The 72,089-nt window shown below is 40.0% G+C and overlaps 2 protein-coding genes and 1 pseudogene across 5 annotated transcripts; 2 read left to right on the top strand and 1 right to left on the bottom strand.

Moving 5' to 3' along the window:
- The first annotated feature begins 6,465 nt into the window (after positions 1-6,465).
- On the top strand, positions 6,466-7,086 carry LOC118723000 (annotated as a pseudogene).
- A 16,442-nt stretch (positions 7,087-23,528) lies between these two features.
- Positions 23,529-27,451, bottom strand: SERP1 (stress associated endoplasmic reticulum protein 1). The gene is made up of 3 exons (XM_036444321.2): positions 26,981-27,451; positions 26,669-26,744; positions 23,529-25,494 (listed from the first exon to the last, which is right to left on the bottom strand). The coding sequence occupies exons 1-3, from the start codon at positions 27,062-27,064 to the stop codon at positions 25,454-25,456; spliced, it is 201 nt and encodes a 66-aa protein (XP_036300214.1). The 5' UTR covers positions 27,065-27,451; the 3' UTR covers positions 23,529-25,453.
- Positions 27,452-27,585: 134 nt separating this feature from the next.
- EIF2A (eukaryotic translation initiation factor 2A) lies at positions 27,586-71,837 on the top strand. Of its 4 annotated transcripts, XM_036444317.2 has the most exons (14): positions 27,586-27,743; positions 42,799-42,868; positions 51,348-51,422; positions 55,765-55,883; positions 57,407-57,506; positions 57,845-57,927; positions 61,093-61,166; positions 61,291-61,435; positions 61,625-61,741; positions 62,500-63,071; positions 65,744-65,857; positions 68,193-68,321; positions 70,312-70,377; positions 71,443-71,837. In XM_036444317.2, the coding sequence occupies exons 1-14, from the start codon at positions 27,716-27,718 to the stop codon at positions 71,506-71,508; spliced, it is 1,758 nt and encodes a 585-aa protein (XP_036300210.1). In that variant the 5' UTR covers positions 27,586-27,715; the 3' UTR covers positions 71,509-71,837. The 4 variants fall into 4 exon arrangements, with proteins under 4 accessions (XP_036300210.1, XP_036300211.1, XP_036300212.1 ...); XM_036444318.2 differs by lacking the exon at positions 51,348-51,422; XM_036444319.2 differs by lacking the exon at positions 55,765-55,883 and having other exon boundaries at positions 27,596-27,743.
- Positions 71,838-72,089: the final 252 nt, after the last annotated feature.

Genomic DNA, 72,089 nt, shown 5'->3' with positions numbered 1-72,089 from the left:
TGTTTCTCTCACAACAATGTTTCTCTATCTCTCTCTCCCTTCCTCTCTCTCTAAAAAAATCAATAAAAATGCTTAAAAAGATAAGAAAGATTGAACACAAAAGCAAGAAAAAGGATACTACAAAAAATGCATCCAAAAGAAAGATGAGATCTTGAAAGGAAAAGTGGATCCTGTCAGAGGCCTGAACACCTGTGAGCCCCAGAACTACTGAACCCAGGTGGCACGAACACTTGGACTCAAAGGAGCTCTCCACTCCACCACAGAAAGGAGAGAGAGAACTACATAACCGACATCCTGAGAAGAGAGAACGTGGGAGGCAAAGAAACAGCCCACATATGAAATAAAAGCAGGCATCACCAGAAAAGGAAATAAGCAAATTAGAGACAAGCAACCTACCAGAGCAAGAATTCAGAAAAATGGTCATAAGGTGTCTGAAAAGAATGAAAGACAAATTCAACAATATGAGTAAGAACCAAGAGGAAATGAAGAACTAAGAAGAAATGAAGAATGACATCAGTGCTGTAAAGAACTCAATAGAAAGCATCAAGAGTAGACTAGAAGAAGCAGAGAACCGCATCAGTGAGCTAGAAGACAAGATGGAAAAAAATACCCAAGTATTTTTTTCTAGAAAAAAAAATTTAAAAAGCAGCTTCTAGAAAAAAAAAATTTAAAAAGCAGGAGGAGATCCTAAGGAAACTTTGGGACAACAAAAAACAAAACAACATCTGCATAATAGGGGTTCCAGAAGGAAAAGAAACTGAGTAAGAAATAGAAAACCTATTTGAAGAAATAATGACAAAACTTTCCTGATATAGGGAAGAAAAACCCCATATAAATCCAAGAAGCTCACAGAATCCCAAGCCAAATAAATCCCAAAGAACTGATGCCAAAGCACATTATAATTAAATTGGCAAACACCAACAACAAAATAAGAATCTTAAAAGGGGCCAGAGAGAGACAGAAAGTTACATACAAGCCGAGACCGGTTTGACTCAGTGGATGGAGCGTCGGCTTGGGGACAGGGGGGACCCAGGTTCGATTCCGGTCAAGGGCATGTACCTTGGTTGCAGGCATGTCCCCAGTGGGGGGTGTGCAGGAGGCAGCTGATCGATGACTCTCTCATCGATGTTTCTGGCTCTCTATCTCTCTCCCTTCCTCTCTGTACAAAATCAATAAAATATATTAAAAAACAAAAGTTACATACAAAGGAACCCCCATCAGACTAGCAACTGATTTCTCAATAGAAACTCATCAGGCCAGAAGGGAATAGAATGAAATATACAAAGTCATGCAAAGGAAGAGTCTGAATCCAATACTGTACTCAAAAAGGCTATCAATCAAAATTAAAGATGTAATCAGGAGATTCACAGGCAGAAAAGGACTAAGGGAATTTAACACCACCAAACCAGCAATGCAAGAAATGCTAAAGGGTCTTCTGTAAAAAAAAAAAAAATTTTAAAGAAAGAAATAGGAAGCGAAGAAGAAACACAAGGGTATAGAATAAAAATGGCGACAAATAAGTACCTACCAATGATAACTTTAAATATAAATGGATTAAATGCCCCAATCAAAAGACATAGGGTAACAGATTGGATAAGAAAACAAGAAACCCACCTCAGAAAAAAAGACACACACAGATTGAGGGTGAAGGGATGGAAAAGGTTTTCCAGGCAAATGAAAATGAAAAAAAAAAAATGAAAAAAATGAAAAAGCCGGGGTAGTAATACTTATATCTGAAAAATTAGATCTCAAAGTGAAGGACATAACAAGAGATAAGAAAAGCCACTTCTGCCGAAACCATTTTGGCTCAGTGGATAGAGCATCAGCCTGCGGACTGAAAGGTCCCAGGTTCGATTCCGGTCAAGGCTATGTAACCTTGGTTGTGGGCACATCCCCAGTAGGGGGTGTGCAGGAGGCAACTGATCAATGATTCTCTCTCATCGATGTTTCTAACTCTCTATCCCTCTCTCTTCCTCTATGTAAAAAATCAATAAAATATATTTAAAAAAGAAAAGAAAAGAAAAGAAAAGCCACTTCATAATACTAAAGGGAGCAATCCAACAAGAAGAAATAACTCTGCTAAACATATACGCACCCAATACGGGAGCACCCAAATACATAAAATAAAACTCCTGGAGGATATCAAGGGAGATATTAACAGCAATGCAATCATGGTAGGAGATTTAATACCCCTTTATCACCATTGAACAAACCCTCTAAACAAAAAATCAGCAAAGAAACATCAATCCTAAATGACACACAAGATCAGATGAAATTAATTGACATCTTCAGAACATTTTATCCCAAAGCCACAGAACATACATTCTTCTCAAGTGCACATGGGGCATTTTCAAAGATAGACCATATTTTGGGACATAGGCAAAATCTCTTCCAATTCAAGAAGATAGAAATCATAACAAGCATCTTCTTAGATCACAGTAACATAAAACTAGAAATCAACTACAATAAAAACAATCCAAAGAAATCAAACACATTGAGACTAAATAGCATGCTATTAAACAATGTCTGGGTTACCAGAGAGATCAAGGAAGAAATAAAAAAAATCATGGCAACAAATGACAATGGAACCACAACAATCTAAAATCAATGGGACACAGCAAAAGCAGTCTTGAGAGGGAAGTTCATAGCTCTACAAGCCTAGTGCAAAAAACAAGAAACAATGGTAATAAATTACCTAACCCTACCCTACAACTCAGAGTTAAAAGAGAGTAACAAGAAAAACCCAGTATAAGCAGAAGGAAGGAAATAATAAAGATCAGAGTGCAAATAAACAACATAGCCACAAAAAAAAAAAAATCAACAAAACCTAGAGCTGGTTCTTTGAAAGGATAAACAAGTTTGATGAACCTCTAGCCAGGCCTATCAAGAAGCAAAGAGAGAGAACCCAAATAAACAAAATCAAAAATGAAAAAGGAAAAATAACAAAGGATTGTTAAAAAATACTATGAACAACTTTATTCCAACAAACTGGACAACCTGGAGAAAATGGACATGTTCCTAGAAAAATACAACCTTCCAAAACTCAATCAGGAAGAATCTAAACATCTCAATAGGCCAATAACTATGAAAAAAATTGAAGCAATCATTAAAAAGCTTCCAGCAAACAAAGCCCAGGGCCAGATGGCTTCACAGGAGAGTTTTACCGAACATTCAAGGAAGAACTAAAACCTATCCTCCTCAGATTATTCCAAAAACTTCAAGAGAAAGGAACACTTCCAAATTCCTTCTTGAAGCCAGCATCACCCTAATACCAAAATCAGATAAAGACAACACAATGAAAGAGAATTACAGGCCAATATCCATCATGAACATAGATAACAAAATTCTCAACGAAGTCCTAGCAAATTGGATCCAGCAGCACATCAGAAAGATTATACACCATGACCAAGCAGGATTTATCCCAGGGATGCAAGGATGGTGCAATATCCTCAAATCAATAAATGTGATACATCACATAAACAAATTCAGATAAAAATCACATAGTCATATCAATTGATGCAGAAAAAGCATTTGACAAAATCCAACACCATTTCTTGATAAAAACTCTCAGCAAGGTGGGAATAGAAGGATCATACCTCAACATAATAAAAGCCATATATGACAAACCTATCGTCAACATCATACTCAATTGGCAAAAACTAAAACCATTTCCTCTAAGAACAGGAACAAGACAGGGATGCCCATTCTCATCACTCCTGTTCAACATAGTACTCGAAGTATTAGCCATTGCAATTAGACAAGAAGAAGAAATAAAAGGTATCCAAATTGTAAAAGAAGAAGTAAAGCTTTCCTTATTTGCTGATGACATGATATTGTACATAAAAAAAACCACAAAAGATTTCATCAATAAATGATTAGACTTAATAAATGAATTCTGCAATGTAGCAGGATACAAAATTAATGCCAAGAAATCTATGGCATTTCTATACACCAATAATGAACTTATAGAAAGAGAGACTAAAAAAGCAATCCCATTTACTATTCACCAAAAAAGTTAAGATACCTAGAAATAAACTTAACTAAGGATGTAAAAGACCTATACTCAGAAAACTACAGGACACTGTAAAAAGAGATAAAGAAAAACATAAACAAATGGAAGAACATACCATGTTCATGGATTGATAGAATCAACATCATTAAAATGTCCATATACCCAAAGCAATCTATAGATTTAATGCGCTTCCCATTAAAATACCAATGGCATATTTCACGGACCTAGAAAGTACTCTCCAAAAATTCATCTAGAATAAAAATGAGCCTGAATAGCCACAGCAATCCTGATAAAGAAGAACAAAGTGGGTGGGATCTCAATACTAGATTTCAAGCTGTATTACAAAGCCAATGTTCTCAAAGCAGTCTGGTTCTGGCACAAGAACAGACAAATACACCAATGGAATAGAATAGAGAACTCAGAAATCATCCCAAACCACTATGCACAATTAATATTTGATAAAGGAGGCATGAACATACAATGGAGTCAAGACAGTCTCTTCAACAAATGTTGTTGGGAAAATTTGACAGATACATGCAAAAAATGAAACTAGATCACCAACTTACACCATACACAAAAATAAACTCAAAATGGATAAAGAACTTAAACATAAGATAGGATACTATAAAAAATATTAGAGGAATCCACAGGCAGCAAAGTCACAGACATATGCTGAAGCAATTTCTTCACCGATACTGCTCTTAGGGCAATGGAAACTAAAGAAAAATAAACAAATGGGACTACATCAAAATACAGAGCTTTTGTACAGCAAAAGAAACCATCAACAAAGCAACAAGAAAGCACACTGTATGGGAGAACATATTTGTCAATGTTATCACTGATTAAGGTTTAATCTTCAACATCTACAGGGAACTTATAACTTAATAAAAGGAAAATAAATGATCCAATAAAAAATGGGCAATGAACCTAAATAGATACTTTTCGAAAGAAGACAGAAGGAAGGCCAGGAGACATATGAAAGCATGCTCAAGGTCACTAATTATCCGAGAGATGTAAATCAAAATGGCAATGTGGTACCATCTCACAACTGTCAGAATGGCTATTATCAACAAATCAACAAATGACAAATGCTTTTGAGGATTCAGAGAAAAAGGAACCTTGTTTCACTGTTGGTGGGAATGCAAACTGGTGCAGCCACTGTGGAGAAGAGTATGGAGTTTCCTCAAAAAATTAAAAATAGAACTCCCATTTGACCCACTGATCCCACTTCTAGGAATATATTCCAAGAAACTAGAAACACCAATCAGCAAGGATATATGCACCCCTATGTTCATAGCAGCACAATTTTCCATAGCTAAGATCTGGAAACAGCCTCAATGCCCATCAACAGATGAGTGGATTAGAAAACTATGGTACATCTACACAATGGAATACTACATTGCTATAAAAGAAAAAGAAGAAGAAAAAAAAAAGAAAAAAAAGAAGGAATTCTTACTGTTTGCAGCAGCATGGATGGACCTGCAGAGCATTATATTAAGTGATATAAGCCAGGCATTGAAATAAAAATACCACATGATCTTACTCATTTATGGAAAATAAAGAACATTATAAACTGATGAATCAAAAGATAGATACAGAGGCAGTAAAGCACCAAACTCACAGCTTTAGAACTTTGAAATGGTAAATATTCATGATGTGTGAGAAAGCATGATGCATAACTGTTCCATCTTAATTACATAAAAGTGGCAGCTAGTTGTGTAGATACACAGGACTTAGATGGACACATCAGACTGTAAACAGCTTGTGGGTACAGATGTTCTTTGTGTTTTTTCAGTTTCCTATGTATGCACATGTTAATTTAAAAAAAAAAAATTCCTAAAAAAATTTAAAAATTATCCACAAAGTTTATACTCAGATGGCTTCACTGATGAATTCCTCTCCTAGTTTTATTGATATAATTTAGACATAATATTGCATAAGTTTATGATGTACAACACATTGGTATCACGTATGTATATATTGTGAAATGATTATCATTCCTTGGTGAATTCTACCAAACATTTAAAAAGGAATTAAAAAATAAATAAATAGCCCTAACTGGTTTGGCTCAGTGGATAAAACATCCACTTATGGACTAAAAGGTCCCAGGTTTAATTCTGGCCGGGAGCATATACTTTGGTTGCGGGCATATCCCCAGTAGGAGGTGTGCAGGAGGCAACTGATCGATGTTTCTCTCTCATGGATGTTTCTAACTCTCTATCCCTGTCTCTGTCTCTTTGTAAAAAAAAAAAAAAAAAAAAAAAAAAAAAAAAAATCAATAAAATATATTTAAATAAATAAATAGGAATCAACACTAACCCTTTATAAATTTTTCCAGGATATAAAGGAAGGAATTCTTCCCATTTTATTCTCTGACGCTAATGTTAACTGATACCAAAACCACACAAATACATCTCAGGAAATAAAAACTACACAAAGACCTTGATGAGAGCATGACTTTTCCAGAGATAAGCAATAAAGGAAGCTATTTTTTGTCTCATGTTTAAACACAAAATGAAGTCCACATGGTGATAAATATTCCTGATTACAGGATTCAAATTATTCCAGAATTAGATGCCCCTGGACATGCAGAATTGGTCAGAAAAGACCAGAAAGGTCAGAAAGATCTCCTGACTCCATGTTACCGTGAACATCAGCCTGGGACTTTTGGACCTAGAAATTCTATTTTGAATACAACTTACACATTCCTGTTTAAATTTTTGAAGAAATTAATTTGGTATTTTCAGGTCTGTTCATTCATTTGGGAGGTGAAGTAGAATTTGATTGTTGGGAGTCCCGTCCAGATCTCCAGGGTTTCATGAAACAGAAAGCCTTCGGCAAAGATTTTAGAAAACTAGAGTTGTCTGTGTTCAAAAGCTTTTGGATATTATTTCAACTATAAAGAAGGGACCCATAGTCTGGCAAGGGATTTTTGCTGATAAAGTGAAGCATCAGCAAAGCACTGTAGCTCAAGTATAGAAACAGGATGGGATGCTAATGAACTAAGTGTAATCACAGCAGCTGTCCTACCTGTGATCCTTTCTGTTCTGTGGTACTTAGATTGGATCATTTAAAGACAAGCTTGGATAAATTACTATTGAGTGAAATCTCTTTATTTTTTTTAAATGTCTATCAGTTTAAATATATATTTTTTATTTGCAGTTAGCAATGAAATGTACTAAGTATTCTCCCTCTCACTTATAAACGTAGATGTAGAGCCGGGACTGGTTTAGCTCAATGGATAGAGCGTCGGCTTGGGGACTGAAGGGACCCGGGTTCGATTCCGGTCAAGGGCATGTACCTTGGTTGCGGGCATATCCCCAGTAGGGGGTGTGCAAGAGGCAACTGATCGATGACTCTCTCTCATCGATGTTTCTAACTCTCTATCTCTCTCCCTTCCTCTCTGTACAAAATCAATAAAATATATTTAAAAAACAACAACAAAAAAAACGTAGATGTAGAAATCCTCAACAAAATACCAGCAAACCAACATCTCTACCTGGAAAAGTCAGCTGCCAAAAACCCACAGCTTACATACTCAGTGTTGAAGGACTGAATGCCTTCCTCCTAAGATATCCATGGCTGCCAATTCTACTCGTTGTTGTACTGGAGATTCTACCTAGAGTAATTGGGAGAGGCAGGGAATAAAAGATTAAAAAGAAATGAAGTAAAACGATCTTTATTTGCAGATGACATAATTTTGTGTGTTGATAATCCTAAGAAATCCACTAAAAAACTATTAGGACTAATAAATGAGCTCATTAAGGTTGCAAGAGGCAAGGCCAATATACAGAAACAAATATTTCTATATAGTACTACTGAGAAAACAAAAAATGAAATTAAGAAAATAATTCTGGTCCTGGCCAGATAGCTCAGTTGGTTAGAGCATCATCTGGATACACCAAGATTGTGGGATCAACCCCTGGTCAGGGCACATGCAAGAATCAACCAGTGAATGCATAAATGAGTGGAACAAATCTATGTGTCTCTCTCTCTTTCTCTTTCTTTCTCCTTCTCCCACCTCCCTTCCTCTCTCTCTAAAAACAATAAATAAATAAAATCTGTAAGAAAAGAAAATAATTCCATTTAAATGGAATAAAAGTAACAAAAGTCACAAAAATTTATACTCCAAAAACACAAGACATTGTTCAAAGAAATGCAAGGAAACCTAAATAACTAAAAATGTATCCCATGTTCTTAAATCAGAAGACTTAATATTGCTAAAATGGCAATGCTCCCCAAATTAATCTATGGATTCAACACCATTCCTCCCAGAATGCCAGCTGTCTATTTTGTAGCAATTGACAAACAGATCATAAAATTCATACAGAAACTCAAGGGACCCATTATACTCCAAATCTTAAAAAAGAAGAGGAAAGTTAGATGACTTAGACCTCCTGATTTCACAACTTATTCTGAAGCAAGAGTTAAGTTATAAGCTAGCCATGTTGATCAATAGAAAGTCCAGAGAGAGAAAAAAAAGTCCACACACACACACAAAAAACATGTATAAATGGGTCAATTGTTTTCAACAAGGATGCCAAAACAATCCTATGGGGAAACAATAGTCTTTTCAAGAAGTGGTGCTGGGACAACTAGATAGCCACACACAAAAGAATAAAATTGAATGCTTGTTAAACCATCTCAGAAATGGACATCGCACGATAAACAAAAATTAAATCAAATTTGACTAAAGATCTAAAAGCCAAAACTTTGAAACCCTTAGAAGAAAACATAGGGGTAGATCTTTATGAACTTGAATTTGGCAGTGGATTCTTGGATATGACACCAAAAGCATAAGCAACAAAAGAAATAGATAAATTGGACTTCATCTAAATTTAAAACTTAGTGCTTCAAAAAACCTAAATGTAAAACTTTTTTAAAAATATATATTTTATTGATTTTTTACAGAGAGGAAGAGAAAGGGATAGAGAGTTAGAAACATCGATGAGAGAAGAATCATCCATCAGCTGCCTCTTGCACACCCCCTACTGGAGATGTGCCCGCAACCAAGGTACATGCCTTTGACCGGAGTCGAACCTGGGACCTTTTAGTCTGCAGGCCAACAACACTCTATCCAGAGCCAAACCGGTTTCGGCCTAAATTTAAAACTTTTATGCTTTATTTAAAAAGACCATTTGTACACTGGGAAAAATATTTGCAAATCATATATAATATCTGACAAAGGGCTTGTATCTAGAATTATATAAAGAGTTTTTACAATTCAATAATAAAAATAAATAATTCAATTTTATTTTTTTATTAAAAATTTTTTTAATATATTTTTTATTGATTTTTCACAGAGAGGAAGAGAGAGGGATAGAGAGTTAGAAACATTGATGAGAGAGAATCATCAATCAGCTGCCTCTTGCACATCCCCTACTGTGGGTGTGCCCTTGCACATGCCCTTGTCTGGAGTCAAACCTGGGACCTTTCAGTCCGCAGACCGACGTTCTATCCACTGAAACAAGCTGGTTTCGGCTAATTCAATTTTAAATGGTCAAAAGAGATCTTGTATTAAATGTTTTTACCAAAATAAAATAAAAATGAGCAAGAGGATCTGCATAGATATTTCACCAGTGAGATATCACTTCACATTCACTAAGATAAAAAATACAAAGAATAATAAATGTTGTCTACTGGAACTCTCATACCCTGCTGTTGGGAATGTAAAGTAGTGCAGCAACTTTGAAAATCTGGCAATCCTCAAAAATTTAAACATAGTTACCATTTGACCAAGCATTCTATTCCTAAACATATATCCAAGAGAAATAGAAGCATATGTTCACCCAAAAACTAATGTTCATAGCAGCATTATGTTTTATTTATCAATTTTATTTGTTTATATTTTGTCCCTTCACCATTCCTTTCCCCGTCCCTCCCCCACCTGCTTTAATAGCTCTAAAACACCAAAGAGGAGGAGGGGCTTGGGTTTCTCTGGTTCTGCTTTACAACATCATGGCTTTCTGTTCCATATGAGAGGAGGGGGCGGCAGAGGGCCCAGTCCATGGAGGTGACTTTGGTTAAGTCCCTAATCTTGCTGCATAGACAAGGCTGGGTTATGGGAAAGCACCCAGGCACAGCTGCGAGGTTCCTGGCTGGTCCGACCGAAGCCGGACAGTGTGTCACCGTATTCCACCATCTTGGGGAGACTGTTCCATCTGGCTTTTCTTCTTTTGGGGTTGCTGGCCGGATGGGCGGGGGCGGGAGGGAGGGATCCCTGTAGGTGAAGTGAGATCTAGGCCTGGGGCTGTCGCCGGAGAGCTTCCTCTCTTTCCGAGGGGAGTCGAATGCGTGAGGATTTTCTCCTTGACCTAGGACAGGGAGAGGGGAAGTTGCGGGGCCGGGCAGCTGTTAAAGTTCTCTCTCCTGAAAGGGAATCTCTTCCTTCAGTTCAGAGGACAAGCTTTTAGGAAACGATGCTGCCTTCCCAGGTATGCACATCGCCCGGATTGGGTCAGACTCCAGGATTTAACTGTTTGCCATGGATCTGAGAGAGGCAGCCAAGCTGGTTTAACTACATAGATAGGGATGGCTCCGAACTCCCTCTTTCTGCGCCCGAATGGACGGGATGGAATTCTAGAAATTCCCAGACGGACGTACCAAAGCGAAGGGAAATGAAGTTATAAAACTAGATTGTCTTTCCCGATCTCCCTTTTCCGGGGAGATCTCCTTTTTTCGGGGCGCCCCCTGCAGGCAGCCGGCTCAGCACGCCGTTAGCACCGCTACAGACTGGAGGCGCCCGCCGTGGGCGGTCTCCCGGGGACCCGGGTGGCGCGAAACACGCTGGGCTCGGCCTCCAGGATGGGGCGGCGCATAAGGCCACGTCGCCGCCGGCCAGCAGCTCCTGGGGTAGAAGTCATTGGCGCGTCGCCCACGTAGAAAAGGCACTCGAAGTGCACGTCGCGCTGGGCCCGCACGCGCAGGGATCGCTGAGCGCCTGGTGCTGGCACACGTTGGGGGGCACCGCGCGCAGCTGTACGCGTGGAAGGGGACGCGGCGGAACAGGCGCATGTGGCCGGCGGAGCGCAGAGCGCTCTCGGCGTCGAAGGTGTTGGCATTGGAGATGAGAATCACCTCGAAGCAGTCCCTGCTTGGCCACAAACTGCAGCAGGTCGCCCATGCCCGGGGACATAAGGTGGCCTCATAGACGGCACGCAGGTCCCACCGCCGCACGCACTTGTTGTAGAAGCCCCCTCGGCAGGTGGCGCGCAGGCCGCTGGCCACGCGCTGTTTTCTCCCTGATAGTTGAGGAGAGAGCGCGGCGCTCCCCGCACAGCCTTCCCGTCGTCCTGGGAGCGGGAGTGGAGGAATAGGGGGAGAGAAGAAGGGCAGCAGGAGGAGGGGGCAAGCGAGAGCGGGCGCGGTGGGCGCCGACCGGGGAGAGGCCGGTTAGCAGGCGCTGGCACATCCCAGACCCTGGACAGGCATGGAGGCCAGCACACAGAAAACACCAGCTCATGGTTGGTACACCTCCCGGAGCACTACCTGTAGGCACTATTGGTCTCTAGCCATCATCCAGAGCTCCCTTAGAGCAGTGATCGCCAACCGAGCACTGGTAGTCCGAGATGTCCGAAAGATTGGCGGCCGCTGATCTAGAGTGGTTTTGTCTTAAATGATTAAATAATTTTGTGTCATCCAAAAGAGTTTCTCAAATAAAAGGGGCAAAGGATCTCTGAGCTTCTCCAGCTGGCTCGGTTGCAGGCTCTTCCCTGGATGGTACCCTGGTCGGAGCTTGTGCAGGAGGCAACCAGTGGATGTGTTTCTCTCTCATCCATATTTCTCTCTTTCCATCTCTCTTCCAGAGCTGCAGTGGCAGAAGTCTGTTCCGTCTGCGTTTGAAGTGGAGAGAGGGGCTCACGGAGGTATTCTGGCGTAGGATGGAGCCCCGGGTGCTTATGGGAATTGGATGGGATGCGGTGTCTTATCCACCCTCGGATTTCTGGGCTCACAGGTGCCTCTGGTCAGTCCGGAGGGGCCGTGGATGATGTGCTTCTGGGGTGTCCCCTCCATGTGCCTTCCCCACAAAAGGGGAAAGCAGTGCAGTGCTGGTGGGAGAGAAAGCTGATGTTTCATGATTGTTTTTGTTTTGTTTTGTTTTTTATCTCTAAACCCAGTACACAAGAGTTTTCAGTTGCAACTACTCACCTGAGGCTTTGGTGCAGAGAGGAAGGCACAGACTTGAAGTGCTTGAGGAGAGGCAGGGGAAGGAGAAGTGGAAAGCAGTAGCCAGGAGTTCTGCATTGGGACATTCAGAGGCTTCCAAAGCTAAATGGCCACTTCTCTGCAGAGGAGCTAGCCCCTCCCAACACCTGAGGGCAGGTGATACAGCTGCTACACCCTGCATTTTGAGCTTTACAGAGGAAACAAAGGCTGAGGCCAAGCTTATGGGTTTGAACAGTCTTAAGGAATTTTCAGTGACTGGATTGAAAGAGGGGCCATCCACTTTGCTATTCTGGGAACCAGACTGATAAAAACTCCAGGGTCCCAGCTGATCTCACTGGTCTCCAAAAAAGTATCTCTGACCAACCAAGGGGCCACTCGAGAAGGAGTAGCTCTGGGACAGGAAAAAATACCCACTATATTCCCTGAAAGCAAAAACAGCACCAACCCCTGTCAGAAACAGATGCTTGAGTGATTAAGATTGACAGCTGGCAGACAGACAAGAGGGCAGATAGGCCCCACCTGCTTGTAGCCAAGGCCTGTGGAGACAGACACAGCAGTGGACCAGTGGATTGCTTGGAGTTTCAAGCAGTGTGTTAAAAGCCAAGAGACAGTGCCTGTCAGTGGTTAGCACCTATGTACTTAATTGGAAGCCCTGAATTGGCTGACCAAACAGAAGAGTGGGGTCCTAAGCCAGCTCCCATGGGGCATTAAAACTCAGCTGAAGTGAATGACACTTCACTTTATTATTTTTTATTTTTAAATTATTTTTTTATACTTTTTTCTTCCTGTCTTTTCCCCCCCCTCCTGTATTCTTCTCTTTTCTCCTTTTTAGTTTTCCTCCTATTTTTAAAAAATTGCTCCTCTTTATCTGCTTTATTGATTTGTTATAATTCTAGTCTCTGTTGGGTTTATTAATATATCTAATTTCATCTTCCCTACTCTTACTCAATTTCCCTTTCTCTTTTCTTTTTCATCACTATTCAATTTTTCCCTCTCTCCTCCGGCTCATTTCTTCATCTCCTAATGTTTTAACTTGTACTTCATTTCCTAAAGTTAGGCCTATCTGCTCTCTCCTCTGCTCCCTCGTCTATTCTCCTTTTCAAACTTTTTTTTTTCTTATCTTCTCATTTATTTTCTCCTTTCTCTATTATAAATCATGGTCCTTTACCCATTCCTCTAATTCTTTAACCTTATTTTCTTTATTTAAACTCTGCACCTATAGATTATACCCCTCTCCCTTTTCTGGGTGTTTTTTGTTTGTGCTTTTGGTTTATTTGTTTGTTCTGTTGTGTTTTCTCCCCATATTTCCATATTTTTCCCCCCCTATCATTTTTACTCTTTTCTTTTTCATAATTTTGTCTTTCTGGTGGTTACTTTTGTTGTGGCTATTGTGCTCTTGTGTACATTCTTTTTCTGTTCTTTCTGTGTTGTGTCTTATCCTATTGTATTTTGTGCTGTTTGGTCAGCACCTCCACAATGGCTGGCATGACATGATACAGAGTGAGTCACATAATCAGACACCCTTAGTGGAGGCTCCATCCACAAACAGGACAATTACATTCAAGACTCAGCTACAACAGGAGAACCCAAGCAGCACAAGTAAGGGGCCTTCCTAGAACACCCAGCCCAGGAGACCTGAGAGACTGCACCACTGTGTTTCACAAAACATATACTACATAAGACCAATCAAAAAAATCTGGGTGGCATAGAAGTTTTATCTAAGACATAGAAACAAATAGAAAGGAACAGCAAAAATGGGTAGACAAAGAAACAATCTCCCCCCAAAAAAAGAAAAGAATCACCAGAAAAGGAACTAAATGAAATAGGGGCAAGTAATTTGTCAGAGAAAGAATTCAAAGTAATGGTTATAAGGATACTCAAACTTCTGAATGAGAAGGAAGAGCAACTCAATGAGAATTATAAGGAGCTGAATGAGAAATACACCAACATAAATAAGAATCAACAGGAGATGAAAAATGACTTAGCTGCAATAAAGAAAATCATAGAAAATTTCAACAGTAGACTAGAAGCTGAGAACAAAATCAGCAAGTTAGAAGTCAAGATAGAATAAAACACCCAAGCAGAACAACAACTGAAAAAAATTTAAAAAGTAGAAGAAGGATTTAAGGGAGCTTTGGGACACCATAAAATGAAATATCTATATAATAGGAGTGCCAGAAGAAGAGGAACCTGAGCAAGGAATGGAAAACCTGTTTGAAGATATAACCACAGAAAACTTCCCTGACTTTGGGAAGCACGGAGAATCCCAAAGACATATAATTCAATTGGCAAATGTAAAAAAAAAAATAAAAAAATCAAAAAAAAAAATCTAAAAGACTGCAAGAGAGAGGCAGAAAGTTACCTACAAGAGATCTCCCATAAGACTATCAACTGGTTTCACAACAAAAACACATCAAGATATGACATGAGATATACAAAGTGATGAAAAGCAAGGAACTGAATACTCTATCCAGCAAGGCTATCATTCAAAATTGAAGGTGAAATCAGGAGCTCCACAAACAAAAAAAGCTAAGGGAGTTTATTGGCACCAAACAGCAATGCAAAAAATGCTAAAGAAACTATTCTAAAAAGAAGAAATAGGAGAGGATCCAAGATGGCTGCTCGGGTAGACACCTAACCGCAGCAGCTCACAACAATTTCAATGGAATACAACTAAAATGTAGAGTGGACATTGCCCAGACCTACAGGTAGTCGACTGACTGAAAACTCTACAATAGGAAGGTGGGAGAAAACCAGAAGGAAAATCAGAGGAGCTGAAAAAAAAGCCTAAGGTACGGAGACATGCTGCGCGCCCGCACGTACGCGCGCACCGAGAGGTCGCAGCCGGAGAGGAGGAGAGGGCTGGATGCTGCCTGGCGGTCCCTAGCGGGAAGGAAATAGAACCCCAGCCTGGGCTGAACCCCGGAACCGGCAGCGCTGAGCCCCATTATGGGCCAGACCCTGGGGACCCAGGTTCCGGCAGGGGGAGACAGGGCTGGGAGGCTGAATCCCAGGGGAAAAACGAAAGGCGGGGGGCCCCGGAGTCACGCGCGCTTTGTGCGCAGAGGACTGAATGTAGACTCTGATGCTGGATTACCCTAGCCGGAAGAAACAAAGCCTCCGGCGGCGTTGAGCCTCAGAACGGAGCACCCCGAACTCCCAGTCTGGGCCAGTCCCTGGGGACCCAGGCTGGGCAGTGGGAGACGGGGCTGTGAGGTGGAGTCCTGGGAGCACGGCGAAAGGCCGAGCCCCCGGAGTCGCGCACACTGCACGCAGAGGACAGTCTGTTGACTCTGATCCTGGACTCCCCTAGCAGGAGAGAGAAAGAAAGCTCCAGACTGGAGGATCGTGACGAGGAGCAGGAGCCCCCGCTGGACACGGGCCAGCCAGGCGCCAGCAAGGAGCCGGGCGACGGGGCCCCCAGGGCGGGGAGGGTGCCCCTGAGCCGTCGACCGCTGAGCGCAGGCAATGGAGCCAAGGACCGGGGATGCTTCCTGGGCGGCGCCAACCCCGGCAACAGGCTGAAGCAGCGCAGGAGCCCGCGGAGAACAAAGGGGTGCCACAGGCCAACCTGCTGAGATTCCAGGACGGGGAGGAAGAAACCATAGAAGTTCTCAATGTGAAGAAATCAAGTGAGAGCAAACGATAGTAAAATTACTTAAGAAAGAATGCAAAGAATATCTTGAAAAATCAAAGACTAAGTCAGAACTCAACTCACCAGCCAACATTGCAACATAAATGCGTTTTTTTTTTTAAAAAAAAAGAAAGAAAGAAAGAAAGAAAGAAAGAAAGAAAGAAAGAAAGAAAGAAAGAAAGAAAGAAAAAGGGACAGAATGTTGGAACAGCGGCGACCAGGCCTAGAGTGGCCAGGCACAAGGCAGTGGCAGCTGGGCCCGGAGCAGCAGTGGCCAGGCCCCAGAGCGGCAGCAGCCAGAACCAGAGCATCAACGGCCAGCACTGGAGCAGCCAGACCTGGGGCAGTGGCAGCCAGGCCAAGCCCAGGGTGGCCAGTCCAGGAACACCCAGACCCGGAGTGGCCGGGCCCAGAGCAGCCGGGTTGGGAGCAGCCAGGCCCAGAACAGCAGAAGCCAAGCCCAAAGCATCCAGCCCGGGTGCGGCCAGGCTCGGAGCAGCCGGGCCCGGGGCAACCGGGCCCAGAGCAGCTGGGTCTGGTGCGGCCAGGCTGGGAGCGGCCAGGCCCGGAGCAGCCGAGTCTGGTGCGTCCAGGCCCGGAGCAGTGGCTGCCAGGCTGGGAGCAGCCAGGCTAGGAGCAGCGGCTGCCAGGCTGGGAGCGGCCAGGCCCGGAGCAGCCGGGTCTGGTGTGGCCAGGCCCGGAGCAGCAGCTGACAGGCTGGGAGCAGCCAGGCCCGGAGCGGCCGGGCCCGGAGCAACCGGGCCCAGAGCAGCTGGGTCGGGTGTGGCCAGGCCTGTAGCAACAACAGTCAAGTCCAGAGCAACTAGGTCGGGAGCGGCAGTGACCAGACCCGGAGCAGCGACTGCCAGGCTGGGAGCGGCCAGGCCCGGAGCAGCCGGGTCTGGTGTGGCCAGGCCCAGAGCAGTGGCTGCCAGGCTGGGAGCGGCCAGGCTTGGAGCAGCGGCTGCCAGGCTGGGAGCGGCCAGGCCCGGAGCAGCCGGGTCTGGTGCGGCCAGGCCCGGAGCAGCGGCTGTCAGGCTGGGAGCAGCCAGGCCCGGAGCGGCTGGGCCTGGAGCAATTGGGCCCAGAGCAGCCGAGTCGGGTGTGGCCAGGCCTGTAGCAGCAACAGCCAAGTCCAGAGCAACTGGGTCGGGAGGGCAGTGACCAGACACGGAGCAGCTGGTTGTGGAAAGAACCAGAGCAACAGAGGCCAGGCCCGGAGCAGCCTGGCCCAAAACAGCTTGCTCCTCACCTGCCCCTGCCCCATGGCTGCCTCTCAGACATGGCTGGAAACTTTTGCGGGAACTTGAGGGTCTGCTGAATCAAGTGATGAAGGCTTATATCTGGATGTGTTGAGTTAGTATAGTGCTGGGGTGTTGATCTGTGAGTGCCTTGGGTGGGGCCTGGATGAGGCTGGTTGTCCTATTTGGAAATGTCTTTTGTGTGAAGTGTATCATTGGGCATGTGGAGGTATTATTGATATGAGAAAATGCTAAGTAACAGATTTGCTATCTGAAAAGGGATTTACTATCGGGGAAAGGGAGGGAGGAAGAGACTGAACATAAACTGTGCACCAATGGATGAGGATGAGGGGGCAGAGGGTGGGGTGGGAACCTGGTGGAGGGGGGAAGAAATGAGGAACCTGTGTAATAATATGAACAAAAAAGATTGATTTAAAAATAAATAAATAAATAAATAAAAAGAAGAAATAGAAAAGGAGGAAGGAACACAGGCTTAAAGAATAAAAATGGGAACAAACAAGTACCTATCTATAATAACCTTAAATGTAAATGGATTAAATGCTCCAGTCAAAAGACATAAGGTAGCTGATTGTGTAAGAAAACATGACCCATATATATGCTGTCTACAAAAGACCCACCTCAGAACAAAAGACCTACACAGTCTGAAAGTGAAGGGATGGGAAAAAAATTTCAGGCAAATGGAAATTTTAAGAAGGAACTGGGAAGCAATCCTTCTTTCTGTCAAAATAGACCTCAAAAGCCATAACAAGAGATAAGGAAGACCACTTCATAATACTAAAGGGATCAACACAATAAGAGGCTATAATTCTAGTAAACATATTTGCACCCAATACAGGAGTATCCAAATGTATTAAAAAAAAAAAAAAAAAAAAAAAAAAAAAAAAAAAACTTCTGGAAGATATTAAGGGAGAGATGAACAACAATACAATCATAGGAAATCACTGGAAATTTAGAAAAAAATTACGGAAACAGCAATCCTAAAGGACTCACTAGTTCAGATGGAACTAATTGACATCTTCAGAACATTTCACCCAAAAGCTAAGGAATATGCATTCTTCTCAAGTGCATAGGAGACATTTTCAAAGATAGGTTACATGTTAGGACACAAGATGTGTAAGTAGCAAGTGATCCTAAGAGAGTTGGCAATGTCCTTCCTGCCACAAATAATATACAAAGGCTGCAAGTCCATTTTGTTTTCAGTGAGGAAGGCCTTTCACCCTTTGTTTTGGCAATTCACAAAGTTATTGTCATTAAGTTTCATAACAGTTGCATGTCACAGAGAAGCCTGCGGAATTTGGGATTTTGTTTAAGGCCCTGGAACTAGAATGCTGAGCCCTCTTGAACACTGCTCTGTGCTTAATTTGCATACAATTCACCTGGGGATTCTGTGCAGATGTAATGGCCTGTATGGGGCCTGAGATTCTGCATTCCTAACAGGATCCCAGGCGATTGTTGGTCCTCTCACCATAGATTACTCCTTTTAGACATTTAACACAGGCTGAGTGTTAAACTGCTTTTCCTGTCAGTCAGGTGGATTACAATGTAATGTTTAGCAAAAGAAAGGGATTTCACCTTGAAAAACATTCTGATTGCTATTCTCAATCAAGCAGAAATGATTTCAAGGTTCTGTGATGGTTTTCATTCTCTGTAGCACCTTCCTTCTTCATGCCATCCACCTGTAATTAACAAATGGGGTGTGCAGGGGTAACCAAGGCTGGAGATAGGCAGAAACATGCTTGAGTGCTTCTAGTGTTTATTATTTGGGTTTTGTCAGAAATTATAATCTGGGGGGGGGGGGGGGGGCAATGTTAAAATATGTACACAGATAATAATTTAATTTAAAAAAAACCTAAAAATAAATAAAAAATAATAAATTAAAAAAAGAAATTATAATCTATCTCAATCCCAGATGAAACTTGAGCCTTAGAATCTGATCTAAGGGGCACACCCAGGTGCCAGGAGGTAAGCACTCTTCCCAAACTAAGTGCTCTTGCCAAGCTCTGCATGTGTATGTAGATGGCCTTTTTCCAGACAGGCCTTGGGAATCTCCTTTGCACAATGTATGAAATCTAAAATTTAGTAATCCCATCACATCTTAAATGCCAGCCATTGTGGGCTTACTGTAGAAAATTCCTTTCTGAAGACAGAACAAGCTATCCCTGCCAGAGACTGGATCTGGATATGGGAGTACTGAGCCATTCTAGTTTCGTGAAGGGCACATGTTGTGGCATCCCTGCCCCTCCTGCGAACTAGGATAAGGCAGGACAGAGCCAGCTGAAAGCCCCCGAACACCTGCTGTAAATAGCAAGCATGGTTGTTTGACCTTTTCCTTATAACTGGTCAGACCGGTGTGGTGAAGTGTCAGCTTTCTTTATAAAACACCTTTTGGTTTTCTCAGTGGCACTTACTATGAACAGGTTCTTAAATATGACTGAAGGACAAATACCTCTAATTGATATGTTTCCAAATATCAAACATATCTTGGGAGAGTTCGTTTCAAGGGCAAACTGAATTCTGGTGCTGATCCCAATCATTAAGCAGAGGTCGTAAGGATTGGAAAATGTTGAGATAATGGTTTTATCAGTGGTAGATGATTTTATAAAATGTTATTATTTTAAAGGTTCTAATACAATAGGGTATTCATCATTCTTACACTTGATCACTCAACTAAAAAAGTGAGCTGTGTGTGTGTGTGTGTAAAGCTTCATACTAACTTTGAGGGTGGTGATAGAAGATGAGGGGGGGACGGACATTAGTTCTTAAGGATTCCATTCTCTGAGAAACTAAGAAATAAAATTTTTAAATAAAACAAATAAACATGCCAATATAATAAATACTACCTGGCCCAGAGTCATAAATCTCAAAGAAAGTGTTTCTGATTTCCATGGCCAGGGAAAACCTCACAGAGAAGGTGAGATTTAAGCTAGACTTTGAGGGATAGGTAGTATTGTAATGAAGGTAAACTGAATAAAAACACTTAAAGAAAGTTCAAGATATCTGAAAAATGAAAGTAGACTCTGGGCTAGAAGAGGTCTATGGAGGGAAGCCGTGGGGAACAAGGCTGAAAAGATAGGTTGTTGCCGTGTTGGGAAGTGTCCTGAAAATCAAAGCTAGAGTTATTTCCATCCCAGTGGCAGTGGGAACCCATTGAAGTTTAGTAAATTTAGCTTACTGGAGCACTCATGGGGTTTCCTGATATTAATATGTAATCTCCTAAAGTAAAAGGAGACATTCCTACACAACAATAATTCCTTGGCACTCAGAACACTGAAGAGCCAGTTTTCTAATCCTTGCTCTGCTACGGGCTCATTGGTAATGGGAAAGGTAACTTCTTTAGGCCATAGTTTCAACTTTAAAATAAAGGGTTAATCAAGATCATTTCTAAAATTTTTTCTAGCTCTAAAATCAATTATTCTTATTCTTCTATTAGAGACTTTCTCCAGTGAGGAAAGAAGAAAAACCTGTTATAACCTATTTAATGACACTGAAATCACAGTTTTAATTATTTAAATTTGCAGATTTGTTCTAATTTTGTCTGCACTGCAAAGTAGAAATTTGCACATTGGAAGTCACTGAACCTTTGATTTATTCACTGAACCTTTGTTATAAAAAGCACCTATGGAGAGCAGATAAAGGCATTTTTTTTTACTAAATTATCAAATATTTTCAACATCACAGATGAACATTTTAAAAATAAATTACAATAAAATTATAGCAAAATATTTTTTAAAGTGTACACTTGAATGTTATAGTGGATAACACCACTGATTTGATTTTTGTATTTTTGTGCTGTACAGGAAATGCCAGCACTAAATTTGTCACAAACTCATTTTCAAAAGAAATTGCATCCATAAAGGGACAAGTTATCCCCCCCCCCCCCTCCTTTTCTTCTTTTGAATTAACAACATGAAAAGAAATTAAGAGCTTTTCTAAGAACAGAAGAGTCATGGAAACAGAAGTGTTCTGTGTGGATGCTTCGCAGTCATCCCTAGGTTTCCGCAGGGTACACTGAGGCAGAAAACTTTGTTTCTATCGGGGTTTCCCCGAAAATAAGACCTACTTACAGGTTTCCTGAGTGAAATATAAGGCATCCCCCCGGAAATAAGGTCCCCCTTATACATCAGATAATGATTTCCGCAGGAATGACGGTCTATCTCCAGACTCTTTTTTTTTTCCTTAAAGATATATATTTTATTGATTTTGTACAGAGAGGAAGGGAGAGAGATAGAGAGCCAGAAACATCGATAAGAGTCATTGATCAGCCACCTCTTGCACACCACCTACTGGGACATGCCCGAAACCAAGGTACATGCCCTTGACCAGAATCGAACCCGGGACCCTTTAGTCCCCAAGCTGACGCTCTATCCATTGAGCCAAACCGGTTTCGGCCTATCTCCAGCCTCTTGATATTGCAATAAACAAGCAATTCAAAGACAATTTGCGCATGGAAATTAATGACTACATTGAAAATAGAATGGAGAGAAAGCAGCGTGGAAACTTTGTGAAACCTAAACTGCAAGAAGTTGTGACTTGGGTGAAGAATTCATGGGAGAAAAATCACTGACAGTTGTATTGCAAATGCACTGAGCAGGCTACCTTGACAAGAAGTACTCATTTAAAGACAGTGCTATTGCTAAACATGAGAGATTTGGTCCACTGATTCTGAAAGAAATGGAGACACAAGAAATTCACCAGGAAATTCAGGAATTGGATTGTTATGATAATGTTCCAGAAGATGATGACATGATTGTCATTGAATAAATGAGTAAATTCTTGATACTGTAGGATTCAGTTTGTCTGGTTTGTGTTGAAAACTACCGTACTACTGTACCGTATACAGGTAATAAATTTCCTTTATTTTCATTGTACCATATTATTCTTCATGGAAAAATAAGACATCCCCTGAAAATAAGACCTAGCGCATCTTTGGGAGCAAAAATTAATATAAGACACTGTCTTATTTTCGGGGAAACAGGGTAGTTTCTGCTCTACCTTGGTTAGCTCTGTGAAATACCACAATTATGGTCATTATTGTCTTTTCCCCTCACTACTGGATTATAAGATCAAAGTGTCAGGACTCTGTATTCATAGCTCTCTACCCAGCATGTAAGTTACTCAATATTCACTGAATTTTTTTATTTATCTGTAAAGTGAAGCAGTTGGACAAAATTTCCCATGTCCTTTCCATCTTTGATTCTAATAGATAATGGATTTACTTTGGATTATCTAAGTCCAGACAGTTGAATTTTCCCCTTCAGCTTACTTTATAGCCTTTTATTGCATACTAGTACTTTTCCAAATTAGGACATTTTGTCTAAATTCAACTTGAAGATAAAGAAGTACAAGGACTATGTCTAGACAAGGAAGGATTCTGAGGGAGTGATATTGCGCATGCTGTTGAACCCAACTCCTACATCTTGGAAGTTGTGGTTTGTGTCTAAAACAAGTGAAGAACTAAAAGGTAAAGGCAAATCAAACTTTAGAACAATTCATAGTATAAAATTTGATGATATCCTAAATTTTACAAATGCTAATGCACAATAAGTTTGTTGAACCTCCAAGAATATAATCCAGCACTGTACGGTAGTCCTTTGTATCAACAAAACTTGGTGAGAATCATGGATTTTTTAAAATTTATCTGTAAAGGATGCTTTGCACTTTGTAAGTCAAAACCCCATTACAGTGTATCCTGTTACAATGAAAATCTTTTACTTAATCTGGAAGCTCACTCAATTATTTTGAGCACTATATACAACCCAACAGATACAATGTAATTTTTGACAACTCTTTAAAATGTTGTAGCTAAATTAGAGTAATTGGATAATGTAGACAATGAATCAAATAATTTACTCTCATACTGTGCTCAATATTAGATGACATATAAAATTCAATTGAGAGCCCAGCCAGTGTGGCTCAGTGGTTGAGGGTTGACCTATGAATCAGAAGATCACAGTTCAATTCTGGTCAGGGCACATGGGGATGTGGGCTCCATACCCAGTGGGAGGTGTGCAAGAGGTAGCCATTTAATGATTCTCATCATTGATATTTCTCTCTCTCCCTTCCTCTCTGGAATCAATAAATATATTTTTAAAATTCAATTAGGAAAGGGAGTTCAAAAGAACCGTGCTTCTTCCTTGAATCAGACTTGGATAAACATTAGATGAGGGTAAACCCTAGGTGGGAAAGTATTTAATTAATTGTGCTTATATAGTTTTCTTGCTACCTATTCCTAATTATAAACTTTAAATCTGTGCATTTGGGTACTATTTGTTTTATCTCAAGTATAACATAATACTAGGCAGTCTTTAAAATCATTTGCTATTAACTGTAAAAAGTATACTAAGATAAGAACTCTGGAGAGCACTTGTGATCTTGATCTCCAGCATGTAATCAATTTGGTTCAAAAAAATTCTTATAAAAAAACAACTCTAAAATCATTTTCTTTTAGAAGGCATAAAATATCCAGGGAATTTTTATTTTTAAAGAAAAAAATCAAATAAGACATCGCTTTCATTGACCCAAACATGCATAATCCATCCTTAATATAAAATGCACTCAATTGGAAAATTACACATGAAATACAAAGGGAATGCAACTTTACATATGTAAAATGATTGCTAGCCATAGTAATTTAACAGTCAAATTAATAGACATTGTACATTAAAAGACACCACCACCATCTAAAGTCAATTATTTATGATACACCAAGGGAAATTCTGATATGGAATGGTTTGACTCAAAGCAAAGAATAAGGCACCTGCTATAAACTTAGAACAATAACTTTCATTTTAAAAGTTACAATAAAATTAACCAAGATACAAGAGGCAAACAAGTATAGGAGTTGACTTCCTGGGTGAGAAAGGCAGGTAACAATGAAGATAAAACCTGCTGCCCCCAGGTCAGTTGATTCTTTTCCTATTCTATAGTCAAATTCCTGACAATCCTTACCACCCCCCTCCCTCACTCTCTCCCATTCCTTGGGGCATCAGAAGCTCTCTCTGAGGTTCACACTAAGTATAGACAAGGTAGTCGATTTCCCTTTCTGTTCCTCTTAAAACAGCTTATTTTAAAAGAAATATCCTGAGGCAATTAAACAAAGCAAACAAGCAGCTTTCTTTCCAATTAACAGACATCTCTCAGGCTTTTTTTCATCAAGTTATGGCTAAGTACTTAAATAGCCAATAATTTGTTTTTAACAGTACCAGAAAACCCCAAATCTGCCTTCTTACTCACCCTTACTATTATTACAATGGAAGTCTGATCATAACCTATAAAATTACACAACAAAGGGAAAACTAAGGACTGATCCCTTATCAGTATATCCATTTAATTCCAGATGATACATTAGTCTGATATATCTAGAAACTGAACAATTTTAATCATAAATCTAGAAAAAGCATTTACAAACCAGGTGTAACTTTTTAGTTTGTGCCTTTTTGATGCTAAAAATGCTAATAACATGCTAAGATGTCTTATGGCACATTGGGCTCAACAGTATGTTCTGATGAGGCATCCACTTTTAGTAGTATTTTCCCCCTTGGACGCTGTCTACCATAGTAGACCCTTTGATACACTAAAGTAATTCTGATGAAATCATTGGTGAGATAAACAAACCTTCCCTGACTTTACTCCACCATGATTGCTTTTAGTGAAACTGAAGTGACTAAGTTACAAAATGCTCAACCAAGTTGTTTTCTTATGATATCTCAGATTAGTATATTCACTCATGCAAAATCCAAGGTAGTGTAACAGAAATAATATTAAAGTAAACATGGCTATAAGCATCTTTTACATTAGGCATTTAGAAGCTTTTATAATTTCCTAGGTGCTATAGATTGTGGGAAAACTAGGCTAACTGTATGGTTGTTCCATTTATAAGCACCTTATTACAGCACAGGTCCATGACCCTGTATGGGAATGTGCTTTCAATTCAAGATATTGTAATAAGTGCCTAGCTATATAAAAACCATAAGATTCCAAATTTTAAATTAAGCTAACTGCATGTACTCATTAGGGTTAACAAAATCTAGACCCTGTCCACACAGACTTAATCTAATTACCTATACTGTATACTGTTTTAATAACCACATTTAAAAACTTACTCTTTAATGACTGAATAAGTAGGGTTCACTAATGTAGCTTAACAATCAAAATTTTATTGCTTTATTCATGTGGTGCTTTTGCAAGGCACTGTGGTATGGACTAGAAAATTTGGAATGACTTGTGAAAAAACCTTGGAATGACACATGAATGATGATATGAAAAATAATTCGGAGACAGGATGATTTACTGAATTGTTTTTAACCAGGGTATCAAACATCGGGAATGAGTTCAAGTTAAAATTCACAGGAGAATGGAAACATCTTAAGGTCAGTCTCTTCACATGCCCATCCTGATACTTTGAATAATCTGGAAAATTGCTGTAAAGAGAAAGAGCAAATATTAAAACATGCTTTGAATAAGTTGGTCTGGCAAGGAGCAAATATTAAGGCTGGGAACCCTTAAATAATAACTTGCAAATGCTACGTAACTTCATTGTAATAGTGAAGACAAGCTTACCATAATAAAACAAATGTTCAGAAGTTATTTTTAAAAATTTCAGTTTCTGAATGTTATATTTTAATGTCCCAGAGAGCTTAGCAATAGCAATCATTTTAGAAAGGATTTAAAGTACCAAAGCAAACAGGTTTTTCAAGCACAGAATTATTTTGGTTTATCATTAAATATTACATGTCCCCTGAAGGCCTGGCCTATAACGTGCATGTTTCCTCATTCTCACAAGGCTGAAATCCAATCATCTTTAGGTTATATAAATTGCTTGGCTCTTGGCCATCTATCAGGAAAGCTTCCAACTGGTAAGTTTAGGAGACAAACAAAATAAAATGTTTAAAAGAAACCTAATAAAGTTAGAATGTCAAAATTTGAAATGCAGAAACATGTGCTTCAATATCAACAGCTTATATAAGAAAACAAATATTCTGTAATATATTTGCAGAGGCATGAGTCTATAACAGCAGGCTGCCCTGATAACGAATTTTTCTACCATATGTCAAATGTTTCTTTTATTAACCTAAAACCATTTGTCACATATTAAATTGCCACGTTTCTTTTATAGTGAAGCAGTTATTTGCACTAGCTTTACCCTTAACTATACCCAGCTTTTGACATAATGTTAGCTTCTGGGATATGTTAAATTAAGTTAGAAATCCATATGTACATAATGTTCAAGAGTTTTGTTTTTTGTCTTTTTTTTGCAAAGGTATTGATAATGGAATTGCAAAACATCCTATTTCCTTCTGAGATGTTTTGCTTTTTGTCTTGGTCTACATTTCTAACAGCTTGATCATTACTAGGAACCCGACGACCTCCTTTTCTAATATCCTGTGGGCACAGTCAAGCTGGGAGAAGTTTCTGGAGCACCACCCTCTGTGCATATGTGGGACAAGGAAATTTGTTCAGATGAAAGAGAATTGTGTGGAGCTCGTGGCAGGTGGGTTGAGAACTACGAGATTCGACTCACCACTGAGAGGTCACCACGTCATCCTAAACCCGTCACCCAACATCCCGCCCGACCGCGGCCCCCGAAGCACTTACCAGAACCACAAACAACAAAAATGAAGAGAGCCAATAACCAGGGTCCTACAGAGGCCTTCTCTTCGGGAGCATTTCTCTGCAAAAAGGAAAACCCACCGTTTCAAATGCAAAAAGCCGCTGCGACCCAGGACTCCCACAGCATGCTCTCCGGCGGAGTCTCTCCTCCGTTCCCGAGCCGCCAGCTCCCGCACCCCCTCCCCGAACCCCCAACTGAGTGTCCAGCTCGCGCCTCGGCCCCGCAGCCGGCCGGGTCCGGGGCGGACACGACGTGGCCCCAGCCTGCAGCACCAAGGCGCGTCCGCGCTTCCTTACCGAGGTCTTGGCTACGTTGCCGCGCTGCGTGATGTTCTTGCTGTGCTTCTCGTTAGCCATACGGATCCGCTGTTTGGCGACCATCTTCGCGGCGCCACCACTACCCCAAACCACCCCTCGGCCTCGCTCGCTCCCCCTCGGACCGCTGCGACGCCCCGCTCCCGGTGCCGCCGCGGGAACGGGAGGCTCAGGCGGGCGCTAGGTCGGGCCGGAGGGCGGCGGCGCGGTGCTGAGCGCCGCAGGCGGGGGGCGCCGGCCGCCGGGGAGCCGGGGCGCCGGCGAGCGAGGCTGGAGCGCGGGAGGGCGGCAGGACCGGAGCAGCTCGCACCGCCGCCGCCGGGAGCGTGGACTGAAAGAGGAAGAAATGAAACAAGTGGCCTCGTAACCCGTCAGCTCTACTTGGGTTCGGCTGCCAACGTCAGCACTGGGAGAACTCCGCCCCGCGGAAGTGCGGGCCCCGCCGGCAGAGGGGGAGGGAGGGGAAGGCGGGCGCAGGGGCCCTGGCCCAGCCCTCCCCAGCTCTGTAAAATGTGTCCCTCCCACCCTCCCCCGGCGGTGCGCGTGCGCCTCGCGGTTCCTTCGCTGCTACAGCCTCTAACGGAAGTGATTGGCCCGGAGGCTGGTGACTCCGGAAATACTAAGCTGCCGGGCCCACGCCGGAGTGGACGTGTAGGGGCCGGGTTTGGCCCTCGTGAACTCTGACCCGAGTGCATAGGTTTCTCTTTCCGGGACGAGATGGCGCCGTACACGCCGCTTTTAACAGGTGAGTTCTGAACGAGCAAGGGTCTGTTCCTTCAGAGCAGTTTATTTTTTTGTGTCTTTGTTCTGGGGCTTGGAGTCCGATCGGCCTTTTCTTGTAGATTGCGGAAGAGCCGGAGGGACCTTTGGTTTTTTTCTTGTTGCGTGGCAATCGGAAGTGAAGTCCCCGCCTCTGCGCTTTTGAGTTTCCTTTCCCTTTTGCCTATCATCCTTTCCTGCCGTTACAAGTTCTGCCGGATTAGAAGAAGGGTGATAAGAACCGAAAATGCTAGTTGAATTTGTTACCGTGGGTTTGCAAAACTTAATATTGTAGGCTTTGTTGACTGTGAAAGCTAAATAGCTTTATAGACACGTGACTAAGTCCACTAGAATGACCACACATGAAGAACACGTGAATTAAAGTAATACCAAGTTTTGTACTCCTTGCTTTGATGAAATTTGTAGGACTTGAAAGAGTGGAACTGTGGCAGTACATGTGGTCTGGGATGATAGTGAGCATTATAGAGATAATATAGCAATGTTTGGTGTTGAAATTATTATGAGCTTTTTAGCATTATAATAGAGGATTCCTGAGATTTTGAAGCTGAGGCAGAGTTTATAATGTTGGAGGAGATAATAAACTTAGTATCAGACAGTGTGGGGAAGATTCTGGACTAAGGTAATGGCTGGAAGTCTCATGTGAGCATCAAATAAGTAGGGGACAATTGGGGGTGGGGGAGGCTTAATAACTTATGTAGAAGGAAAAGAAAGTCATTAAAAGACAGGATGTTTACTTTTGTGGAAAAGTATTATTTGCTCCTGAGACTAGAAAGAAACCTTTTTCGTTTTTGCATTCTTCTACATTTTAAGATCTACATCAAGCATATCAAACTCAAAGGCTAACATGGGCCAAATAAACAAGGTTTAAATTTATGTGGGGAAAAAAAAACACACACACACACACAAAAGCTTCAATTTTCATAGAAACAGAGATATGCTGAATACAAAGGGCTGAAATGAATGAGTAATGGTTAACATAAGATAATAGAACATTTTAATAGAAAGTAATGTTTTTTTTCTTGAACATTAACTTACCGGACACCGAATAACTGCACAAATTAATAAGTGTAACGCAAATAAACCTATTTTTCTTGTTCTCCAAAAGCGAAATATTTCCTGTTGCAAACACCAAACAAGTCAATACAAGACTAATGACGTGGCAATCTGCTGCTAAAATACACACTGCTACTATTAGTGGAGAGAAATGGTGTGCTTGCATGTAAGGCGCTTAAGGGAAATGAATGCAACATGATTATAGTAATAAGTATAGTAATCAGTCATTAGTAAATGTAGTTTGTTACTAATAGAATATTGTAAAAATTAAGTAACGACATTTTTATTAAAATGTTTCTTACATACTGTTCTATTGTCTGGGCCACAAAAATATTCATTGTGGGCTACATGAGACCTGTGAGCTTCGAGTTTGACATGCTTGATCTACAATATACTACATTTTAAGATTTTTGTTATTATGCACTGTGCCCATTCACATTCAACCTGTCAACTATAGTTTATTCATCAAACATTTATCAAATACTGACTATAATTTGTTAGATAATATGCCAGGCAGATACTATTTAAAAGGCATAATTATATAATTAAACTAGAAGCCCGGTGCACAAATTTGTGCACGGATGGCGTTCCTCCACCTGGCCAATGATTGGGGTTGATCAGGGTTGAAAGAGGTTGGCCAGCCAGCCCTATCGGAGTGGGATGGCCAGAGGGACTGTATGAGGTTAGCTGTGGGAGTACACTTACCGCCAGGGGGAAGCTCCTGCATTGAGCGTCTGCCCCCTGGTTGTCAGTGCACATCAAGAATTCAGTCATTCAATTGCTTAGGCATATATATATATATTGTTTTTTTTCCTCTAGCTTTGTAAAGGTTAACTTGTATGCTATTCACAATTTTAGAATACTAAATGCTTAGGGGTGCTTATTTTAACATAGATCCACAGAAACAGTGGACAGGGATTGCTTAAGGCAGAGATAAACCTTTTACTAAAATGTTAAATGTCTGTACATGATCACCCACTATGACTTCCCAGTTAGCAATTTATGATCTGATCAACCTGTGAGATTACTGTCCATAGAAAAACTCTTTTTCATCCACATGATTAATCTTTAAACACTTATTAGATATTTTAGTTAACAATAGGTTATTTTACTTCCAGAATCTTTTAAAAACTTAGACTCACAGGATTTTTAGTTGTGAATAATTTAGAGATTATTCAGTACATTTTATTAGTCTGACTTAATTGGAAATGACAAAGGGATTTTTTTCCCCCCAGAAAACTTTATACAACCTTAAAGTTTCAGTATTGATGCATCTAGGTATTGGCATGACTCCAAAAATCTGTGTTTCTTCATCCCTGTGCTCTTGACTTCTTCATTGTTAAATTTATTCTGAGGCTAACATTCTACATGATAGCTCAAGGTCTACATTCAACTAAACCAGTAACCCCAAAGGAAAGAGCACATTGTTGCTAGTCACAAGGCTGGCTGTTTTTAGCTTGGCTTGGCTCTTGCTCCTCTTTGATTCAGCCATTTTTATATCAGATCACCAGGACCAAGTTATATTCTCACCCCTGGATAGTTTTCCAAGGAGAATTATAGTAATCTAAAAAGGGGGGATTGATAGAGGTTTCATGTTGTTTGGCTGCCAAACAACATGAAACACATATTGTCTAGTCGGCTTGCTTAATTGAGGCCATTGAGATAATTTATTTAAAATTAAGTCATTTTTTCTAAATTGTTATGTACTTCAATGAATGTAAAGGTTGAAAAGAGTATCCTAATAATAGAGTAATATGAAAATTGTCCAGGATGCTGTCACAGTAACAATAACGACCGAAAAGCAAGCTGTGTGGGGCAACCAGGCTAGCAGGAAGGATGACCAAACAACTAAATAGCAGGCTGTGTTGGGATGACCAGGCTGGCAGGGGGTCAGTGAGGGGTGACTAGGCCAGCAGGGGGAGGCAGTTGGGGGCAACCAAGCGGGCAGAGGGGGGCAGTTGGGGAAGACCAGGTCAGTTGGGAGGGACATTTGGGGATGACCAAGTTGGCAGGAGCAGGGAGAGAGAGGGGGAGGAGGAGGGGGAGTTAGGGGCATTCGGGCAAGCAAGCAGGTAAGCAGTTAAGAGCCAGCGGTCCTAGATTGTGAGAGGGACGTCCCTCGAGTGATCCCAGATTGGAGAGGGTGCAGGTTGGGCTGAGGGGACCCCTCCTCCCCCGTGCACAAGTTTCGTGCACCAAGCCTCTAGTCATGTATAATAATAAAAGTGTAATATGCAAATAGACCAAATGGCAGAACAGCGGAACGACCATCCGGTGACCATCCAGATGACCATGCTATGACACACACTGGCGCCAGGCCAGCCAAGGCAGGTGCAATGCAATTGATCAGGGGCCTGACCATTGCCCCATGATCACCCTGCAGAGGGTAGCCCAGGCCACTGGCCTGCAAGGTGATCAATAAATCGGGGGGGAGGGGGGGACGGGGACATCATGATTGCCCTAAACAGGGAGGCCCAGTCCACTGACCAGCGGGCTGAAGCAGGTGAGCAGTGCCTCCCTCTGCAGGGTGCAGTTGATCACCCCAAAGAGGAAGGTCCAGGCTACCCAGTGGTGCTGGCACTGCGGCAGGTGGGCAGGCCCCCCTTTTTGGGGCAGTTGATTGCGGGGCTCCTGGACTATGAGATGGCACAGGCTAGGCTGAGAGACACCCCACCACCTGTGTGTATTAATTTCACGCACCAGGCGCTAGTATTATAATAATCACCATATCCCTGCCATAGGACTTTTGTTAGTTGAAGCCCAGTAACTCAGAGCTAGAGCAATAAATTGTACATGTGTATCTGGAAAGGGTAGTAAGTTTTAAAAAATATGTATGTACAATATTTAATATAATTATTTTTAAATTGTTATTTTTTGTGAAACTGGCACTTATTTGTTTAATGAAAAAACTGTTTACATTCTCGATTTTTCTAGGTGGACATATTGCCACATTCTCTTTGATTGAAAAGGAAAATCATTAAAAATAAGAAATCTTACCAAGTCTCAATACATTTAGTTCCACATTCTATTCATTGTTTCAGTCACTTCTAATTATTGAAGATTTTTTTTGAATTTATTATTTTGCTTTTGTTAACTTGTAATACAGTTTATATTCTGTTACAATTCTTGATTTTGTGTTTCTTCTAATAAACGTTGTATATTCAAATTTGTGTAAAAAGTTGCTCAAAATGATTAAATTCAGTAAAGTATCTTTAGTGATACCAAAATCTCTTGCAGTGCTTTCTCATAGTTATGCTAATATGAAGGGAGGTGTGAAGTAAAATATTTGTTTTGAATAATGCTTATATGTAAGAACAAAACTGGAACAACTTTGTATGATTTTTGAGATGAATTCAATGGATAATTAGTCCCCCTAAAATAGGTATATCTATTATAAAGCATCATATACAAAGAAGGTTGTTTAATTTAGTGAGTTATTTTGTCTCATAGAATATGTTCTTTATCTTATTACAAAAATCTTGGTCTATTCAATTTTTTATTTTAACTTAAAATTTTTGAAGAACGTTGTAAAACTTTTAATTAGTTTAAGTTCTTGTTGTATTGTGAAAAGCATTACCAAAAAATATAGGCTTTTTGGAAACTGGTTTGGCTCAGTGGATAGAGCATCAGCCTGCGGACTGAAAGGTCCCAGGTTCGATTCCGGTCAAGGGCATGTACCTTGGTTGCAGGCACATCCCTGGGAGGGGGTGTGCAGGAGGCAGCTGGTCGATGTTTCTCTCTCATTGATGTTTCTAGCTCTCTATCCCTCTCCTTTCCTCTCTGTAAAAAATCAATAAAATATATTTTTAAAAATATATATGTAAGCTTTTTAGAGACCCTTTATTTTGATATAATTTAAATATAAGAAGGTGCAAAAACAGTAAATAGACTTTCCATGGACCCTTCACCTAGTTTTCCACAATGAAGTCCTATATAATCATAATATGTTATCAAAACCAAAAAATTGACCCTAGCACAGTAGTATTTACTAAATTATAGTTTTTGTTTGAATTTCACCAGTTTATGTGTTTGTGTGTATAGTCTTAAGAAAATTTATCATGTGTAGATTGATGTAATTGCCACTGTCAGAATATAGAACTGCTCCCTCACCTACTTCAAACTCTAACCTGTGGCAGCCACTGATTTGTCCTCTATCATCATACTCTTGTCCATTTCAAGAGTGTTATATAAATGGAATCATAGCACATGCAACCTTTGGATTTTTGTTTTTAAAGTTTTCGCTATGTTGAATGGGAGTATGTGTGTGTTGAAAAGCAGTTGTTTAGTTTGACTCAAGATTTTCACTTCTCCAGAAACATATTCAAAACAGGAATTGAAAACCACATGAGACTGAATGCTAATTGACCCTTTTCACACTGACTTCTCTGTCAAGTGTTGCCTTGTAAGATTTGGATTAATTTACATGAAAAACTGTGGGTTAGGTGGGATTTCCACTCCCTTTCCCCCTTATTTCTGTCTTAGTCCATTTGGGCTCCTATAATAAAAGATCACAGGCTTATAAACAATAGAAATTTGTTTCTCACAGTCTGGAGACCAGGGAGTCAGAGATAAAGGCATCTGTAGATTCAATGTCTAGTGAGCACTCATGTCCAGTTTCCTCTGTGTCCTCAAATGGTGGGAGAGGCAGGGGACCTCCCTGGAGTCTCTTTGATAAGGACACTTAATGTTACCTCTCAAAGGTCTCACCTCCAGTTGCGATCGAATTAGGGGTTAAATTTCAACATATGAATTTGAGGGGTGGAGTACACAAGCATTAAGTCTGGCACCTCCTGTGGGGTCTTTTGCCTATCTTAATTTGGGGTGTAGGTATGAAATAAGAATTTAGAAAAGGAAAGAAAGCCTTATACTAGTTGTTGCGAAAACCCTGAAATTGCAGTTTTCCCCAAGTAAGCATTGTGGTCAGTGATAATGGTAATACAAGTATGAGGACCAAGGTTACTAGTTACAAGTGCCATGAGAACATAAGAAGCCAAGTTGAGCAAAGCTTTTTTTTTTTTTGCCAGTTACCTCAAGCTTATGGGGTCAGCAATTAAGTCAATAGACAATAACATGATTTGATTATATCACCATATGACATATTTTCTAATTACATTGCAGCTTCACTGGGACTGCGTTGGTGATAAGCCGTTTTGTTTTCCTATGCCTGCATGTGGTTTCTGAAAGAGCTCTCAGTGTGTGCAGTTGCCACTGCAGCTTGTGGGAGGGACCTTGTTAGACTAACAAAAAGTTAAATAACCTAGTTAAAGTGAAATCTGGTAACTGAACACCTTAGTTTGGGGAATTCATTTTTTATTAATCCCTCAAATGTTTGTTAAAAAATTAATTATAGTATTAAGAAAAGGATGTCCTGATCTCTTTTAAACCATACTGTGTCATATATGAGATTGCAGCAGATGATTGATTTTGATGATAAGAAATAGCATTGTTTTGCCTGTGAAGTGAGAATAGTCAAAAGGCCAAGAAGTAATGAAGAATTTTCATGCTAGCCTGCCAGGGTAGTTCAATGTTTGAGTGTCGACTGATTAACCAAGAGGTCACAATTCTATCTCATCATTGATGTTTCTATCTCTCTTTCCCTAATCAATAAAAATAAAAAATAAAACGTTTTTATGCTAAAGAATTGAATTTCCTAGTTGTTGTTATTGTTGTTATTAGTAGTAGTTATTATTGTTGTTAATCCTCACCCAAGGATATTTTTCCATTGACTTTTAGAGAGAATTGAAGGGAAGGGGAGAGTCAGAGAAGTATGATATGAGAGAGACACATTACATCCATTCGTTGCCTCCTGCATGTGCCCCAACCAGATCCAGGGATCAAATCTGCAACAGAGGTATATTCCTTTGACTAATGGGCCTATGCTCTATCCACTGAGCCAAACCAGCTAGAGCTTTTTTCAATATTTTAAATGTATTTCTTCATTGATTTCAGAAAGGAAGGGAAAAGGAGGAGATATAGAAATATCAGTAATGAAAGAGAAACATTAATCAGCGGCTTCCTGTATACCTCACACTGGGGATTGTGCCTGCAATTTGGGAATTGGTCCAGACTGAGAATCAAACCATGACCTTCTGGTCCATAGGTTGACACTCAACCACTGAGCCACACCAACGAGGCAAATTCTTTTACTTTCATTCTGACTTTAAATTATTTTCTTTGGGAGTGAAAATTATTTTACTTTTGATAGCTAAAAATTGAGCTTATTAATTCTCAGGTAGAATATTAGTGATCTAAGAACTGGAGAAGGAAAAGGAAATATGGACTAGAGTTGGAGCCAAGAGTGGCCCTTCTCCACCAAGTTGGCTGTGTTCCCAGTAACCAAGAGAAGACTGGAAGATTTGTGAATAGCTAGCAGGAAAGGAAGTAGCTGTAATTGTGGCCGTGGACTTCAGTAAAACTTTTATTCTTTTCAGTTCTTATGCTATTGCTGAATTCTAGCTCATAAAATAGTAAATCTCTAGGATAAGTCTTATTAGTTTTATATCTTACACTAGAGACCTGGTGCATGAAAATTCATGCATTGGTAGCAGGGCAGGGGTCCTTCAGTCCAGCCTGCCCCCTCTCACAGTCCGGGAGCCCTCAGGGGCGGGAGGTGACCAAGGGATCAGCAGAAGATGATGCCCCCATCACACCTCTGCTGCTGCCACTGCCGGCAGCACAAGCCTCAGCCGGTCCTGGTTACCAGAGTCTTGGGCAGCCCTGGGTATCTGGGCAGCTGCCATCCAAGGCTTGCCTACACCTCAGGCCAGCCCTGAGCAGCTGGGGGGCAGAAGGAACTGGGGGACTCTGGAGGCAGGTGCATAGAGCTGCCCCAGTGGGGCTGAGGGGGCTAGGCACCACCATCTTGTGGTTGTGGGCGCTGCCATCTTTGAGGGCATGGCAGTCAATTAGTATATTCCCTCCTTATTGGCTGTGGGCATCATCTTTGTGAGGGTGTGACAGTCAATTAGCATATTCCCTCTTTTTTAGATAGGATATTGAACACTCATGTTCTACCTTCCATTTCCACTGCCCCACCCTAGCCCAAGTTTCCCTAATCTCTCTTGTGAGGCTACTGTAGAACTGTCTTGATTAGTCTCTTCATGTCCACTCTTACTCCCTTCTAGTTTATTCTCTAAACTGACCTTTTTAAAATGCAAATCTGGTTTTTAAAATCATCTTAAAGTCTCCCACCCTTCTTAGGCTATGGTGAGAGACGAGCACTGCCTAATTTAAGGCCACAAAATTCTGCTTGGTCTGAGCCCTCTTTTATTCCCCAGCTCCATCTCCTTCTAGCCACAAATACCTTCTTTCCCTTCCTCTGATGCTTGGTCATCTCTCTTGCCATGAATTTTTACACTTGTTCCTGCTCTCTTTGCTTGTTAACTGCTATTCATCCTTCAGATGTCAGTACACAAATTAATCAAGGACATATTCCATAACCTTCCATTAAAAGCAAACAACTATTATTCAATCTATTAGCCCCTTATATCTTTCCTTTGTAACACTACACACAGTTATTGAATTCCATATATTTGACTAATTATTTGATTAATGAGGTCAGGGTCAAAGCTGATTTTTCCCCTGTTATAGCTTTCTATAGGTCTAGTAATAATTAATGTCGTTTTCTAATACTTTTTTAAATCGAATTTATTTAAACAATACAACAAAATTTAATCAACAATATAGTTGCCATTGTTTTCTACTACTTGTGCCCAACGCTCAGGAAGCATTTTAATCCCTCTGTTGTAAAATTCTTGTGATTTTGATGCAAAAAATTCGGTCAATGCATTTTTGAGGCATTCTTCATTATTAAATTTTTTTCCAAGAAGAAAGTTTTGCAAAGAACGAAACAAATGGTAATTGGAAGGGGCAATATCAGGAGAATATGCAGGTTGAGGGAGAACTTCCCCATTCCAACTGGCGCAGTTTTTCAGCAGTGATTCTTGCAGTATGCGGTCATGCGTTATCGTGGTGAAGAATTCCGCCCTTCCGATTAATCAGCGCGGGTTCTTTTTCTCTTAAAGCTTGGGCTAACCTTTCCAATTGGGCACTATACACTGCACTTGTAATGGTTTGGTTAGATGGTAAAAGTTCATAATGAAGAATTCCTTTAAAATTCCACCAAACACACAACATCACTTTTTTCGCATGCAAGTCAGGTTTTGGTGTGGGCTGCGGAGCCTCATTTTTGTCCAACCATTGAGGCCGCCTTTTCAAATTAACATACAGAACCCATTCTTCATCTCCGGTAACAATTTGCTCTAAAAACGGCAAACGGTTTTGACGAGAGAGGAGCGAACTGCAAATTGTGACTCTTTGATTACGGTTGTTGTCGGTCAACTCATGAGGAACCCGTTTTCCAAACTTTTGGACTTTGCCAAGTGCACGCAATTGATTGGAAATTGTTTTTTGTGAACAATTTAAAGTTGTCGCAAGCTCTTGTTGGGTAATTTGAGGATTTTGCACCAAAAGAGCTTGAAGAGCTTCTTGATCAAAATTGGACACATGGCCTCGACCACTCTTGTCATCTAACGAAAAATTTCCCTCGCGAAATTTCTCAAACCAACGCTGGCATTTTCTGGCGTTAACTGCATCTTGACCAAGAGCACTACAGATGTTTTTTGCAGCCTCACTTGCTTTTCTTCCTAATTGGAACTCGTAAAGCATGCAGTGCCAAATATGCTCTTTATCCGCCATCTTCTTAGCCCTAGTTTTGCAACAAAAACCAAACCAAACACAAACTTTTTCAAGCAAAACTTGTTAATTGTACTTCACACGTTCTGTAGATACCACGTGTTTGAAGGTTATGTCAATACAAGTCAACGCCAAGCAAGATTTTAAACGAATGTTTAAAAACGACATTAATTTTTACTAGACCCGATAGTAGTTCAACATAGGCTCTGGGAGGTAGTTTTTTGTTCTTGTTGTTGTTTTCTCCCAATAAGCATTTGTTGAATATTGAGTGAATTTAGTTGATTCAGCTTTAGAAGCTTCTAATTCAGCTATTTTCAAAAGTATAATCTATTTCTATAGATGTTTATGCTTATTAAATCTTGAGTTTTGTTCACACAATATTTAAAGCCATTACTATCATTAGGGACTTAGTAATTGATTGTGTCTAATCCCACTTGCTTTCTTAGTTTGAGAAAATATAAATAATTAGTAATGCCTTACATTTTTTGTTGATTTCAGAGCAGAAGAAAGAAGGAGAGCTAGAAACATCAATGATGAGAATCATCAATTGGCTACCTCCCACACATCCACACTGGGATGGAGCCTGCAATCAGGGCACGTGACCTGACCAAGAAATCGAACTCTGGCCTAGTTCATGAGTTGACGTTCAACTACTGAGCCATGCTGCCCAGCCATGCCTTACATTTTTAAGGGCTTTGAATATCTGCTCTATTATCTCAATATATAAAAGCCAAGTGACTGGAATGGCCAGTTTCTGTGATGTGCACTGTGGCCGGCCAACCAGCCTGACCGTCTGCACCCAACCCCCTCCCCCATGGCTGGCCCGGACCCAGTCCACCCCCTAGGGCCTGGCCAAATCCCACCCATGCATGAATTAGTGCACTGGGCCTCTAGTTTATATAAAGGACACAGCCACCCTCTGTTCTAATGTTTTCATTTTTACAGATTAGGGAACAGATTTAGAGGTGATGTAGCCATGGATTCACAGCCAGATAGAAACAAAAGTCTGCCTTTGAGTTCAGGTCACTTCTATTATAGCACAGCTACATTTTCAATGATAGCAGTTAAGATTTTGAGTTTTTTTGTTTTTGTTTTTTTTTTAATAAATTTTTATTGTTCATATTATTACAAATGTTCTTTCCCCCCTCTCCTCCATTGCTCTCCTCCACCAGGTTCCCACCCCACCCTCTGCCCTTTCCCCACCCCCCATTGTCCTCATCCATAGGTGCACAGTTTATGTTCAGTCTCTTCCCACATCCCCCTCTCCCCTTTTCCCCAAGAATTGTCAGTTCACTCCCCTTCCATACCTCTGATTCTATTATATTCAACAATTAATATTGTTCATCAAATTTTTTTTAAAATTTCCTTGGTTTTTAGATTCACTTGTTGATAGTTACGCATTTGTTGTTCATAATTTTTATCTTTATTTACTTTCTCTTCTGAAAGAACCCCCTTCAGCAATTCATATAATTCTGGTTTGGTGGTGATGAACTCCTTTAGCTTTTTTTTTTTTTTTTTTTTTTTTTTTTTTTAGTGAAGCTCTTTATCTGACCTTCGATTCTGAGTGATAGCTTTGCTGGATAGATTATCTTTGGCTGTAGGTTCTTACTATTCATCACCTTGAATATTTCTTGCCATTCCCGTCTGGCCTGCATGGTTTCTGTTGAGAAATCTGCTGACAATTGTACGGGTGCTCCTTTATAGGTAACTACCTGCTTTGCTCTTGCTGCTTTTAATATTCTCTCTTTATCTTTTGCTCTTGGAATTTTAATTATGATTTGTCTTGGTGTGGTCCTCTTTGGATTCCTTTTGTTTGGAGTTCTGTGCGCTTCCTGGACTTGTAAGTCTAATTCTTTCACAGGTGGGGGAAGTGTTCTGTCACTATTTCTTTCAGTTTGTTTTTGATATCTTGCTCTCTCTCATCTTCTGGGACCCCCATAATTCTGCTGTTGGTTCGCTTGAAGTTGTCCCAGAGGTTTCTTACATTATCTTCAATTTTCTGGATTCTCTTGCCTTCTAGCTTCTGTGGAGGAGTGTCTTCTGACTCTTTATGTTCCAAATCTTTGACTTGCTTCTTGCGATCTTCCATTCTGTTTTTAGGACTCTGTGTAATATTTTTTATTTCAGACAATGTATTCTTTATTTCTTATTGATCCCTTATCATTTCTTGTTGATCCTTTACCATTTCTTGTTGATCCCTTATCATTTTTTGTTGATTTCTTATTAATTCTAGTTGATCTCTTTTCATATCTTCATAGGTCTTATCGATCTTTTCTAGGAAATTCTTGAAAAACCTTATAAGCGTAGATTTGAACTCTATATCCAGTCGCTTTTTGTCCTCCATTTTTTTTGTTTGTGATCTATTTCGTTGTCGCATTTCGCAGCTACAGATGGGGCGGGGTTTCAGGGTGGAGCCTACAGCTTTGGCTTCCTTCAGTCCCGCGCTATGCGGCTCCTGGGTCTCAGGGTCCTTCAGTACTCGTTGCAAGGGCCTCTGAGAGAAAGGTGCCCTCTATTTTCGCCTGCTACCTAACAGTCTAGGCCAGGCGTCTTCAAACTACGGCCCGCGGGCCACATGCGGCCCGCAGAGGAGTCTGATCCGGCCCGCCAGGTTTTTTGGGCAGTGAGCGCAGCCGAGGTGTTATAGTAGGAATTAGTAGTTCATATAGTCCGGCCCTCCAGCTCTCTGAGGGACCGTGATCTGGCCCCCACTTTAAAAAGTTTGAGGACGCCTGGTCTAGGCTCTCCCCCAATGGCCCGGAACTGGGGTTCAGTTCAGTTGGAAGTGGGGTTGGAGGTGGCGTTCAGAGCAGTCTGGAGCTTTTGTCTCCTTTCCGCCAGGGCAATTCCGCGGCATAGCCAACCGTCCCTTCTCTGTGCACAATGTGTGCGCCGCCTGGACCTCCTTTTGCCGCTCCCCCGGGGTTCCGCCTTACAGCCCAGCTCCCTCTGGATGAGCTTGGGTCCCCGGGATCTGGCCTAGAACTGGGGTTCAGAGCAGTCGGAACTGGGGCCCAGCACAGTCGGAGCTTTAATCTCCTTCCCGCTTGGGAACGCCAGCCAGGCACTCGGCCGCTCTCCTCTCTGGCTCCGTCCTCTCCACGCGTGTCGCGTGTCTCTGTACCTTAGGCTTTTACAGCTCCTCCGCGCTTCCTTTTGGTTTTCTCCTTGCTTCTCATTGTAGATTTTCCAGTCAGTCGACTTTCCTGTAGTTCTGGGTAATGTCCATTTTATATTTTAATTGTATTTTATTGAAATTGTGTGTGGTTGCGGCTAGGTGTTTACCTGGGCAGCCATCTTGGATTCTCCAAGATTTCGAGTTTTTATTTGTAAAAGTTACTTGAAAACTTAAGCTGATACAAAGAAGGTTGAACTTAGACTCAGCTTCTAATTCTGTTTCCAACATCAACACATTCTGAAAAAGAGATAAAAAATGTGAAAATAACCCTAGCCAAGTAACTCAGTTGGTTAGAGCCATCATCCTAATATGCAGAGGTTGCAGGTTTGATTCCTGGTCAGGGCATACACAAGCATCCAATAAATGCATAAGTAAGTGTAACAACAAATTATGTTTTTCTCTCTCCCCCTCTCTCTCTCTCTGAAATCAATCCTATCTAATAAAGAGGGAATATGCTAATTGACTGTCATCCATCACAAAGATGGCTGCATCCACAGCTGAGGCCAAGTTCCCATAAGGAGCCTTAATGAGCAATCAGCCCGGACTTCAGGCTACACCCTCCCCTGCTCCCATGGGGCTTGACAGGGGACTTCAAGGTGTGGTTCTTGTCTGGTGCTGGGCTAGGGGACCTCAGGTTGCTCCCATTGCCCCAGTGCCAGGCCAGGTGACCTCAGCCTGTGCCCCCCACCAGGGGGGACTTGACATGAGGATTTCAGGCTGTCCCCTTTACCCCAGCACCAGGCCAGGGAATCTGAGGCTGCATCCCCTGCCTGATGGGGCTTGACAGGGGATCTCAAGGTGCAACCCCAGGCCAGGGAATCTGAGGCTGCATCCCCTGCCTGATGGGGCTTGACAGGGGATCTCAAGGTGCAACCCCAGTCAGGGAACTCAGGCCACACTTCCTGCCCAGTGGGGCTTGATGGGGGACCTGAGGCTGTACCCCTCTGCCTGTGGGACCTGAGGCTATGCCCCCCCTTCCAGTGCCAGGCCGGGAGACCTGAGGCTGCGCACCCCGCTTGGCAGGGCTTGATGGGGGACCTCAGGCCATGCTCCCCACCTAGTGGGGCTTTACGAGGGTGGGATTGGCCAGGTCTGGATCTAGCCCAATTGGGGGGTTGTGGGGAGAGGCCTGGTCTGGGTCACATGTGATTTTGAGGCACATGTGGGTGGACGGGGACTTGACTCTGGGTCGCATGGTATGTCCCAGACTCTGATAGGAGGAAGATTTTCATATCATTTTACTAATTTTCTTTTATCTCTGATACTTCTATTATTACAGAGAAAGGGCTAATAGCAATATTAAATTATTTCCTCTAATTAATCCCCTCTTAATATGCACGAATTTTGTGCACTGGGCCACTAGTCAATAAATAAAAATATAACACTAAGATCACTTTTTTTATTTGAATGAAGGAATATAACTATGATTGTTATATCTCAGTGTACTTGCATATACTTCTTATAAAATATTAAAAGTGGATTTATTGAAGTAATCTCCTTAGAGATTAAATGAATATGCTTTATAAAAAAAGAAATGAGGATTATTACCTGTCTTAGTTTGAACTGCTATAACAAATTGGGTAGCTTATAAACAACAAATTAATTTCTCACAGTTCTAGAGGTTAGAGTCTGAGATCAGGGTGCCAGCATGGTTGGGTTCTACTGAGGGCTCTCCTCCAGGTTGTAGACTACCAACTACTTACTGTGTCCTGACTTGACAGAGAGTTGCTAGCTTGCTGGGCTCTTCTTATAAGAGCACTAATCCATCCCATTTATGAGAGCTCTGCCCTTGTGATCTAACTACCTCCCAAAGAGCCCACCTTTAAATATCACATTGGGATTAGGGTGTCAATTTGAGGATTTGGGTGGACACAAATATTCAGTCTATTGCATTACCTATTTATTCTTAGCAGTTATATGATTTCATGCAATGGGGTAAGAAAAATTTGCCCTTTACACACTAACATTCTGTAAGTCTAAGAAATGTTTCATAATTTTATTAATATTTTGACCAAAAGCTTTTTGTTTTTTAAGACGTTTGTGGTAACTATTTATTAACAGAGTCATGGTGATTCTTTTCATTTTATTTCTTTAGTCCGAGGATCAGAAGGACTGTACATGGTGAATGGACCACCACATTTTACAGAGAGTTCGGTGCTTCCAAGGTATGGTTTATTTGAGTGATATTAGCTGAAACTATGTAATACATTCTAAATTATTTTTGTTATTGTTATATTCTGAGAAGAAGAAAAAATGGCTAGTTTCTTGAGGTATATTGTATAATATTAACAGAAATTAGAAAGAATGCATATATTCTATCAAAAAAATGGATCTTTAGATTTGAAAATAATAGCTTAAGTATGTTTAAAAGAAAAGGTGTAGACAATAATGTAATTGAGGTCAACCGCCACCTTTGAAGAATTTTGTCTTAAAGAATGAGGAAAATTTTAAAATAAAACACTTGCTTGTAATCTTAATGAAATCACAGATGAAAAAGGTATTAAAAAAATAAAGGAAAAATGAATATATCTATATAATATACAACTAAAATAGGTTTAGATGTATTTTTCCTCAAAAAGGAACAATGGGCAAACCAAAAATGAACCAAAGTGATTATCTATAGGAGGGAATAGAATTACAGGACTCAAGGGTCATGTCTGTGAATGAACTTTGGTGTAGATATAGTTTTAACTTTGGACCATGGTATTCTTTTAAATTTAAGAAAAATAATAAATGAACCTTATAAATAAGTGAACCTTTCTTTATGTTAAGTGGGTAGCATAACTAAATGATGACCTGAAAAATTCTTAAATGCATTCAATAGTTTTATGAACACAAATTGATACTATCATTTTAAATCTATTAGGATAAAACAATCATTAAGAAACCAAGATTTCCAACAAAACAGCATTTGTCAATATAAATTCATAATTTTCTAAATTTTTTTTAAATTTTTTAATTTTTATAATAAATCTTTATTGTTCAGATTATTACAGGTGTTCCTCTTTCCCCCCTCTTCCCCCATAGCTCCCCTCCACCTGATCCCCAACTCCACCCCATGCCCTTCCCCCCCCCCCCCCGCCCCTGTCTTCATCTATAGGTGTAAGATTCTTGTCCAATCTCTTCCCTCACCCCCTGAGAATTGTTAGTCCAATCCCTTTCTATGTCCCTGATTCTATTACGTTTACCAGTCCATTTTGTTCTTCAGATTTTTTATTCACTTGATTTTTAGATTCACTTGTTGGTAGATATGTATTTTGTGTCTTTTTGTTGTTTGTAATTTTTACCTTTACTTTTCTTCTTCTTCTTCCTCTCCTTAAAGAATACCCTTCAGCATTTCATGTAATCCTGGTTTGGTGTTGATGAACTCCTTTAACTTTTTCTTGTCTGTGAAGCTCTTTATCTGACCTTCAATTCTGAATGATAGCTTTGCTGGGTAGAGTAATCTTGATTGTAGGTTCTTGCTATTCATCACTTTGAATATTTCTTGCCACTTCCTTCTGGCCTGCATAGTTTCTGTTGAGAAATCAGCTGACAGTCGTATGGGTACTCCCTTGTAGGTAACTACCATAGCTGTTTTTCTCTTGCTATTTGTAAGATTCTCTCTTTGTCTTTTGCCCTTGGCATTTTAATTATGATGTTTCTTGGTGTGTCCCTCCTTGGATTCCTCTTGTTTGGGGTTCTGTATGCTTCCTGAACTTGTAAGTCTATTTCTTTTACCAGGTAGGGAAAGTTTTCTGTCATTTCTTCTGTTAAGCCTTCAATATCCTGCTCGCTCTCCTCTGGCACCCCAAAAATCCAGATGTTGGTACGCTTTAAGCCGTCCCGGAGGCTCCTTACACTATCCTCACACTTTTGAATTCTTCTTTCTTTCTGCCTCTCTGGTTGGGTGATTTTTTTCTTCCTTATATTCCAGATCTTTGGTTTGATTCTTGGGGTACGTTGATCTATAGGTGAGTTTCTGTATATTCTTTATTTCAGAGATTGTATGCTTAATTTCTGACTGGTCCTTTTCCATTTTTTTGGTATTCTCTTTAAGGTCCTTGAAGGTCTCACCAAGCTTCTTGGAGGTCTCATCAAGTTTCTCAAAGGTTTTTAGAAGATTCTTGAGTAATCTTATAAATGTGATTCTGAACACTGTGTCGTCCAGTAGTTTACTTTCCTTCATCTTTCCCATTCGTGACATGTTTCTGTGTCTCCTCATTTTGGCTGATGGAGTGGCTTTGTGTGGTAGGTGACCTATAGGGTCCAGTAGTTCAGCTTCCCCAATCACCTGAGGTGGTCGCTTTTGGTATATATCCCTTTGTGGGCTGAGTGCAAAGTCTTGGTGTAATTAAGCCTTAATTGCTGTTGGTACATTGGGAGGAATTGATCTCCAGGCCAATTGTCTGTGAGGACCCACTCCGTCTATAAAGGAAGAACTGCTGCGCTATAGACACAGTTTGTTTCAGTTGGGTTTTGGTGTTTACTGAGTCTGTCTCCTGAATGTGTCACTTATGGGTGTGAGGGGTTGAAACTGACCACTAGGAACACTGGCTTCTGGATCACCAATGGGGTACAGTTCATTTGCTTGGGACTTGTTGGTTTTGTTGCTGGAGCTTTGTTGCTGGAGCTGCAGTTTACTTCATTAAGCTGCCACAATACCAGCCATTTATATGCAAAAGCAGCAGTATGGTGCCTGGGCAGGTCTGTAGAATCTGCAGGCAAGGCCTCAGGGCAGGGTCTCAGGGCCGGGCAGGGTGGGGCGGGGTCTCAGTATGTCACTAGGTTGGGGCGTGGCTAACAGCAATGGCTGTCCCAGCCGCCACCCCCCTACCCTCCCGCGTTTCCAAGTCCCCGCTTCCCTGCAATCCAGTACAGTGAACAATGATTGCTGTGGCACACCTCTGCAAGAGTCACCCTCACTTCAGACCGATGGCCTACAGACCAGCTTCTCCCTGTAGGCGTCTGGGTCCCCCACTTGACCCCAGAAACTTGATTTCAAAGTGATAGAGAGCTTGTTTCCTTTCGGGTTGAAAAGAAAAGCCACGTGCCCAGTCGCCCACCACCAGCCCTCACTAATGAAGAGTCTGAGACAACCAGTGGTGTTAAGAGATGAGGTGGTGTCTTCATTGACTAGCTGATGCTTGGGAGCAGAAAGGGTTAGGTGAGTCTGTGAAGGCACATAATGAGTCCAGTACAATCTCAGCATCATTAAGAGTAGTATAAGGAAGCATTATAACATGGTACTTACCTTCAATGAAGGTAGAAAACAACAAAAACTGGCTCTAATCAAGCTTTTGGATGTATGGTATGGGTCTCAAATTTACTGGATATTAGAATGATATGAGGAGCTTTGGAAAAACCACATATCCAGTACTGGGTAGTAAATGATAATAAGGACTTGTTGATATTGTGAGATGAAGTGGCATGATGCTGATTATGTTTTTTAAAATGCCCTCATCACTTGGAAATGTATACTAAACTATAGTGTAAAATGGTATAAAATTTGTTTTGCTTTAAAATATTCTGGCATTGAGGAGAGAGAACCAAGATGGTGGCATAGACAAATACTGGTAATCACAGCCTTCCACAACCACATAAAAATTACATCTAAAATACAGAACAGCCATCATTCAGAACCACCTGAAATCTGGCTGAATAGAAGTTGTACAACTAGAGAAGTAAAGAAGAGAGTACATCGAGACTGATAAGAAGGGTGGAGGAGCAGAATGGGCTGGTCACCCATGTGTGGTATGTTTTTAAATGGGAGGGATATCCCCACTGCAGTGGCTTCCCATGAGAAGCACGGGGTCCCAGCCCCATAACAGACCCCCAGCCCAAGATTCCAGAGATGTCAAGTTAAGGGTCCCCATAACTTCAGGCTATAAAAACCAGTACAGATTGTGATGAGTGACACAGAAATGCTGGAACCTCGGGCAGTTCTTACATGATTCTGCTTCCTCTGAGCTCCAGTGCCAGATAGCAGCTTTGGAGGCTCCAGGGACATATGGGGAAGAACTGAGCTGACTTTCTCCCAAATGGGAGTGCTCACAGGGGTCATTGTTTCTGTGCTGGGACCTACCCTGTTACAGAGCTGTTTAGCAGCCATATCTGAGTTTCCATTAGAGTGGCCCACACTGTTTTCTCTACCCTAGTGATTCCCTGAGACCCCCACCCCATCCAATTTTCAGCCCCACTGAAGCTGTTGACAGTGGCTTTTCCATATGAATAGCCTGTTCTGGTGCAGGCTTCACACCTTGCTAAAACATCTCAAACAAGCAGCAGCAGGCATCAGCATGCCCCAAACCTATCAGTAAAAGGCCCAAGACCTGTCACTAGCACCAGCCTGTATTGCTTAACAGCTGGACCTCACCTGGACAGTTCCAAGCTCAATACAAGTAGCAGCCATCTGCAGATCCATCTGTAGCTCCTGCCAGGTGGCCTCAGGTGGCTGATTTTGCATCTCCCAGAGGACCCAGAGCCAGTGCACATAGTAGACAATTTTAGTTCATACCTAATTATAATTCTAAACAACCACAAGCAACACACTCAAGGGGCAGAATCAGTGAGCACAAAAGCCCCACTGAAACAAGTCCTGCTCTATAGGAGTGTCTCCTTTACAGAAGCTCTTCCACTCTTCCATTGGCAGCCAGTCCTCACAGCCAATTGGCCTGGAGATCAATTCCTCCCAGTGATGCTGGCAACAATCAGGGTGCACACAGCCCACAAAGGGGAACTCCTTGAGTGTCCAGCTCAGGATTCTAAGGAGGCTGAGCTACTGGGTCCTACAGGACACCAACTACACAAGGCCACTTGACCAATTCCAGGAGATGTAACAGCTCTACCTAATGCAAAGAAACAAATGAAAGAAAGAAATGGAAGCAAGCAAACTACTAGACACAGAGTTCAAAACAATGGTTATAAGTTTACTCAAGTGACTTAATGAGAGCGTCAAGGGACCTAGTGAGACATTTAAGGATCTTAGTGAGAACCTGAGACATGAAAAAGGAATAGTCACAAACAAAACATACAGTAACTAAAATAAAAAATAATTTACAGGTATTCAACATTAGAATAAAGCATCCCAAGAACCAAATCAATGGTTTAGAACAGGAGGAAGCAAAAAATTCCCAATCAGAAGAGCAAAAAGAAAAAAATAATCCAAAAATATGAAGATAGTGTAAGGAGTCTCTGGAACAACTTCAAGCATACCAACATTCACATTATGAGGGTAACAGAAATGAGAAAAGAAAGAGCAAGATATTGAAAACCTATTTGAAGGAATAATGACAGAAAACTTTCTCTACCTGGTGAAAGAAATAGACGTACAAGTCCAGGAAGCACAGAGAGTCCCAAACAACAGGAATCCAAAGAGACCCACACCAAGACACATCATAATTAAAATGCCAAGGGATAGAGACAAAGAGGATTTTAAAAACAACAAGAAAGAAGTAGTTAGTTACCTACAAGAGAGTGCCCGTACAACTGTCACCTTATTTCTCAATAGAAACTGCAGTCCAGAAGGGAGTGGCAAGAAATATTCAAAGGGGTGAATTGTAAGGACCTATAACCAATATTACTCTACCAAGAAAAGCTCTATTTTAGAATTGAGGGTCAAATAAAGAGCTTTACAGACAAGAAAAAGCAAAAGGAGTTCATCAAAACAAAACCAGTATTACACGAAATATTGGAGGGTATTCTTTTAAGAGGAAAAAGAACAACAACAACAACAAAAAAGAATATGAATAACAAAATGACCATAAATACAGTTGAATCTAAAAATCAAAATAAGAGAACATGAAATCAAATGAACAAAATAAATGTTAATTAAATAGAATCAGAGGCATGGAAATATGGAACAGACTGACAAATCTCAGAGGTACATGAGGAGGGGAGACAGTAAGAGATTAACCAGTTATTTTATATGCATATATGCATTGCCTATGGACACAGACAATAGGGTGGTGAAAGCCTGGGGCAGGGCAGGAACCATGTGGAGGGGGCCATTGTGGGAGGTGGGGAAATGGGGACATCTCTAACACTCTTAAAAATAAAGATTTTATTTTAAATTAAAAATATTTGGCATTAAATATAAAGGTAGGGAGTAAATAAAATAAAATTGGCCATGAGTTAATTATTTAAGTTTGGTGATAGACACATGGGTGCATTATCATACTCTTTCTCTTTTTTGTGTGTATATATTTAAGTTTTTCATTTAAAAGATTATACCAGAAGGCCCTAGTGAGTTTGGCTCAGTGGATAGAGCATCAGCCTGTGGACTGAAGGGTCTGGGGTTTGATTCCGGTCAAGGGCACATATCGGGGTTGTAGGCACAATCCCCAGTAAGGGGGGTTGAGGAGCAGGAGGCAGCCAACAAGTGATTCTCTCATCATTGATATTTCTATCTCTCTCCTTACCCTTCCTCTCTGAAATCAGTAAAAAAACGTTAAAAATAAATTATTATATTACAAAGAAATAGACAAAATTTCCCAATTGCCAAGATTGAAAAAATAATTCTGAATTCTGTAATCTAGTAAGTTTCCTTTCAACCTTAAACACTATTCTAGAATAAGTTATTAAAAGGACAATTTATAATCATGATATAAAGGGCTGATTATTAGAATTAAAATAAGCTTGCTAAGAATAAATTGTTTTAAGTTTAACTCATTTCCTTTCTGAGTAGAATTTCCAGACACATCAGAATAGAACTATGAACATGATTTTGGCAAAGTATCTGAGAAATGATAGTCTTTTTGTTGTAGTTAATCCTCATTCAAGGATATTTTTTCCATTGAGTTTTAGAGAATGCAAGGGTAGGAGGAGAGACAGTAAGAGAAACATCAGTATGAGAGAGACTCATCAATTGGTTACTTTCTGAATGCCCCTTGACCAGGGCCAGGGATCAATCATGCAACTAAGGTATGTGCCCTTGACTGGAATTTAACCTGGGACCAGGTCTGCGGGCCAACGCTCTATCCATTGAGCTAAACCAGCTAGGTCAACAAATTTTTTTAATTATATGACAGTTGTCTTTGGTTAAGAGCTATGAAATCAGCTGATTAAAGAGTTGATTTTAGTTTGAGGGAAGGACTGTTGGTGAACCACAGGATCTTGAGAGCTCATTCAGCATTCTTAATACTTAATTTAAATGATAGCTTAGAATGATGTTTTATACTTTATACATTCCATAAAGTTGTAAGGAATAACTAGTGTCTTAAAAAAAAAAAAATCAAGATGTAAATACATCTCTGTAGGCTGGAATAATAGACCCAAATCTGTGTGGAATTGACTATGATAATTGTAAAGTTCCGCCTTAAGATTCAGAAATGATTTTTGCAATATAGGATGAAGGACATCTTGGTCATAGCTGTTTATTGTAAGAGATAAAAAATATATATTTTTAAAATATATTTTATTGATTTTTTTGTACAGAGAGGGAGAGAGATAGTTAGAAACATCGATGAGAGTCATCGATCAGCTGCCTCTTGCACACCCCCTACTGGGGATATGCCCGCAACCAAGGTACATGCCCTTGACTGGAATCGAACCCGGGACCCTTAAGTCCCCAAGCCGACGCTCTATCCATTGAGCCAAAATGGTCTCGGCAAGAGATAAAAAATATTTTGGTAACCACAAAATGTGTATAAGCTGTCATTACTGTGTGATTGCAGAAACACAAATGTCATGTTCAGATGAATTAATACAAAGATAATATCTTATTTAAAAGGGGTGTAGTAAGTTTCCATGCACTGTTTAATAATTCAAATATTTATTAGCCATAAAGTTCTATTTTAATGTTGTGACTAACCATGTACACACATACAATTTCTGTTTGGATCCTCACTATCTAACTGGGAAATCATAGTAGCAATGTCCAGTTGAGAGATACAGTACTTAGAGCACATGTGTCAAACACAAGGCCCGCGGGCCAAATCCGTCCCGCCAGGCCTTGCAATGTGGCCCGCACCACGCTGTCATCACTGCACTCCGCTGCGTTTCCATCACAATGACAGTTTATGACTGTTCAGTAAACCATTCGGCCCGCGATTTAGGCTGGATTTTAGATTTTGGCCCCTTCTCTGATTGAGTTCGACACCCCTAACTTAGAGTGTTGACCATTTGGTAGAATATTGCCAAGAAGTCAGTGTTTTCTGCAGAATCCTGCATCTGCATTTATTTAATGTGAAGATCATAATGTTATATTTTCTGTCTCTACATATTAAATCCAGGGGCTTAGCCACTTGAGGATATTCTATTCACCATTTTTTTTTATGCAAGTGGTCTGGTCTGGGACATTCTTCACAAAGTCTACCTTTTGAAATCCTTCACCCTCTCAGTTTTAGGGCTGATAGCTGAAACTTCTACATTAATTTACACTTTAGGGTTGTCACACAAACTAGATATTCATCCTAAAGAGCTTTTTCCCTCCCTTAATATTGACCTGTTGGTATAAAATAAATTTCCAGCTTACTTTACAGAGTTTGTTGAACCTGCATTTTAAGAAATAAAGTATTTTGATAGACAAAAGCATTTGGAATTATTTTCTAAATTTATATATGTTCTTAGTTATTAAATTAGTAGTAAGATTGTGAATTTTTAATCAGTTGTTTTTTTAAGTATTAATGTTTACTAGCTTAAACTTTTGTTTATTGTCCTTTTCAGGGAATCTGGAAAAAATTGCAAAGTCTATACCTTTAGTAAGGATGGGACCTTGTTTGCCTGGGGCAACGGAGAGAAGTTAGTGTTCATTTATATAAAATTTTATGTATGTGTCATGAATGTGAAACATAACCAGCATTATTAGAGTAATATATATTTGGGTGTCATTAATAAAGTCCATCTTTTGATGTCATGATACAGTTAGGTATTACCTCCAACATAACTTCCCTGGCCTACCTCCAAAGTTGTTAGCTTATACATATATGCCTGATTCATTTGAATTATCTAATTACTTATAATTTAAAATTAACATATGAGAAAGGGCAATTAATTTAATGCTGAATAACCTGAGAGGTTGTTTTAAATAGTGCTTTCAGTTATTGATTGGGTTTTTTTAAGTTCCACACTAACACTTAAAAAATAATTCTTGCTTGTTTATCTAAGTACTAGAAGCCTGGTGCATGAATTCGTGCACAGGAAGGGTCCAGCTGGCCCGCCCTGATCAGGGACAATTGGGCTGGGCCAGCAGGAGGGAAAGGGACGCGAGGGAGGTGGGAAGGTATGCGGGAGGTTGGCCAGCAGCACTGCCCAGATTGATGTGGGGGGGGCTGATCAAGGGCGGAGCCAGTCTGGGGGAGAGACCAGGAGTGGTTGGCCAGCTGTCTTCACCACCTGGTCAAACTCCTGGTTGAGGAGACAATTTGCATATTAGCCTCTTATTATATAGGATTTGTAAAGCATTAAAAAATATGTTTAATGTAATCTATATTAATATAAACAAAGTGATCAAAAGTATGTTTAGCACAGCCTATACTAATAATAGCCTAGGTGGTATCACGCCCCCATGTCATCACAAGATGGTCATCACAAGATGGCTGTACGCACAGCAGAGGTGGGGCCTGGTAGCCACTTTGAACAGTAATACCTTGGGGTCCCACAGCTCTACGGGGTGCGAAGGAGGCTGGTCCCAGCATCTCCACCACCTCTACTGGAGGAGGCGGGTCCTGGAGAAGCAGGCGGCGGTCGCTGCAGGGAAGGCCAGTTGTGGGTGATCAGACCAGCAGGGGGGTGGTTAGGGGCAATTAGGCTGGCAGGCAGAAGCAATTAGGGGCCAATCAGGCAGGTAGGCAGGTGAGTGGTTAGGAGCCAGCCATCCTGGATTGTGAGAGGGATGTCCGACTGCTGGTTATCCTCTGAGGGGGTCCCAGATTGGAGAGGGTGCAAGCTGGGCTGAGGGACACCCCCACCTAATATATGAATTTCATGCACCAGGCCTCTAGTATTACATAAAATAATCAGATTATAAAATTGATCTTGCAAAAAAAGTATTTTGATTAAATGCTCATATTTTACTAAGAAAACTAGTCATTTTGATTTTTTCCAGAATCAATATAAAATGTTAGTTAACAGAATCAGAAAGCTGCCCAAGTATTTGTTGCTTGGTTTGAAGTTATTTTGTTGTTGTTTTTAACCAGATATATTATCTTAGTGTGTGTTTTTTTTAATGGGGAAAATACATACATTAGTTCCAAAAGTACATTTTAAATGATTTTACACATTAGTTCCAAAAGTACATTTTAAATGATTTTACTATCAGACAGCATCAAAGAAAATGAAGTCTTTCAACTATCAGGTCAGATTGAATTAAACACGTTTTTGAAAAATTAATTTTAAAAAGATTGTATTACATTAGTTGATTCACTTTTTATGACTATAAGCTGGCAGAATTAGCTTTTATTATTAAAAATTTTAATCAGTTTTTTTAATTTAAGTTATTAAATCCAACCAAAAAACTACTCTCAAATTATTATTAAGTATATAATCATGTTGAGTTTTGTCTACAATGTTGACAACCTTAATCTCAGATTCAATGAAAAATGTGCTCTCAAGATTTTATTATTTATTTTATTTATTTATATTTTGGTGAACCTGTTGTGGATATTTGGCTTTTATTTTTTTAAATCAATATTTTAATTTATGCTATTTAAGTAATGAGTTCATAGAAATTTACTGCCTAATGGGACTTACCATGCTTCTTTTCATTGTCTGTTATCTTTCTGTGATAACCCTTACCTGTTATCTTAGAGTTTATTAAACAAATCTGTTTTTACCTTAGTAGTTATTATAATTATTTTATCTATTTCACATCTCCACTTGGCTTTCTGTTGGGTTCAACTCGGAATATTATTTATTTGTTTGTTTGTTTGTTTGTTTTTTAATTTCTGTTTAAAAAAATTTTTTATTGATTTTTTATAGAGAGGAAGAGAGAGGGACAGAGAGTCAGAAACATTGATGAGAGCGAGTCATCATCGATCAGCTGCCTCCTGCACACTCCCTACTGGGGATGGTCCCGCAACCAAGGTACATGCCCTTGACTGGAATCGAACCTGGGACCTTCAGTCCTCAGGCCAACACTCTGTCCACTGAGCCAAACCAGTTTCGGCTTTTTTATTTTTTTAATATTTAAAAAAATATAGATTTTTATTGATTTCAGAAAGGAAGGGAGAACACTAGCCGGGCATCAACTCTGAATATTTAAAAAAATATATATATATTTTATTGATTTTTTACAGAGAGGAAGAGAGAGGGACAGAGAGTCAGAAACATCAATGAGAGAGAATCATCGATCATCTGCCTCTTGCACTAGGGATTTGCCCGCAACCAAGGTACATGCCCTTGACCCGAACCGAATCTGGGACCTTTCAGTCCTCAGGCTGACACTCTGTCCACTGAGCCAAACCGGTTTCGGCAACTCTGAGTATTTTTAAATATATCTCCATATGTTATGTCCATCTCTCTAATAGATATTTTCTGTACCTGGATCTAGCATTTATTTTCTTAAAGTGCTGTGGCTTAAAGACATATCATGTTCCTGGGGCAGGAAAAACATTATGTAGTATATATGGTCTTTGCTGAATTCGTGGTTAACTAAGTCAGAAACTCTAGGTGATTTTTTCTTAAATATATAATTAAAAAAAAAAATTTAAAATAAATACCCTTCATTAAACATTCTAAGATAACTTATTCAAGTTTATCAACTACAAAAAAGAAAGTTTTATGTATGCTAAAATATGAAATTCACAATAAGTTGTAAAAAATCTCATGTGTCTGTGTTAAAACAATATGCAGTAATCTTGCATCCTTACCAATTTCTGCTTATCCTGATGCAGTGCCCTCAATAAGGAATTTCTGGAATAAAATGGATTCTCTCTCTCTCTCTCTCTCTCTCTCTCTCTCTCTCTCTCTCTCTCTCTCCCTTTAACCCCAAAGAATACAAAATAGCAAGTCACTAAGCTGGTTTTAAAAGTTAGTTCTGACATTTATCAGTAGTATGATTTTGGGCAAATCATCAAATCATTTAATTTTTCATCAAATCAGTTTCACCATTTGTAAAATTGAAATGATAATATCTATTTTATAAGGTGTTGTGAGGACGAAATAAGAAAATGTGCATTAAGTGATTAGATTAGAACAGGGTATATAGACAGCATCAAAGAAAATGGAGTCTGGTACAATTATTCTAATATTTATCATTATCATACCAAAATAACTCTTACAGTCTGTCTTTTCAAGACTTGTAAAATTTTATGAGACTGACGCGCTACCTACTGTGCTAACGAGGCACCTTGTAAAATTTTAATTGGCATCCAAAGTCTCTGCTGATTTCCTCAGGGGCTACTCAGTTTTTAAAATATACTTTTTCTGCCCAGCCAGTGTTGTTCAGTGGTTGAGCAACAACCCAAAAACCAAGAGGTCACTGGCTCAATTCCCAGATAGGACACATTCTTGGGGTGGAGGCTCCATCCCTACTGGTAGGGGCAGAGCATGCAGGAAGCAGCTGGTCAGTGTTTCTTTTTTTCATTAATGTTTCTATCTTTCTATTCCTCTTCCTCTTTCACTAAATATCAATAAAAACATACTTTTTCTGTGCGACGTGAGAACTCAGAAAGAAGGCAGTTTTTTATACAATGATTTTCACCAGAAACCTAAGCTTCTAGCACCTTCATCATGGACTTTTGAGGCTCCAAACTTTAAGAAATAAATGTTAGTTAAGCCAACAATAAAAATTAAAAATTAAATAAAATAATGCTTTTGTTTTAGCACCTCTGTTTTCTTTTTGGTTTGATATACATCTTGTCTTTTAATTGAACAGGTAGCTCTGTTCAATTAAAATTCTGTTATGATTGTATCTTTCTATTAATTGCATATAATTTCTAAACACCTTATAGAGGGGCCTTTTGTGTGTACTTTTTTTCAGTTAAGGTGTTTATTGGATATTTTGTAGAACTAACTGAAAATTGATTTTATGAAAAATAGACACTTAAGGAGTGATTTATATTTGAAAGAGTTAAATGTTTTTGGTGGTGCTGGCAATTGTGAAACAGTATTTTGTTGCTGAAGTAATTTCTTTTGAAACCAGAATAAATATTATCAATGTCACTAACAAGGGACTACTGCACTCCTTCGACCTCCCTAAGACAGTTTGCCTTGAATTCTCACCAAAAAACACTGTCCTGGCAACGTGGCAACCTTACACTAGTAAGTATTTTCCAATTATAAAAATATTCTAACAGGCCCAATTTAATTCATTGGGGGAAAAATGAGAATTTATAACTCACAAGAAAGTAATTAGTCTTTATGATAGTAAATAGCATATATAGGAATCTTGTATTCCCCAATTATAATATACTTTAAATAATTGCAAGGTATAGTAAGTTAGTGAAAAGATGCATCATGAAATAGAGCAAAAGAAAAAGCCAAGGGAAATTTTAGAAAGTAAATAACACTGGATAGAGAAGATCTCAAAAATTAATAATAATAATAACCTTCAAAATAAAAGCATTTAAAAATGTTTTTATTGATTTCAGAGAGAGGAAGGGAGAAGGAGAGAGAAATAGAAACATCAATAATGAGGAGAATCATTGATGAGCTGCCTCCTGCACACCCCCCCACTGGGGATCAGGCCTACAAGCTGGGTATGTGCCCTGACCAGGAATCAAACCCTGACCTCTCCTGATTCATAAGTTGATGCTCATCCACTAACCTACGTCAGCTGGGCCATGTTTCTTTTTTTAGTAGATAACTTTGAGTGCTCATATACCAGACACTGTGTAAATATTTGTTTTCATCATCTTACTAAATTTTTAAATAATGAGTATCTGAATCTAGAATATGTTTCTTAAAATAAACTCTGATACCAATTCCCAGTATTTTATTATTCATCTATGAAAAACAGCTATATAAAATGTTCACATAACGTATATCTCTAAAAGTGTTTGACAATGGCACACCATTATTCTTTGTCATACCATACACATTTCTTAGATGTTGAATCTACTGTACTTCCTTTTCATTTATAACGATTATTTAAAATGTTTATTTTAGCTGGCCCTTGTTGCTCTGTGGTTGAGTATCAATCAATGAACCAGGTTGCAGGCTGGATCCCCAGTGGAACACGTGCAGGAGGCAGCCAATCAATGAGTCTCTCTCATCCTTAGTGTTTCTGTCTCTCCCTCTCCCTTCTCTCTGAAATCAGTAAAAATGTATAAAAATCAATCAATTAAAATAAATAAGAGAAAATGTGTTCTAATTATATGGATATTAAGCAAAATGTTACAATAGTTACTTGTTCAATTGTAAACCTCTTGAATGTGTTCTTCCAAGAGGCATGGACTCTAATGAATCTTCTTTTTCCAAGTAAATAAAAGGGAAATTGAAAATCATGAGTTATATAATTCTATGTGTGTGACTTATAGATACAAGTTTTCATATAACACAATTTAATCTACTTAATAGTAAACCTCACTAAACAAGAAATCTCTTTTAAATATTCTTAAAATCCTTAGTAATGAACTCATTTCAGAAATGCTGAACTTTTGCTCAAACAACTGTCATATTGTTATGGCTTTAGGATTGGGTGAGTAAATCCATATTAAAGATAGTGGGGGAAATTGTTTTAAAACAACTCTCTTATGATCTTGTTCAAATTGTTTCTAAAAATTACATCTTTTTTACTAGTGTTAGGAGACAATTACTATAAAAAAATATTATTTTTACTTCAGCTTCTAAAGATGGCACAGCTGGGGTTCCCAACCTACAACTTTATGATGTGAAAACTGGAACATGTTTGAAGGCTTTCATCCAGAAAAAGATGCAAAATTGGTAAGTAAATGTTTTAGAATACTTATTATTTACAAAATATTTTAAATATCTTCATTGTTATAATACTTGTTTCTTTGGTATTGGTTTAGAAAATAACTTCTCAGACAAAAATCTAGATCTATTAAGAAATTTATATATAGGAATGTAATAAACACTTGATCTTTCTTTTGTTTATTATTTGTCTATTATATATATATTATATCTACTGACTAAAACTATTAGTAACTGACTTCAACATCATATTATAAGTATTTTTCCTTAAATAGTAACAATATTACAAACTTTAACATGTTTGTTACATTCTATTTAAATTTTTTTATATTTTCTTTTCCATGTAGGTGTCCATTCTGGTCAGAAGATGAAACTATTTGTGCCCGAAATGTTAACAATGAAGTTCATTTCTTTGAAAATAACAATTTCAGTATGGAAAAAATTTATTATTTACTATAAATGTATATAATTTTTATTGTTTTATATGTATCATAGCGTTCTCTAAAATACTGTTAATATATTAATACATTGCTGTATATTTTTATACATACTATATGTAAGCATAAAATGTATTAAAATTACTATTATAGTTATTCATATGAATAACATAAACACTAGTGAAATTTTATAACCAAAAATTTTCTTTTATAATAACTTCTTATTCCCTAAATTTCTATTCAACCAAGACATTTTAAATATCTCTGTATTTATTTGTTATTGAAATTCTGTGATACAAATGAATGTTTTATTGTATAGAATTTGAAACACAAAATTAGACACCTAGTCCTAATAACCATAAACTCATTGCCAGTCCTATCTTATCCATCTGTCCATCTTCCATCCCTCTTACTCTGCTACAACAAATCCTAGAGATCATATAATTTTACCAATAAGTATTTCAGTATGTATCCCAGAAAGATTAGGACTCTTAAATTTTTTATAACTTAGCCAAAAGACCATTATCCCAGACTATAAAATATCTGTTCAATGTTAAATTTCTAATAATCACAAATGTTATAGTTATTTTAAAACTTATGATCCAAATAAGGTTTTTCACATTGCAATTGACTGATATATCTTTTAAGTTTTTTTTTTTTTTTTTAAGCTACTGATTCTCTCCATCTCTTTTTCCCTCTTGCAGTTTGTTACTTGTCCTATATATTTTCCCATAGTTTTAATTGTGTCCCATCCTGTAATTTAACTTGTTCATCTGTCCCCTATTAGTAGTAACTCATTTGGATCTAGAGTTGGTCAATTTTAGCATCTTTTCTGGGAGAGATGAGGGTAGTAAGCCTATATCATAAGACAGTATTGAATTATTTTATCAAGAAGCACATACTGTCTTACTCTCTTTAATTGTGTAGGTTTAACTCACATTAACATTCAGTGTCTAGATCCATTATTTCATGAGTTGTTGCAAATCGGTGATATTCTGATTATCTTCCTCCCCTCTTATTTATTAGCTGTATTACATCTATAAAGAGAAATTTTCTCATCTACTATTTGGTTGCCTATATATAGGAAAGGCAGGATCAATATTCTTTTCTTTTATCACTTTTGAAATAATGAGTTCTTTCTCTGGCAATCTTCATTGCAACCAATTGTTCCCCTGCCCCACTCCCCATCTTTATGAACTATAAATTTAAACATGTTTCTAGCCATTTCAATTATTATTCTTTTTTTAAATATATTTTATTGATTTTTCACAGAGAGGAAGGGAGAGAGATAAAGAGCAAGACACGTCGATGAGAGAGAAACATCGACCAGCTGCCTCTTGCACCCCCCCCCCCACAGGGGATGTGCCCGCAACCAAGGTGACCGGATGTGACCGGAATCGAACCCGGGACCTTTCAGTCCGCAGACCGTTGCTTTACCACTGAGCCAAACCCATTTCGGCTATTATTCTTTTTGATGCTCAAATTATCCCTTGATTGGTCAATTAGTTGTTGATGACTATTTTGCTATATGGTAAGACAAGCTGTTCTGAGACTACTGTGTTTATTATTTCCTGCTATATATCTAGAATCAGTCTGGTTTCTTTGAGTGGAAAATGGTAATTAGAGACCACAATATAGGAATATATAGGGTTACTTATTACTATTGTGTTGATCATTGTTTTAGGCCTTTTTCTTTCTTTTTTATCTTACATATGTATTGCCTTTTGCCAATACCAGGCATCCTGGTTCTCTGGAATTTCATTTGCTTTTTTTTCCACATGAACCACATAATATTCTTAGAATAACAATACCAACAGTAATACCAATAATGTAATTACTGAATAATTCAAAGAAAAGTTTTGCACTTTCTTTTGTCCTTAGGGTATCCCATTAGTGACTGTACACTTTTGAGTTTATTACAATAGAGGAGGATTTGGTAACTACATTCACATATAACAAAGTTGGCACTGTTCTTGTTATCTTTATAGCTTTACACTTCATTATCTTACTTTTGAGTCTCATTTCAGCCCTCACTGATTTTGGGTTCACTTGCTGGCTTATCTTGCCTTCCTCTTTGTGAGCATGCCAAAAGAAGGAGGCTTCAATTTGGCAGTTTGGTGTACTACTTTTGAAGATCTGAATTTGAACAAAGGAAGAATAACAGTTCTTGATCCCATTAACTAGGGAAGCAGTATTATTCATAACATGAATTCTGACTGCCTGGCACAGAGTTAGAACTAAAAAAAAATGTCCACCGCCGAAACCGGTTTGGCTCAGTGGATAGAGTGTCAGTCAGCCTGCGGACTAAAAGGTCCCAGGTTCGATTCCAGTCAAAAGGGCATGTACCTTGGTTGCGGGCCCATCCCTAGTAGGGGGTGTGCAAGAAGCAGCTGATCGATGACTCTCTCATCGATGTTTCTGACTCTGTCCCTCTCTCTTCCTCTCTGTAAAAAATCAATAAAATATATTTAAAGAAAACAATGTCCACCATTGTTACTCTTGTGATCATTATTGTCATGTAATTAGTTATAGAATATCAGTATCCACATATTACATTAGGCTAAAGTAATCTTCCCATCTAATGGGCTCTAAAACTACTTTATTTCAGAAGTTGAAGGGAACTGATGTTTATTAAATACTATGTGCCTGATACTGTCCTCTTAAAAATCAATCACTAGGAACTAGGTGTATAATCTCATTACTTGCCCAAACTCACACAGCTAATAAGTGACTAAGCAGGAATTCAAGTGTAAGTCTGTCTACTCCCACCCATGCTTTTTCCACTACTTTGCTATGCCTCATCTATATGAGACTACAATTAGCAGTATTTTTCTTTTAATATAATATTTTATTGATTTTTCACAGAGAAAGAGAGAGGGATAGAGAGTTAGAAACATCGATGAGAGAATCATCGATCAGCTGCCTCTTGCACACCCCCTACTGGGGATGTGCCCGCAATCAAGGTACATGCCCTTGACCGGAACTGAACCCGGGACCTATCAGTCTGCAGGCCGACGCTCTATCCACTGAGCCAAACCAGTTTCGGCTACAATGAGCAGTATTGTGTATAGTTACACTAACCTTTTAAAATGCATTCAGAATTTAGCATTCACTATTAGCATCTCTCATCAATCTAACATCTTTTCCTTTTTTCTTAGATACAACTGCAAATAAATTGCATTTGCAAAAAATTAATGATTTTGTGTTATCACCTGGACCCCAACCATACAAGGTAATGGCTGTTTTTGTTTGCTTATGTGGAATATTATAAGATTAACTTTTTTCTTAGGTTTTAGTGATATTCATCTTAGTTTATATGCTTCATAAATTAAATTATTTATTTCTGTGTATCATAGGTGGCTGTTTACGTTCCAGGAAGTAAGGGTGCACCTTCATTTGTTCGATTATATCAGTACCCCAACTTTGATGGGCCTCATGCAGCTTTAGCCAATAAAAGTTTCTTTAAAGCAGATAAGGTTACAATGCTATGGAATAAAAAAGGTATGATAAGTATATTTTCTCTCATTTTGTTTATCAAGTATTGATTTAGATTTGATTCCTTTGTGTATAGGAGAATGTATCAATGCTTATTTAATTAACTTTTCATGACTCTTATATTATTTAATATATTTTTTATCACCATTAGATTAATTTGTGTTTTAAATCTAATTTAAATTTTTACTGTTACAGCTACTGCTGTGTTAGTAATAGCTAGTACAGATGTTGACAAGACAGGAGCTTCCTACTACGGTGAACAAACGCTGCACTATATTGCAACAAATGGAGAAAGTGCTGTGGTGCAATTACGTGAGTATTTCAGCCATCTTCCTTTGATAAAAAACAGGGACAGTGAAAAAGATGATATAGCCCAGCTGGCCTGGTTCAGTAGGCATATGCAATAAATATACCAGAGATGCCCTGGTGGATGTAGTTCAGTGGTTGGAATATCAGTCCCCACGCAGATTCCTGATGAAGGACATATACCCAGATTCAGTTTCAATTCCCCGCTATGTCAATGTGCTTGTGGGAGGCAACAAATCATTGTGTCTTTCTTTCCCTCTCTTTCTCCCTTTTTCCTCCTTCCTCCCTCCCTTCCACTCTATCTAAAAATCAGTGGAAAAAATACTATTGGGTGAAGATTAACAAAAAAAGAAATATGCCAGAGTTTTGCCTTTAGTGTAGAGGGGTTTATTTTTGTGGTGTGTCTTTTTAAATAGCTCATATTTTTGTTACTATAATATATGCATGTACTATTGTACTACCTAGTTCAATAAAAACTAGTTGTTAATAAATAGTAGTAATAACTTATGCTACTGTGAGTCCACATTACCAAAATTAAAAAAAAAATGAAGGTTTATTAGGGATTCTTAAATTTATGATTATACATTAATTTTTATATTTTTTATGTCATGAAAAATATTTTAATTTCAACATACCATGAAATTTTTGAGGTTTTTTTTGTTTTGTATTTTTACTCTGACATGTTTGTTATGTGCTTATAATTAGTGCTAATAAATCTTATGTTCATATAATTATTGCTAATTTGGTTTTATATTATTTTCCAGCAAAAAGTGGCCCCATCTATGATGTGGTTTGGAATTCTAATTCTACTGAGTTTTGTGCTGTTTATGGTTTTATGCCTGCCAAAGCAACAATTTTCAACTTGAAATGTGATCCTGTGTTTGACTTTGGAACTGGTCCTCGTAATGCAGCCTACTTTAGTCCTCATGGGCATATATTAGTACTGGCTGGATTTGGAAATCTGAGGGGACAAATGGAAGTCTGGGATGTTAAAAACTACAAACTTATTTCTAAACCAGTGGCCTCTGATTCTACATATTTTGCTTGGTGCCCAGATGGTGAGCATATTTTAACAGCTACATGTGCTCCCAGGTTACGTGTTAATAATGGGTACAAGATTTGGCATTACACTGGCTCAGTCTTGCACAAGTATGATGTGCCAGCAAATGTGGAATTATGGCAGGTTTCTTGGCAGCCATTTTTAGATGGAATATTTCCAGCAAAAACAATAACTTACCAAGCTGTTCCAAGTGAGGTACCCAGGGAAGAACCTAAAACTGCAACAGCTTACAGACCCCCAGCTTTAAGAAATAAACCAACTACCAACTCCAAACTGGTAAGTCAAATTTACTACTTTAATGGGAAAACATTTTCCAGTGTTTTCTAGACCTTTTCTTTCCTCAGGCATGCTTATCTTCCATAGTACCTGATGAGAACATAAACCCCTCGAGGGATGCTTGACTGCCTGTTTAGGCCTAATCGGGCCTAAATGGGCAGTTGGACATCCTCTCACAATCCAGGACTGCTGGCTCCTGACCACTTGCCTGCCTGCCTGCCTGATTGCCCCTAACTGCTTCTGCCTGCCAGCCTAATCATCAATAACCACTCCCCTCCCAGCCTGGTTGATGCTAACTGCTACCCTACAGGCCCGATTGCCCCTACCTCCCCTCCCATGCCAGCCTGCTCACTCTAACTGCCCTCCCCTGCCAGACAGGTTACCCTTAACTCTCCTCCCCTATAGGCCTGGTACCCTCCAACAGCCCTCCCCTGCAGGCCTTGTTGCCCTTAACTGCCTTCTTCTGCTGACCTGGTCACCCCTAACTGCCCGCCCCTGCTGCCCTGCTCAATTCTAACTGTTCTCCCCTGCTGGCCTGGTTCCTCTCAACTGCCTTCCCCTGCTGGTCTGGTTCTCCCCAACTGCCCTCTCCTGCAGGCCTGGTTCTCCCCAACTGCCCTCCCTTGCAGGTCTGGTCCCGCCCAACTGCCCTGCACTGCAGGCCTGGTCTCCCCTAACTGCCTTCTCCTGTGGCCTGGTCATCCCTAACTGTCCTCCTATGCTGGTCTGGTTCTTCCCCCCCCCCCCCCCCCCCCACAAATGCCCTTCCCTGCAGAACTAGTCACCCTCACTGTCCTCCCCTGCAGAGCTGGTCACCCCCAAGTGCCCTCCTCTGCCAGCCTGGTCACCCCTAACTGCCCTCCCCTTCAGGCCTGTTTGCCCCCAACTGTCCTCCCTTACAGGCCTGGTACTTCCCAATTGCCCTCCACTTCAGGCCTGATCACCCACAACTGCCCTCCCCTGCAGGCCATCTTGGGGCGGACATCTTGTGTCCACATTGGGGCAGCCCACTTGTGTGTTGCAGTGGTGGCCAATTTGCATATTACCCTTTTATTGGATAGGACTAGCGGCCTAGTACACAGATTCGTGTACAGGTGGGTTCTGGCTGACCCAGCCCCAATCGGGGTGGATCAGGGTCGGGCCTGTCAGGAGAAGACAGCAGGAGGTTGGCCAGCCAGCCCACCTTGATCAGAGCCTGATCAGGATTGGGCCAGCTGGGGGAGGGGCCACAGGCAATTGGCTGGTTGACCCATCCCCATTTGGAGGGGACAGGTTGGGGGAGGGGCTGGCTGTAGGGAGGGGCTATGGACCGGCTAGCCCCCCACTGAAGGTGTGGAAGACTGATTGGGGTTCATCAGCCAGGGGAGGATCTTTGGGAGGTTTTCCAACCACTCCCACTCCCCTGCTATGGGGGGACAATAGGGGATAGAACTTGCTGAGGGGGTGGGGGGGAATGATTGGGGGTGGTTCCAGTCCTGAGGAAAGTCTGTGAGCGGTGGGCCAGTCCACCCTGCCCCCATTATAGATGGGGGGGGTAATTGGAGGCCAGTGGCCTGGGGGAAGGGCCATGGGTAATTGGCCGGTGGCCCTGCCCCTGATTAGAGTGTGGGGGCCAAGAGGGGGCGGAGCTGGCTGGGGGAAGGGCTGTGGGCCAATCAAGGTGGTGGAGGCCTATTTGAGACGGGGCTGGTTGGGGGAGGGTCTGCAGGCAGTTGGCCGGCCTGTCCCACCCCCTGAACGAGCCTGTTCACTAGCTGTAGTGGGCATCATAGCAACCGATCATTTCGGTCATTACAGCATTATGGTTGCTGGCTTTTTATATATTTAGATAGTGCCATCTTCTCCATTAGATGCTCCTCAATCCTAAACTTAATTCACCCTCTTTCTGTTGTGAATTAATAGTTACATAAATATCCGGTGATGGAAATGACTATTTTCATTGTATAGTCTGACTAGTTTCTTAGTTTTTTATAGACCACTTCATGATGTTAATCATAGATTTAAAATTATGAATTTATAATTATTCCTTCCTATTGTATTTTATCTATTTTTTATGTCTTTTGTAGGTTTTCTATTTGCTTTTATTTTTAGTCTTCTAATCTGATTTTGCAAGTAAAGATCTAGCAAATAATTCTTAGTTCAAAGAAAATAAATGAGAAATTGGGTTTCTGTTTGCAGTAGTCAGATCCAAAACTATTCCAGAAGAAGCTATTTAATTTCAGAAGGGTCATATGTCAGTAGTAATACAAAAAAAAAAAAAAAAAAAAAAAAAAAAAAAAAAAAATTCCAGCCTTGGCCACATGGCTCAGTTGGATGGAGCATTGTCCCATATACCAAAAGTTGGTGAATTCAGTACCTAGTCAGGGCACATACAGGAGTTAACTGATCAATGTTTCTCTCTCCCTCCCTCCTTTCTTCTCTGTAAAAATCAATTTTAACAAATTGAAGTAAATAAATTCCATTGTGTAAACAAAATTGAATTTTTCAAGTTCTTATGTAAGATATACCAGTATCTCTCAATTGATAGAAACAACCTCATTAAATCCACCCTGACAGTTGGGATGTGCCTACTACTTATCAGAGTTTTGAAATTTTCTTTGCTGGTAATTTTAAATTTGATTAAGTGATTTTATCCCATACTTTCAAATTTGTTTCTTTTACATTTTCCATAGCATGAGGAGGAACCACCTCAAAATATGAAACCACAACCAGGAAATGATAAGCCATTATCAAAAAATGCCCTTAAAAATCAAAGGAAACATGAAGCTAAGAAAGCTGCAAAGCAGGTATTTGGGGGTAATAATCTTTTGAATAAAAATCTATTAAATTAGCTTTAAGCCTTTAAAGTTTTGTCATCCTAAAGATTTGACTGGTATGTTGTGAAATAATATTGGAGTTAGACTTGCTTAGAATGTCTTTCTTGTGTTTGACTATGAATTTTTAAATATTCTTGTGTTTATAATAGGAGACTAAGGATACTGGATCTGATCTTAAAACCTGAAACCCTAATGGTATTATGTAGTACGAGTGGCCCGGTGCACAAAATTCGTACACGGGGAGGGATGTTCCCTTACCCCAGTCTGCACACTCTCCAGTCAGGGACCCCTTAGGGGGTTTCCAACTGCCAATCGGATATCTCTCTAACAACCCAGGACGTCTGGCTCCTAACTCTTCACCTGACTGCTGCCTGATCGCCCCTAACTGCCTCTGCCTGCCTGCAAGATTGCCCCTAACTGCCCTCCCCTGCCGGCCTGATATCACCCCCCAAAGCCCTCCCCTGCTGGCCTGATCTCATCTCTAACTGCTCTCCCCTTCCAGCCTGATCTTGCACCTAATGTCTCTGCCTGCCTAATCATCCCTAACTGCCCTCCCCTGCTGGCCTGATCTTGCCTCCAACTGCCCTCTTTTACTGACTTGATTGCTCCTAACTGTCTCTGCCTTAGCCCCCACCACCATGGCTTTATCTAGAAAGTGGCCGATAAACCTGGTCTAATTAGCATATTACTCTTTTATTAGTGTAGATAGATTATATAGGATAGGATTGCTTAAATGGGTGGGGAAGCCTTTTTTAGCAGGAGGAGATGCTCTTGGCAGAGAAAAATACATAATCCCTATATCTGGATTTATAGCCAGCCATATGCACTGTACTGCCAAACAGGTCATTAAAAAATTGAACTGTTCTCTTACACCTTACACCAAACAGCTGTTGCTTTTAAAACCTTTCCTTAGTCCTCACCTTAGGCTCTGCCTTCACAGTTCACTCACATTAGGTTCTGATTGGTTGGTTTCTATGCCAGTCAGTGTCAGATGCTCCACCTCCTAGGCAGCCATTGGCTCCTCACAGTTCACCCAGATTAGGTTCTAATTGGTCGGTTTCTATGCCAGTTAGCATCAGAAGCTCCACCTCTTTTTTTTTTCATATATTTTTATTGATTTTTTACAGAGAGGAAAGGTGAGGGATAGTTAGAAACATTGATGAGAGAGAAACATCGACCAACTGCCTCATGCACACCCCCTATTGGAGATGTGCCCACAACCAAGGTACATGCCCTTGACCAGAATTGAACCGGGGACCTTTCAGTCCACAGGACGACGCTCTATCCACTGAGCCAGACCAGTTTTGGCGGAAGCTACACCTCTTAAGCTCCTCACTGTTCACCCAGATTTGGTTCTGATTGGTCAGTTTCTGTGCCAGTCAGAGTCAAAAGCTCTCCCTCCTAGGCACTCACTGGCTCCTTGCACTTCACGCAGATTAGGTTCTGATTGGCTAGTTTTATGCCAGTCAGCGTCTCCGGGCCTGATCAGAGAAGCGGGGTTGATCAATAGCCACCCCAGGCTGCTGGCGAGCTGGCTGAACTACTGATCTCTGAGAGACGCAGCTTCTCTTTCTCTCTCGGCCTTACCAGTGGCCGCGTTAGCCACTGATCAGCCCCACTTCTCTCTCTCCCTGGAGAGGTCAGCAGTTCGGCTCACTCACCAGTCCCTACCCACAGAGCCTGCTGCGTGCACAGCCTGGCATTCAGTTGAGCCTTCGGTCGTTTTGGACGTTACGGACTCTTGGTTTTTATATATTAGGATAACATAACATTTAAAAAAAAAATTATATGTTACTTTAAATTCTAGATCTAGCAAAGTGTTCCCTATGACAAATATTATATAAAAACCTGTCTGTTGCCAAGATCGGTTTGGCTCAATGGATAGAGCGTCGGCTTGGGGACTGAAGGGTCCCGGGTTCGATTCCGGTCAAGGGCATGTGCCTTGGTTGCGGGCATATCCCCAGTAGGGGGTGTGCAAGAGGCAGCTGATCGATGACTCTCTCTCATCGATGTTTCTAACTCTCTCTCTCCCTTCCTCTCTGTACAAAAATCAATAAAATATATTTAAAAAATAAATAAATAAATAAATAAATAAATAAAAACCTTCTGTCTGTGTCATTGTACTGTGGTATTTTTTTTAAGCTGCATTATATTTATTGTGGTACAATGTCACATATCAGACCTTCAATTGAGATCCCTTCTTTATATAAAACATATCATAAAAGATAAAAAGTCATATTTTGGTTTCTTCCTGTTATATTCCAAGGCAATGTTTTCATTTTAGACAAATGAATTTTTCCTGCAGGAAGCAAGAAGTGACAAGAGTCTGGATTTGTCACCTACACCTACTTCACAGAGCTCAGCTCAAAATACTATCCCTCAGCCAACTACTGGAGACCCTGAGGTAGACAAAAAAATCAAGAACCTAAAGAAGGTGAGAATTCAATACAAGTCAAATGTGTTTATTGAAAGAAATGTGTGAGGATTCTATAAAGAACATAACATGTAGACACTTAAATAGGCATCTAAGAAGTTTATAGCAGTTCTTGTTGCTTTCTCACTATGCAATGCTGTCACAGGAATGGTGCTGATTTAAGTTCTCTTTACAATTATCTAATGCCTATTAGTCTTTTCATCATAGATTTTGAAGTGATAAATAATGTACATTTTTACAGAAATATGCTGAATACTTTTATACTTAGCATTTTATTAGACACTTATGAAACAAGTAGGAACAGATCTTTTTTTTATTTTTAAAGATAAGCAAATAGAAACAGAAAGAAGTTGATTAGCTTGTCAAATTGCATTCAGATGTGGAGGTAAAATCGGGTCTCTAAAGCCCTTCCCAGGTTGCTCTATTAATTTTCCCTTAAAGCCAAAGATGTCATCCTAGGTGCTACAATAAATGGTGAAGTTGGTGATATATTTACATACATCATGTACATACACACACACACACACACACACACACACACACACATATATATATATATATATATATATATATATATATATACACAAATATCAATATAACATTAATTAAAAGCTTGGAAAATATTTCACCAAATGTATATTCTTTTTCCCCCTGAGCTGGAGCATATTTTACCTATTTTTAAGTTTTTAATTAAAGTTGACAGTCAATATTATATTAGTTTCAGGTGTACAGCATAATGGTCAGATATTTATGTAACTTATGAAGTGATTTCTCACTGCCCAATAAGGCTGGTACCCACCTGCCACCATGCATACTTATTACAATACTAGAGGCCTAGTCCATGAGATTTATGCACGGGGGTGTGTCCCTTAGCCCAGCTTGCACCCTCTCCAATCTGAGACCCCTTGGGGGATGTCTGACTGCCCGTTTAGGCCCAATCCTAGTAGGGTCGGGCCTAAACTGCAGTCGAATATCCCTCTCACAATCCAGGACTGCTGGTTCCCAACTGCTCGCCTGCCTATCTTCCTGATTGCCCATAACCACTTCTGCTTGACAGCCTGATCATCCCCTAAATGCTCCCCTTCCAACCTGTTTGCCCCTAACTGCCCTTCCCTTGCAGTCCTGCTCACCCCTAACTGCCCTCCCCTGTAGGCCTGGGTCCCCCCCACCTTCCCTTTTCTGCATGCCCAGTCACCCCCAACTTCCCTCCTCTACCAGCCTGGTCACCCTAACTGCCCTCCCCTGCCAGCCTGGTCGTTCCTAACTGCCCTTCCTTGCAGATCTGGTCCCTCCCAACAGCCCTCCCCTGCTGGCCATCTTGTGGAAGCCATCTTGTGTCCATGTGGGGGCAGCCAGCTTGTGTGTTGTAGTGATGGTCAATTTGCATATTACTCTTTTATTAGATAGGATAGAGGCCTGGTACATGTGTGGGGGCCAGCTGGTTTGCCCTAAGGGTGTCCCAGGTCAGGGTGGGGGTTCCCTTCGGGCGTGGGGTGGCCTGGGTGAGGGGCCTGTGGTGGTTTGCAGGCCAGCCACACCCTCTGGTGACCCAAGCGGAGGCTGTGGTATCTGGTATTTATGTATCTTCTCTAATTGAAACTTTGTAGCCTTGAGCTGAGCCAAGGCTCCTGCTTGCTCCATGGCCACAGCCATCTTGGTTGGTTTAATTTGCATATTTGCTCCTGTTTGGCTTGTGGGTGTAGCAAAGGTACAATCAATGTGCATATTACTCTTTTGTTAGATAGGATTATTGACTATTTTCCCTATGCTGTATTTTACATCCCCCCATTACCCCTATATTGTTAACATATCTAATTTTGCATTTAATTTTAAAAAATAGTTTACCTTAGCATTTTAACAGACTATTCTTAATACCAATGTAAGATAATTGATTCTCCTTATTCAGGATTCACATTCATATAATTGAGTTGTTAATAAGGACATTTGCATTCTAAAATGACTTACTCTTCCTTCTTTTTGATATTTGTAGAAACTGAAAGCAATCGAACAACTGAAAGAACAAGCAGCAACTGGAAAACAACTAGAAAAAAATCAGGTCTTTTCTGCATTTTTAATTTGAGCTCATCGTCATGACTACTCTTCCTCTTTTTATTATAAGCAATTGTTTCTCTGGGTAAAAGAGCACCTAGGTTTTTAAGTCTCTGGGAAAATATATGCCATATATTTTTTTAATGTTTTTATTCTTAAACAGGGATAGAGGGAGACATGAAGTAGATCATGGTGACTGAGAAAGTCACTATTTCTAAGAGGTGTTTTAACCACTGTAAAACACTGGCTGGGCATCCAATCTGTATTTTAATGCTATTGCTGCTGAAAATTAGAGCATTTATTATGTTAGACAAATAGAAGATTCTCTTCTCTGTCTCAGATTGCACTGCTCTTTTTTTGCCCTTTCCTCTTCCTTTCCTCAGCACTTTTAAGCCCAGATGTAGACTGGAAATTTTACTGAACCAAAGGAATGCAGAAAGACAGCTTCTGGCCTAGGGGGTGTGACTCAGTGGTTGAGCATGGATCTGTAAACCAGGAGGTCCTAGTTCAATTTCTGGTCAGGGCACATGCCAGGATTGTGGGTTCGATCTCCAGTAGGGGGCATGCAGAGGCAGCAGATCAATAATTCTTTCACCATTAATGTTTCTATCCCTCTCCCTTCGTCGCTGAAATAAATAAAAATATATTGGGGAATAAAAAGGACTTAAAAACAGCTTCTTTCCTTTGCCCCCGTGATTCATGCCAGATTACAAATTAGAAAATGTTTCCAATCTACACTTCTATTTTATTTTTGTTTTTCAAATTGATTTTCAGAGAGGAAGGAAGAGGGAGATAGAAACATCAGTCATAAGAGAGAATCATTGATTAGCCACCTCCTGCATGTCCTCTACTCTCATGTGCCCTGACTGGACTTCCTCGTTCATAGGTCAACACTTAACCACTGAACAACACCAGCTGGGCATCCGATCTGTATTTTTAAATCTGTTTACCAGTGGATCTGATAAACTGTCAGCTATATTCTATCTAGATATTTTCTTCTTTGCTTTTCGCTATGGAGCCAATAATTATCTTATTTCCTTTTTAATAACTTCATTGTTTTAAACTTTTCTAGTTGGAGAAAATTCAAAAAGAGAAAGCCCTTCTCCGGGAGCTGGAAGATTTGGAATTGGGTATTTAAAGAGTCACAAAAAGGAAGTTGGTTACCAGAAATCAGTGGGAACTCATCTTCTGTTACATTCGTTGGTGTATACGGATTGTTCATGTCCCCTCATTTAACATTCATCTCTAATTTTAACCATTTTCCAAAGTTCTGCATATGTGTATAATTATTTAATAATGCCTATTAAAATTGATTTTTGTGTTTTGCATTTTAGATCATGTTAACATGAAATTAAAAAAAAGACACATGAACTTTCTAGTTAAGTTTGACATACTAAAAGACCAATGTCATTGTTTTTTAGGAGGAGATAGTATTTACCATATAAATGAATAAAGACATTTTAAATTAAATCAATTTTGGCTTTGTTATAAGTTTTTCACTCAAGAAATTCTTTATTAATTTAGAAAGCAAGTTTAGGAAAATTGCCTTTTAATATATAATATGGCTTTTTTCATCCTAAAATATTATCAAAACTTTAAATAAATCCTTAAAAATCAGGTTGTAGTAAATGAGTTAAATTATTCATATTATTTATATTATCTGAAGTAAAGTTTTTCTTAGTTCTAAAGTAAATATAGACTTTAAAAATAGAGTAAAAT

This window comes from Pipistrellus kuhlii, unplaced genomic scaffold (assembly GCF_014108245.1).
Source record: "Pipistrellus kuhlii isolate mPipKuh1 unplaced genomic scaffold, mPipKuh1.p scaffold_m20_p_2, whole genome shotgun sequence".
In the NCBI taxonomy this organism is placed as follows: Eukaryota; Metazoa; Chordata; class Mammalia; order Chiroptera; family Vespertilionidae; genus Pipistrellus; species Pipistrellus kuhlii.
Note: the sequence above shows the minus strand (reverse complement) of the source record. Positions and strands in the feature narration are given on the sequence as shown.

Excerpts from the sequence above, each read along its gene's own strand:
- EIF2A (XM_036444317.2), top strand. The coding sequence starts at position 27,716 with ATGGCGCCGTACACGCCGCTTTTAACAG. Across the intron at positions 27,744-42,798 it reads GTACACGCCGCTTTTAACAG|TCCGAGGATCAGAAGGACTG; the intron begins GTGAGTTCTGAA and ends TTATTTCTTTAG. Across the intron at positions 65,858-68,192 it reads CTAAGAAAGCTGCAAAGCAG|GAAGCAAGAAGTGACAAGAG; the intron begins GTATTTGGGGGT and ends TTTTTCCTGCAG.
- SERP1 (XM_036444321.2), bottom strand. The coding sequence starts at position 27,064 with ATGGTCGCCAAACAGCGGATCCGTATGGCTAACGAGAAGCACAGCAAG. Across the intron at positions 26,745-26,980 it reads GCAACGTAGCCAAGACCTCG|AGAAATGCTCCCGAAGAGAA; the intron begins GTAAGGAAGCGC and ends TCCTTTTTGCAG. Across the intron at positions 25,495-26,668 it reads TTTTGTTGTTTGTGGTTCTG|CAATTTTCCAGATTATTCAA; the intron begins GTAAGTGCTTCG and ends TTCTCTTTACAG.